This window comes from Amblyraja radiata, chromosome 1, assembly GCF_010909765.2.
Source record: "Amblyraja radiata isolate CabotCenter1 chromosome 1, sAmbRad1.1.pri, whole genome shotgun sequence".
NCBI lineage: Eukaryota > Metazoa > Chordata > Chondrichthyes > Rajiformes > Rajidae > Amblyraja > Amblyraja radiata.
This window is the reverse complement of record NC_045956.1, coordinates 154,451,657-154,523,745: the sequence shown is the minus strand read 5'-3', so window position 1 is coordinate 154,523,745 and position 72,089 is coordinate 154,451,657.

The following is a 72,089-nucleotide window of genomic DNA, read 5'->3' as shown; positions in this document are numbered from 1 at the left end:
GTCACGTTACAACCACAAACGTAAATGTATTTTATTGGGATTTTATGTGATAGACCAACACAAAGTGGCGCATAATTGTGAAGTGGAAGGAAAATGATACATGGTTTTCAAATTTTTTTACAAATAAAAAACTGAAAAGTGTGGCGTGCAAAAGTATTCAGCCCCCTTTACTCTGATCCCCCTAAATAAAATCCAGTGCAACCTTCAGAAGTCACCTAATTAGTAAATAGAGTCCACTTGTGTGTAATCTAATTTCAGTATAAATACAGCTGTTCTGTGAAGGCCTCAGACGTTTGTTAGAGAACATTAATGAACAAACAGCATCATGAAGCCCAAGGAACACAGCAGACAGGTCAGGGATAAAGTTGTGGAGAAGTTTAAAGCAGGGTTAGGTTATAAAAAAATATCCCAAGCTTTGAACATCTCACGGAGCACTGTTCAATCCATCATCCGAAAATGGAAAGAGTATGGCACAACTGCAAACCTACCAAGACATGGCCGTCCACCTAAACTGACAGGCCGGGCAAGGAGAGCATTGATCAGAGAAGCAACCAACATGGTAACTCTGGAGGAGCTGCAGAGATCCACAGCTCAGGTGGGAGAATCTGTCCACAGGACAACTATTAGTCGTGCACTCCATAAATCGGGCCTTTATGGAAGAGTGGGAAGAAGAAAGCCAATGTTGAAAAAAAGCCATAAGAAGTCCCATTTGCAGTTTGCCACAAGCCATGTGGGGGACACAGCAAACATGTGGAGGAAGGTGCTCTGGTCAGATGAGACCAAAATTGAAGTTTTTGGCCTAAATGCAAAACGCTATGTGTGGCGGAAAACTAACACTGCACATCACCCTGAACACACCATCCCCACTGTGAAACATGGTGGTGGCAGCATCATGCTGTGGGGATGCTTTTCTTCAGCAGGGACAGGGAAGCTGGTCAGAGTTGATGGGAAGATGGATGGAGCCAAATACAGGGCGATCTTGGAAGAAAACCTGTTAGGGTCTGCAAATGACTTGAGACTGGGGCGGAGGTTCACCTTCCAGCAGGACAACGACCCTAAACATACAGCCAGAGCTACAATGGAATGGTTTAGATCAAAGCATATTCATGTGTTAGAATGGCCCAGTCAAAGTCCAGACTTAAATCCAATTGAGAATCTCTGGCAAGACTTGAAAATTGCTGTTCACAGACGCTCTCCATCCAATCTGACTGAGCTTGAGCTATTTTGCAAAGAAGAATGGGCAAAAATTTCAGTCTCTAGATGTGCAAAGCTGGTAGAGACATACCCCAAAAGACCTGCAGCTGTAATTGCAGCGAAAGGTGGTTTTACAAAGTATTGACTCAGGGGGGCTGAATACTTTTGCACGCCACATTTTTTAGTTTTTTATTTGTAAAGAAATTTGAAAACCATGTATCATTTTCCTTCCACTTCACAATTATGCGCCACTTTGTGTTGGTCTATCACATAACATCCCAATAAAATACATTTACGTTTGTGGTTGTAACGTGACAAAATGTGGAAAAGTTCAAGGGGTATGAAAACTTTTACAAGCCACTGTATATTGCAAAGCAAATAACATCCTAAAATCAACTGCAATCTCCTAGCCCACAGCTAGCAATGGACCATTTCCTTGATCATCTTTACCCTTTTGCATATCTTTCATTCATTTGTTATATATCCCTCTATATCACCGTCTATATCTCTAATTTCCCTTTCCCCTGACTCTCAGTCTGAAGAAAGGTCTTGGCCTGTACATCACCCATTCCTTTTCTCCAGAGATGCTGCCTGACCTGCTTAGTTACTCCAGCTTTTTGTGTCTATCTTCGAGTGGATATGAAAATCAGATAAGATAGAACGAGTGTGAACGGGTGACCAACGGTCAGTGTGGGCCAAAGTGCCTGTTTCCATGCTGTATCTTTCAATCAATCATCGGACTCATTTAAGGTTGGGGAAATGTATTTCAAAGAAGAGAAAAATGAGTACATTACTCACCAAGCTAAGAAATCATGGGGGATTACAAGGAGGAGATAACAAAACCCTTGCAGAAGAAGAAAGCTCACGCTTCCACTTCTCCTAAGAGTCAACCACAAGGGAGAGTCTGAAAGAACCATCCATTTTCTTTTTAAGGAGTTAATCAATGTAACATTATAACTGCTTTCAATGCAAGTCTATTTCTTATATCCATAATTCCATTGGGGATGGAAATCTTTTGACACTGGTTGGTAAAAGATAAATGTGGCCATAAATAAGCACTTCGAATGCCTCAATATTCCCAACTGTGACACTTCCTGCATTCTTTCACATTAATAATCATGTATTACAGTTAACTTAGATTCTCAGAACATTTTGAATCATTTTTCATATTTCCCTCGCAATCCCTTGTGTTACATTTTTACAGCATAGGTACTTTTTCAGGTGTTTTGCCTTCTCAGCTCTCCTTTCCTCTCTAGAAATTGTAGTCCTTTGCTGGGAAGCGTGTGCATTGCTAATGTCCTCCTTGCAGAGATGCTAATGGATCCAGTCTTCAGCTCTTGGGCTAAATACAGAGCATTACCCAGATTTTTAATGTGACCACTACAGTTTCCAAATCAAACCTAATCACATCCTTAGTATACTTTCCATCAGGAATGCCTGCACAGATCAAAAAAGTGAGTTTCTATTCAATTATTCCCTTACCAAGTTATGGAAACTTGAAATCCATCCCCACTTTTGTTGTGCCTGAGGTCAACTATAAAGAAACTTGCACTTAGATAGCACCTTTAACATATTGAAACATGCCATGACATTTCACAAGATATTTCACCACACCAAGCCACTTAGCACAGGCACGAAAATCTTAGTCAAATAAGCAGCATTTTAAGAAGCATCTACAAGGAGAGTTGGAAAGACTTAATAATTTTCAGGCCTTACCACCTTGGCAGCTGAAGAGAAAACCATCGGTGGCAAACCATTTATATTAGGGATGATCAAGAACCCAGAACAGAAGCAGATATCATGGAGCTGTGGCTGAAAGAGATTACATAAATGGGGAAGGGAATGGCCAAGAAGGATTGGATGCCAGGACAAGAATCTGACCAGAAGCCACTGTGTAATGTCTTCTGTATGACCCTGTTGTAACTAGCACAATGAGTATAACATGTCCGACATCTACGACACCTTGTAAGAAGTGTTTATTTCCAAACCTATACAGAAGCTTCTAGAAGGTCACTTGACCTCAGTCACGATGCACAGGCACACTCGCAAACTTCTACTCCTGGCCTCAAGAGGGCGCTGGCATTTACACGTTGATGACGAGTACAAATGTTGCAAGATGGCACTAGCATTTAAATTACATCTCCCATTTCAACTTTGGGGTCACAAATTCATGTACAATGCAAACAATTTTCAATACTAATAAATTTAACCTTTAAACAATTTAATGTGGATAAAGCACCACAATTAACACAGTGCTCTTTAAACTTCAAACATTGTACTACAAAAATACAAAATCATTGCCTCTCGCTGCATCTGGGAGACTGGCTCCTGCCTCTCACTGCGTCTCGGCGCATCGTTGTGTCTGGGGGACTGGCCCCTTCTGGGAGACGATTTCTTGCTTCTGGGAAACGATTCCTTGCTCTTTGACTTAGACTGTGACCTGCTTTTTTTTCCTTCTCTTTTGACCAAGCATTGGGACTGGTTGACCGCCGTCGGCTCCGAGCTTTCTTCTTCTTTTTCTTCTTTTTCGGCCAACAGTCGCTCATTCTCATTCTTCTTCTTGCATGGAGAGGGGTCCCGGTGGCTTGAGTCCCTCCATCTTCACTTCTGACACCATGTAATATCTTCTGTATGACCCTGCTGTCACTAACACAATGAGTACACGTCCGACATCTATGACATCTTGCAAGAAGAGTTTATTTCCAACAGCTAACAGAAACTCCTAGAAGGTCACGACCTCAGTCACAAGGCACAGGCACACTCTCGAACTTCTACTCCTGGCCTCAAGAGGGCGCTGGCATTTACACGTTGATGACGAGTACAAATGTTGCAAGATGGCACTAGCATTTAAATTACACACTGTGCAGTAAGTGCAGGGAAGATGAATGATCAGAACTTAGTCACACCCTGTATAACCATATAACAATTACAGCACGGAAACAGGCCATCTCGGCCCTACCAGTCCGTGCCGTGCCGTGCCGTGCCGTCCGTGATCTAACCTCTTCACCTTTTTTTCACTCTACCAGACCAGATTTCTGGGATCTCTTCTTTGATTAGATAAATGTAGGATTAGTGTAAATTGGTGGTTGATGATCAACTTGGACTTGGGTAGGTCTGTTTCCATTTTCTATCTCTGTACAAGAAAATATCCTAGTTAAGTGTATCACTTAATGAGATTCTTAACATCACTGTTTGAACTAATATTATAAACGACTATAAGTGGGATATTCTCCTTGAATACCATTGTAGCACTGCCCAAATCTGTGTTAAAATGACTTTCATCATACATATTTCCTGATTACTGGCTAGCATCCTGGAACAGAAATTCTTATGAGTGTCATCAGTTCTAACAGAAGGGGATACCGAGACCAAATATTGCAATCCTTTCCTGCAGCCCCTTGATTAGATCAGATCAAATAGCACAAATCAGAGGTACAACTCATATATTTTCTTCACTGAGTGCCTCAGCTATTCATTAATTTACTGTACGATGATATAGAGGCCACAATAATTAGTTTTGTTTATTTATTATTGACACGTGTACTGAGGTCCAGTGAAAAGCTTTTTATTGCCTGCTGTCCAGATTATACACGATCACAATCAAGCTGTCCACAGTGTGCAGATACAGTGTAATGGCAATTTCTTAACTTTCCAATGTCCAACTTTTGTTTGTCATTACTACTCGGGGATGTGGTGGAGATAGAATATAGTTTACGCATTAACAGATAGCAAAAACAAATCTTCCAGTGGTTGTTTCTTGATTAATTAGTCTTTTATTAAAGTAGCACAAAACAAAGAAATGATTCATGTAACTTTTCATTCTTACTAACTGTTTCATACGTGTCGTGTCGTGTAAAGTACAAGTGAGTCTTCTGGTAGTGATCGTGTGTCTTGTAGTCATGTGGTAAAAAGCTGTTGTCTTCACCATCCCTTGAGGCTAAAACTAAACTCCCAATCTGTGTCTGCACTAGCCTCCTCAGATATAGACACGCCCTTGTATGTATCAAATCTCACCTACAAGCATACAAAAAAAATAAAACTAGAAATATCTAGACATGGCTATAATTTACTAACTGAAGCATAAATGGCTCCTATAACAGGATAAAGCGTATAAGAGTAGTGCAAGATAAAGATCAATAAAGTCCTATTAAAGATGCCAATTCCTGATTGAGCTAACTGTTCTCAAGCTGCCTTGAAATTTTCCTGTCAATACCCAAGCTGCCAATCGGGAAATATTAACAAGGAATCTTGCTTCTTGCAACCTCTAAGCAGTTGCAGAATGAAGACAGCACTTATGCTTGTGCAGGCTCAAAGACTGAGTTGTAAGACACAGTTGACAGCTCACTGAAGTTAGGTGGGAACAGGCCCTACACTCAGCAGAGTCTGGAGATCTTATTACTTCCTCAGCAAATATGAAACTCTCTTTGGTCATGGCACTATTTTCCAGCAGCTTTTTGCTTCAGTTTTTCTTATTCCTCGTGTGTTAATGATCGCAATAGGACAAGGCTTCAGGATAACTGGACAATTCCAGTTTCCTGATCCTTCAGAACATGTCAGGTGGACCAGGGACAGAAACACTAAGATTCATAACGTTTGATTAAATGTAGTACAAATGTCAGAAATAAAAAAATATTGCATTAAAAATCTTGAATCAGTATTGCATCAATATTGGTGACTTTGTGACATGACATGCCATTTTGGGGAGCAACTCTGTGCCAGATATCGAGGATTAATCCAGGAATCCCATCTGCTACTCTTTTGGAATGGGGGGGGGGAAACTATATAAATAAGAGATGTAGGGCCTCAGCAAACATGCCTGGGAGGTTGCACAATGATGTGGGAAATTTATGGGTGGCAAGTTCAATATACCTGTGAATTTCTGTGAAAAAATATTAGAACACAACTTCTGCTAAACCTGGACATAGGGTATGGTTATAGAATGTAACACATAAATCAACGCAGAAGAGCACAAGAACAGGCTCTTCAGCAGATGATGTTCATCCTGATTCCAAATTAAACTAATCTCTTCTGCCTGCAAATGCGATTGGTGGCTTTATAGCCAAGTTTGAAGATGATATGAAGGTAGGTGGAGGGACAGGTAGTGTTGAGGAAGCAGAAGGCCTACAGAAGGGCTTCGACAGGTTTGGAGTGTGGGCACAGTGAAGCAAAGTGTACAGTCGTGCACTTTGGTTGAAGAAATAAATGCGTAGACTATTTTCAAAATGGGGAGAGGATTCAGAAATTGGAGGTGCAAAGGGATGTGGGAGTGCTGGTGCGGGATTCCCAAAAGGTTAAAGGTGTCCCACTGCGGCAACCAAATTGGCGAGTTTAGAAGAGTTTAGGGGAGTTTGAAAAAGTGGCTTGTTGAAGACCTCCTTCAACTATGTTGAAGACCTCCTTCGACCTCCTTCGACTATGTTGAAGACTAGCTTCGACTAGCTTCGGGAAAATTGGACACCGAATAGTGGAGAGTGAAGATGACCTCCTTCGACCTCCCTTCGACCTCCCTTCGACTAAGTTGAAGACCATCTACAACTACCTTCGACTATCCTCGATAACCTTCGACTACCCTCGATTACCTACGAATAATGTACCGACCTATTACGACCTACTTCGACTAAACCTACGAGTTAAAAAAAATTGATTTTTTCCATGGCGACCATTTTTTACTCGCGAGCATTTTTCAGCATGTTGAAAAATACGCCGCGACCTAGCTGAAGCCTCGAGTACGCGGGGACTACTCTCGAGAATGAAGGAGAGTTACAAAGATCTCCTAGGACCTCGTGTCGACCATGCTGCGAGAATCAGTCGAGGGCAAACTCTTCTAAACTCGCCAATTAGGTCGCCGCAGTGGGACAGCCCCTTAACTTGCAGATTGTGTTGGTAGTAAGGAAGGCAAATATAATGTTAGCATTCATTTTGGGAGGACTAGTAAATAAAAAGCAAGGATGTAATGCTGAGGATTTCTAAGGCGCTGGTCAGACTGCATTTGGAATATTGTTGGCAGTTTTGCACCTCTATATCTGAGGAAGGATGTACAGGCTTTTAAGAAGGTCCAGAGGGAGATTATGAGAATGATCCTGGGGATGATTGCGTTGACGTATGAGGAGTGTTTGATGGCTCTGGCCCTGGCACTGTACTCATTGGAGTTTAGAAGGATGAGGGGGAAAACCTAATGTCCAGCATTGTATTGTTCTATGTTTATATTCTATGATCTACATCTTTTATCTTCCATGCCTTACTAAAATCCATGTAAGCAACATTAATTGCATTACCTTCATTGAACACCTTTGTTACCTCCTGAAAAGACGCAATTAAGACATGACCTGCCCTGCACAAAGCCATGTTGACCCTAATTAGCCATAGAGTGAGAGTCATATAGCATGGAAACAGCAAAACTTGCCCATGCCAAACAACATGCCTTATCTACACTAGTCCCACCTGCTCACGCTTGGCCAATAACCCTTTGAACCTATCCTATCCATGTACCTGTCCAAATGTCTCTTAAATGTCTTGATAGAACCTGCCTCAACTACGTCCTTCAGCTGGTCGTTCCACATATCCACCATGCTTTGTGCAAAAAAGTTACCCCTCAAATCCCCCCCCCCCCCCCCCCCCCCCCCCCCCCCCCCCTCACCTTAAACCCATTCCCTCTGGTTCCCAATTCCCCTGTGCTGGGTAAAAGACTCTGTGCATTTACCCATTCTATTCCTCTCATGATGTTGTAAGATATCCTCTCATCCTCCTGCACTCCAAGGTTCAAGGCCTGTTCAAACTTTCCCTTGAGCTCTGGACCTCGAGTCCTGGCAATATCCATGTAAATCTTCCCTGCACCTTTTCCTGCTTGACATTCTCTTCAAAATGCAACTAAATCATATATCTAAGCATCTCTAATAGCTTAGCTACAACTGACGTGAGTCTCATTGGCCAACGACATCCGGGATTAGAGGAAGATGACTGAACTTTATTGCCTTCCCTCACAGTGGGAAACGTTGATTCCGCCGTGTGGGGGTGTTCATGTTAAATTCTATCGTGTGTTGTCTTATTTTTATTTGTATGGCTGTATGGCAACCCAAATCTCGATGTACCAATTGGTGCAGTGACAATAAATGCAAACTTGAACTTGAACTTGAATATATTTGGCTGATTCTTCAGTAAGTGTCTACTTTGGTGTCCCGCTACTTTGATGCTGTATATAAGGAAAACCTGTAATTCGATCCCATTTCTTCTTTTTCTATATTGTTAATAAACATAATCCTCATCAATAAAGATTAAACCCAAAATGAATAAAGTGTTATTTTTTTTGTTTTTTCCCAATCTTCTATGCCCCCGAAAACCGCATGTCCCGATGGTAACTTGTGAAATTTCAAGTCGGCATATTTTTTTAATGGGGATCTATCTAGTTTGAAAATACTTTTTAACAGTAGGTATTAATAATTAAAATATTTATCGCCCTTAAAAATATTCCTGCATTCTTGATAAAATTTAAAATCTTACGGTTTTTTTCAAACATTCCTTGTCCAGACGATTGGAGGCATTTACCTTCACTCACCTGCGTTGAGCCGTCCCACATGGCTATAAACAGGTTAGACATGAACTTCCAACCTCAAAAGACCGCGGGATTCGAAAGTCACCTACCTTGTGAATTTCTCCTGAATGGATGAGAAGTGTGTGAAAACTCCGCTTTTTGCTGCATTTGGGTGAGTGCCTTTAACCAGCGCTATCTCCGAACGGTGTTGAAGTCTTAGAAAATAAAAAAAAATTGTTCTTTTTTGATTAGTACTGAAGATGTGTTTGTGCAATGTGTTATTCGGAAATGAAATGGCCAGGCATGGCCTTCCGGCGAGGCCATCAAATCAAATCAAATCAAATCAACCTTTATTGTCATCTTGCAAAGCAACAGTTGCACAGTGCAAAATGAGAAGACGTTTCCCAGGGAATTAAAGGGCTAAAGGCTTGTGCCACCCTAACCCTAACCCAAGCTTCCCAAGCCCTAGATCCCTAGCCCAAGATCTCGATCTCCTGGACCAGGGAGATCTTTGTTTAATAGCTCCATCTCCATCTCCATCAACTTATCTTTTTTTGTTTATTTTTTACAGCTTCAGCTCCATCCCCGGCTCCTCCAGCATAGAGTGAGTAGAGTAGGGTGCTGAGCACATAGTCTTGAGCTGCTCACTGTGATAATGGTTAGAGAAGGAAGTGATGGATCTTTTTTTTGTTTATTTGTTTTACAGTAATGTTTTAAAATTTGCCACAAAAAACATGAAAAATAAAATTTTATTCATTTTGGGTTTAATCTTTATTTATGAGGATTATGTTTATTACCAATATAGAAAAGAAGAAATGGGATAGAATTTAATGTTTTCCTTATATACAGCATCAAAATAGCGGGACACCAAAGTAGACACTTACTGAAGAATCACCCTCATACTAAGCTGTACACTGTTAAACTGTTAAAAACTGTTATTTAAGAATTGTTATGTATACACGTATTGTATTTACTTTGAGAACTGTTCTAAATTGTTATACAGTATATTGAAAATTCACCTGAGTAAACAAGGTTCTATCTACAGTAGCTGCCTTGTATTTTCACATGAAAAAAATGATAAAAATGAATGAAACACCAGTGTTAAGGAAACACTAATCCCTGTTCATTATGTTGCTTCCTGTTCTCAAACTTTAACAATTATTGGAGCCTTAAGATAGTTTTAGTCATCCCCGTCACGTTACTTCATACTCGTCACATGAGTATTTTATGCTCATAACGTGTAAAATAATACAACAATTACCATAATTATCAATTGTAATTGATAAATGAACAGTATGCTTCAGCCTATTCATCTGGTCAATATTGTTTTAGAGGAAGTTGGTGAAACGTTATGTGACGGTTACCATTCTTGCTGAAAATCACCACTTTTTTCAGCAGTAAACTGTTACGAAGGTTTAAAATCAATGCGCTAGATTTATTTTGGTTTTTTGGTGGTTTATTTGAGGAAGGTACTATAATTTGAAAGACTGCGACAGATATTTGATTTTATATTCTTAAATCAGTTATAATTTACAGTGTTGTTCATCATAAAAATGCGACGGAGATGACTGAATGCAATGGGCAACTGGGAAAAAGAAGAGGAAAAATAAATTAAATTCTCTAAAAGATTGCGCCAAACATATTTTTCCCATAGTAAAGATTTTCATCTATGTGAAACAACATTCAAAGTTGTAAAAATTTAAGATTTTTAATCGGGTTTCCAGAAACCTCTAAGTAGACACTTACTGAAGAATCACCCCTTTACTTCCTGCTTTGAATAAAATAATCTCATTTGCTACTCTCCAGTCCTCTGAGATATAAAGCGCTGGGGACTTATGCTCATATTTGTTCTTCAAGGGCCCCAATACCTTCTGAGGAATTCATTGCCAAAGAAGGCTGTGGAGGCCAAGTAAATGGATACTTTTAAGGTCGAGATTGATAGGCTCTTGATTAGTACGGGTGTCAGGGGTTATGGGGAGAAGGCAGGAGAATGGGGTTGAGAGGGAAAGATAGATCAGACATGAATGAATGGTGGTGTAGACTTGATGGATCAAAAGACCTAATTCTGCTCCTATGACATATGAACTTCTGAACTTCTGAATCACCTCCTTCTTGATCTCAAATGCCCTAGCATGTTAGTATATCCCACACTGATCACACTATCCTCCATGTCCTTCTCCTTGATGAATATTTGTAAAGTACTCGTTCAGTATCTCACCTACATCCTTTGACTGCAACCATTAATTCCTTCCTTTAACATTGCATGTTCCTATCCTCTCCCTAATGACTCTATTGTTTTTAATAAAAAGCCTTTGGATTCCCTTTAATTGAATTGAATTGAATACATTTTATTAGCCAAGTATGTATACATACAAGGAATTTGTGCTTTGCTCGCAAGTAACAACACGATCTACAGTAGACAACACGATATACAGTAGACAATTAAGAATAAAATGTTATAATTTAAAGATGTGAAGAATGAAATAAAATGCCAGCGCAAAAGGAGGCTACAGACTTTTGGCTGTTGAATAAAGCTACTGCTCATGGAAAAAAAGTGTTTTTATGTCTGGCTCTGGCGGCTTTGACAGTCCAAAGTAGCCTTGCAGAGGGAAATGCTTCAAAGAGTTTGTGGCCAGGGTGAGAGGGGTCAGAGGTGATCTTACCCGCTCGCTTCCTGGCCCTTTCAGTGTACATAGAAACATAGGAAATAGGTGCAGGAGTAGGCCATTCGGCCCTTCAAGCCATTCAATATGATCATGGCTGATCATCCAACTCAGTATCCTGTACCTGCCTTCTCTCCATACCCCCTGATCCCTTTAGCCACAAGGGCCACATCTAACTCCCTCTTAAATATAGCCAATGAACTGGCCTCAACTGGCCAGAAGCAGAGTAAAAGGACAGAGTACAGTTCATCGATGGGGAGAAGGTTGCAGCCAACATCCTTCTCGGCTGATCGAATGTCATGCTTGGTGGCTGAGCCAAACCAGACCATGATCCTACCTGCAAATAACATTTCATGAAGAAGGGTTTCGGCCCGAAACGTTGCCTATTTCCTTTGCTCCATTGATGCTGCCGCACCCGCTGAGTTTCTCCAGCATTTTTGTCTACTTTCATGGGTCCTTTTGGCTGGTTTGGATGGTGTAATAGGAGAGATATTATATTTTTCAGAATGAATTGCATTTCGTGTCATTGAGTCAAAGAGCATGAAAGTAGGCTCTTTGGTCCTTCGAGTCGGCCACACGATCAACCACCTATTTTACATCAATTCTACAATAATCCTATTATCTAATCTCCCTACATTCTGGTCAACTACGCTCGATTCAACTACTTACCGACACACATGAGCAGCAATTTAGTGGCCATTTAACCTACCACTGTGCAAATCTTTGAGAAGTGGGAGGATACCAGAGCGGTTACAGATTACACTCACAGTTACAAAGAAATGTGTAAATTCCACGCAGACAGCACTGAAGATCTGGGATTGAACCTGATGCTGTGAGGCAGGATGCTGCCAACAAGATCACAATAATATTCTTTCTCCTTCAGGAATATTTCCCTCTTGAGAATGAATATCGCAGACATAAAAAATTATCTCTTAGAATCCATAATCCCTCCAATGAGTAGATTGTTATGATCGTCAATTAGAATCATCCCTGTAGAGAGAGTTAGTGAATGATATGTTACTGCTCGGGGCATCAATTTTGTTACATTATAAATCATGTGAGATACATGGGCAATAGATCATATAAGAATGTATCTGTAAATATTAGATCTCCAATCATCGGAACCATCATCTCCAAGGACCTTAAGTGGGGGGCTACCATCAACTCCACAGTCAAAAAGGCGCAACAGAGGATGTACTTCCTGCGGCAGCTCAGGAAGCACAATCTGCCACAGGCAATAATAGTCCAATTCTATACGGCCATCGTAGAGTCTGTCCTCACGTTCTCCATCATGGTCTGGTTTGGCTCAGCCACCAACCACGACACCCAGAGGCTGCAGCGAATCGTCCGATCAGCTGAGAAGGCTATTGGCTGCAACCTTCCCTCCATTGACGAACTGTACACTGCAAGGGCCAGGAAGCGAGCGGGTAAGATCATCTCTGACACCTCTCACCCTGGCCTCTTTGAATCACTTCCCTCTGGAAGGCGACTCCGGACTGTCAAAGCTGCCACAGTCAGACATTAAAAACAGCTTTTTTCCACGAGAAGTAGCTCTACTCAATAACCAAAAATCTGTAGCCTCCTTTTGCTCTGGTATTTTATTTAATTCACATGTTTAATCAATAATGTTTTATTATTAATGTTTAATGTTTTATGTATCATTCTTAACTGTCACTGTATGTCACGTTGTCACTTGTGGGCGGAGCACCAAGGCAAATTCCTTGTATGTGAATACTGGGCCAATAAACTTATTCATAAACCTAAAACTCCATAAAATGCTACACATACTCAGCAGTGTTTGTTTTCATGGTTTGGTTTTGAAAGAGAACTCCTAAAAGAGAAAATGTTTATACAAGATTAAAAACAAATCCACTTAAAGAGTGACAAGAATTATTCATCGCACATTCCAAACATTAAGCAAACCTCATCTTCATCAAGACAAGGTCACCCCGTCTTCCCAGTTATGCTATGGTACTTCCATTGTCATATCCTTCAATATCAACATTCTGGGAGATTGTCTTTGAGCAACAGCTTATGCAGCCCAGATAGATATAAGCATAGTGGTTGGTGTTCTGTGGTAAATTATTCTCTTTCTGATTACCAAGGTCTTTTCACCATCTGGACCATCTTTGTAATAATGCTCACACTGCAAAGCAGACATGATCTGTTTTTTAAAAAACACACAAATTACTGGAATAACTAAATAGGTCAGGTATATGTGTGTGTAGATATAATATGTATTTTTTCCTAGTTTATTATATCATTTACCATGAATTATGTTTACATATCCTCTGCAAGCAAGAATTTCATTGTCCTATCTGGGACAAATGGCAATAAAACACTCTTGACTTGACTCTTGCAGGACATGGATAGACGACATTTCGGGTCAGGATTCATCTTCAGTCTGATTGTAGAAGGGAGGAGAAAGTTGAAAAAGAAGATATAGCCTGGCAAGTGATAGATGGGCATGGGTGAGAGGGGGATTTGGGCACGGTCAAAGAGCAAGAGAGCAGCAGAAATCACAGAAAGAGAGCAGCGAGAATGGGCCAAAATGAATTCCTGTCAGAGAGGAGGTGAATTTCTTCAAAGTTGGTTTACTTGAAGAAGTTTCCATGGGGATAAAATTAAAACCCAATCTCAACCCTACAAGACCATGGCCAAATTATACCAAAGGCTTATGTTTTTTTCAGATACATAACCTGACAACCTGACATCCATAGTCATCCGTTCATGTTCTAGGAGCAGAATTAGACCATTCAGCCCATCAAATCTACACTGCCAGTCAATCATGGCTGGTCTATTTTCCCCTCTCAAACCCATTCTCCTGCCTTTGCCCAGAACCCCTGATACTCTAGTCTCCCTAGTTTCAACCCCTAGTCCGGTCCTGCCAGACGTGGGTCAGGTAACTAGGCTCCAGATAGAGTGGCCACTACTGCGGCTTGCATTCCATCGGTTTACCAGCTCTCATAGGTTTCAATAAGGGCGTTGCTCCCTGACCCCCAGGCTATTCCCGTTACCTGCTCACCCAACTCAATTTTTTTCATAGCCGACCCTACACACATTTTGAAACTCCATCAGCATCTGGTCGATTAAGCAGACTCTATTCAGCTTCTATTAACATTCACCTTCTATATTTATCCTTTAGAGTTCTTCATAATTTTAGGAGTATCTACTAAGTATGGTCTAAACCTTCTTTGCTCCAAAGTCCATTGTTCTAGTAACTTTGCAATAATCTTTAATTTTTGTAAATTAGCAGAATTCATTACCTAAACCTGATACTTTTTTACTGTTGTTTCTAGCAGATCACAACTAAAGCTGCACCCAATATTCTAAGAAGTGATTTTTATAAAAATCATTACTGTATTCTCCTACAAACAAACCAAGATAACAAACTTTCAAAATCATGTGAAGTGAATTTTAGCTCCTGTCTTCAGTACAAGCTTCGGATCTAAACGTTATTCTATTATCGTGTATCTATGTACTGTAAATGGATCGATTATAATCATGTATTGTCTTTCTGCTGACTGGTTAGCGCGGAACAAAAAGCTTTGCTATATTTAAGAGGGAGTTAGATGTGGCCCTTGTGGCTAAAGGCATCAGGGGGTATGGGGAGAAGGCAGGTACAGGATACTGAGTTGGATGATCAGCCATGATCATATTGAATGGCGGTGCAGGCTCGAAGGGCCGAATGGCCTACTCCTGCACCTATTTTCTATGTTTCTATGTTTACACTGTACACGTGACAATAAACTAAACTGAACTGTCAAATGAGCCAGATTCAGAAAAATGTTTATCAAATGAGGTGGTGATTCAGCGTGCCCTCCATTAGAGGACCCGGCAGCATTAGAGGAGAGGACGATGATGGCGCAGACCTACGGACGAGGACGGGCCACGTGGAGTGAGAACGCCATTGCCGAGGGAAAGAACAGGTGGACCCGGCATGGGGGACCGCAGTGAGGGAGGAGGAAGAACAATGGACAAAGGAGAAGCTGGCGTGGGTGAGCCGTCGTGAAGGCGGGGTGGAAGGGGGAAAACAAAGGGGAACCTGGCACAGATACTGTGTATACTTTGTAACTCTGTCAGCACCCCTTATGTGGTGACTTTTGCATACTTTGGGAATGCAAGCAAAGAATTTCACCTTGACTTGTCACATGTGACAACAACGTGTTCATTCAAAATTTTAGTCTATCAAAGATTGTTCCTTTAATTTGTGGACTAAATATCGATTTCATTGTATTAGTCAATGGGTTGTAACTAGTAAGGCAGGATTTATGGTGGTTGTCATAGGTTTTACAGTGAAGATAGACAAAAAAAATGTGCAGGGGTAACTCAGTGAGTCAGGCAGCATCTCTATAGGTAAAGAACAGGGTCGGGTCAGGACTCTTCTTCAGACTGAAAGTAAGGGGTGGGGAGGGAGGGAGGGAGGTGGTGATGAAGAGCTGGAGGTGAGAAAAGATCAAGACCAATCAGGACCAGCAACAAATGACCTCTGTCAGGGAGGTGCCCCGTTGGACCATTGTTGGCTAGGGACAGTACAATCTCAAGGGGGATACTGTGGTGAGCCTTGGAACTGGTTAAACAACTAGGGTGGAAGAAGGGGGCAAGGGGGGAGGGGACGGGAGCGTAAGTAGAAGTTACTTAAAATTAGACAATGCAACATTCATACTGTTGGGTGGGTAGTTTAGAACCCAGTCATACTGTATGAACGTTAAATAAAAGCAAATTAATTTTTATGGCAAAATGCTGTGAATGGAGGGTAATCATATAAAAATGATGTGTGCAAAATCAATCCCATTCACTTACTTCAGTCATGAATGAGTCTTCAGGCATGAATGACAATATATTTATCCTGCCATCTCAATTAGAGTCATAGTCACTGCACAGAAACAGGCTCTTCAGGCCAATTCATGCGTGCTGACCAAGATACCCTTCTACACTAGTCCCATTTACTGCATTTGACCCATATCCCTCCAAACCATTCCTATCCATGCATAAAACAAATTTAAAAAAAATATCTTTTAAACGCTCTTATTGTACCTGCCTCAACCAGCTCCTCTGGAAGCTCGTAACATATACTCACCGCCCTTTGTGTGGAAAACCTTACCCCTCAGGTTCCTAGCTTTCTCCTCTCTTGTTAAACCTTTGCCCCCTTTTTCTTGATTCTGGGAAAAAGACTGTGTGTATTTATGCCCCTCGTGATTTTACACACTTTCATAAGATCACTTATCAGCTTAGATAACTCTGCCTAGGAATGGAGTTGTCTATATGCAGTTGTCCATTTACACCTCATGGAACCCCACCTAAAGATCCAGCACTGAGACAAGATCCCTGTGTAAGAGTAAAAGTGAAAGAATAGTGTTTTTCTACTGGTGTCCTGAAACAGGGTGAAGTTTGCCAGGAAATATCAAAGAACTTTCACCCTTTCCTCCCTCCTCCTGTCTGGCACCTCTGAGGAAATGTAATGTGGCATTTATGCTATTTGCAAGGAATTAATAGTGCCTGGAGGCCTGTGTAATTCAATTCTCTGTTAAGTGGCAATTTGCAGATCAGCAAAGTTTAGTGGCTTCTGCATACTAATTTATAGCTGAAGACCTTAAAATGTAAAATTGATGATTAGCAAAGGTTCCCCAGATGATTACCTCCACAGTGTCAATTTATCAGAAGGAGTTGTTGCCAAAAAAGTTACAAGTAGCATTGCAGAGAAACTGCAAAGATATTGACTTTTTCTGACCTGTGATTTTAGTTGTGTTTATCAGTCACATATACAGTATACTGACATGGCATATGTGTTATAATCATAATCATACTTTATCAGCCAAGTATGGTTTGCGACATACGAGGAATTTGATTTGCCATACAGTCATACCAATAAAAAGCAACAGAACACACAAAATACATTTTAACATGAACATCCACCACAGTGACTCCTCCGCGTTCCTCACTGTGATGGAAGGCGAGAAAAGATTCAATCTCTCCCTTCTTTGTTCTCCAGCGGTCGGGGGCCTCTAGCCTTCCGTTGACGGAATGATTTTACTCCCATAGCCGGCGGCTGGCCTCCTCGTCTGGACGATCAAGCTCCTGCATCGGGGACGAATCTCAGCTACCCCACGCCGGGCGACCTACCTCGGGTCGGGGCTAGTCGACCGTTGTGCGGCTTTTGGAGCCTCCCGACGTCGTTCTCAACCCGAGACTGCGAGCTCCTTGATGTTAAAGTTCGCAGGCCGCGGTTGGATCGTCGATCCCAGGCAAGGGATTGGCTCCGATGGTAAGTCCACGCCCCGCGATGGGGCTCAAAGTCAGTCCCAAGCAAGGCCTCCAGCTCCACAATGTTAGGCCGCAGAGCGACCGGAGATATGATCCGGAAAACAATCGCATCTCCGGCAAGGTTAGAGATTGAAAAAAAGTTTCCCCCGACCTCCCCCCACCCCGCCCACACCCCACATAAAACAAACCAAAGAACATTAACACATACTTTTTAAACACACTAAAAAGAACAAAAATAAGACAAAAATGACAGACAGACTGTAGGCGAGGCTGCCATCCAAGTGCCACCTGGTGGTTACAAAATGGACATAATTAAAGCACTAGGCTATAGGTTAAATTCTCAGACCAACCAAAATCTGCTTATTTCTTTTCATAGCAATGCAGAAAGAAACAGACTGGTTTAATTCTCTCATTATGGTGAGGGGAGGAGAAAAGGGACAGAAGATTGACATCCCATCCAAAATGAGGGTGAAGCCCAAGAGCTGCCACTCCTCCCGATTGAAGTCATCATCGGGAAGGCCGAGCCACTTTCAAACCATTCCTCCTATGCAACTCGCCAATTCAGGAAATTTGGATTGAACATAACTGGAGCTCAGTCCTGGTGTATATGAAGGATGTGGAAAGACCAAGCAGGAGGTCTTTAGGGGCGGCACAGTGGCACAACGGTAGAGTTGCTGCCTTACAGCGCAAGAGACCTGGGTTTGATCCTGACCACGGGTCCATATCCATATTTTCCAAGCTTTTTTATAATCACTTTTGATCAATGATTGGGGAAACTGCTCAGGGAAACAAATTTCCTGCATTTCAATGGTGCAATGAGATCTTGCCAATTTCTGTGTCTCGGCCACTTGCCAACTTCCTACTGGCCCATTTGCGCAATAAGTGGCAATAGCAGCAAATGGGGCACATTCCCACAAATGCCATAAAAGTGGGGGAAAGTACTTAAGTGCTTACATAGAAACATAGAAACATAGAAAGTAGGTGCGAGAGTAGACCACCAGGTCCGTCGAGCCCGCACCGCCATTCGCTCATGGCTGAACACTAAACAGACACACTTACCCACAAACAGTAGACACAAGACACAGAACACAAGACACTACCCTCCCCTTTATACCGCTATCACCCCTCTCCACCCCAAGAACCTCGTGATCTCCTGGGGGAGGCAGGAGGTACAACTGACTCCATTTCAGTGCCTGTTGTCCCTGATGAGGTTATGAAATATTCTTTCTATGTAATTTTCAATATATTCTATATAGAATTTATGAGAAGCATCAGAACATTTTTTCCACAGCTTTATGGTGAGAGGGGCAACATTTCAAGGAGATGTGTAGGGCAAGTTTTTTACACAGAAAGTGGTGAGCGCCTGGAACTCACTGCCATGGGTAGTGGAGGAAGCAGATACAATAGTGGCATCTAAGAGGCAGAGAAGTTTAGTTTAACTCATGATCATGTCTGACATTGTGGGCTTTAGGTCCTGATCCCGTGCTGTACTGTGTGCTCTGCTCTACTTTATGTCAAGCACTTTCATATCAGATCCTTTGGGTTAACCTGCTAAAGATCTCCTGAGTAAAAATTGGAATCAATTCCCAATTATGATCATGGAACCCATCAAGCATTTTTTTAAAAAACAGATTCCTTTGTTAGTTGCTACCGGCTCAGAAGAACAAATGAAGATTGAGCCGATCAAATCCAGGCAGCTTCAAAGAATGACAGAACTCTGAATTTTCAACAGGAAATCAAATTTACCATTTTAGACCTTCGGAGATTTCAATAAGATTTTGTGTGAGCAAATTTTTCATTCTTTTTTTGTTTTTACTTTACTTTTGCTCACTGTTTTGAATCATAGGAAACCTAATGAATTATTTCACAAATATTTCGCTGCATTTATCGAGCAGCACTGTTTATGTAATCCTCACTCGGGTATCGTTATGAAGAAAGACTTGCTTACTAATGTGTTCCACCAGTTTTACAAGCTTCCCCTAACTCGATAAAAATAAATGTAATTATTTTAAAGGGAACGGAATGCAGAAGAACAGGGGATTACTAACACTGTAAATCCTTTTCTAATACTTAACAGGAATAAAATCCAGCATAGTTAGCTCTGAGATGCCACATTTTTTATTTGCATAAACCAGTCAATTTAATTTAATAAAAGTGGGGTTTATTACATTCGTCAGTATTTGATACATTCTGGGGACATGATGAGACACCACATTCTCATGATTTGTATTTGCTTGTGCTGTGAAATAAAGTCAAAGTTCAGGCCAATGTTACTGCACAGTTTAAATTAATGATAATTACACAAATTGCAAACATGCAGTAGAATTTGTTCTTCCAAGTCATTTCCTGATGTTACTCTTTCCTCTCTGTAATCTCCTAAACTCTCACACACCCTCTGAAATATCTAGTTCATCTGAGCAACTCCAATTTTAATTGCTATGGCCCTGAAATTTCCTCCCTAAATCTCCATAAAATTTGGCTCTTTGACCAAGCTCTCGATTAACAGCTCATCGGTCATCCTCTTATGTGGCCGGCTGAATGGTTCTATGAAATAGGATTTGCAATATTTTATTTACTTTAGGTACTTGTTATTAAATGATCTTGTGTTTAAGTTGATAATGATTAGGAAAGTACAGCAATGATCTAAACTACAAAATAATTTTGTCTCATTTTATATGTTTAGAGGTACAGCATGAAAATCGGCCTCTCGTAACATAACAAAAATATGTTATCCCAATATCTCATCCACTCTCTACATACTAGGGGCAATTTACAGAGGCCAGTTAACCTAGAAACTCGCACGTTGGAAAGAGGGAGGCAACTGAAGCATCCAGAGGAAACCACGTGGTCACAGGGAGGATGTGCAAACTCTGTACAGATAACAACCAGAGTCAGGATTGAATTGGGTCTATGGTGAAGCAACAGCTCCACCAGCTGCAGAAGAGGACCTGATAATTTAAGTATCAAAGAAGCATAGAAACATAGAAAATAGGTGCAGGAGTAGGCCATTCGGCCCTTCGAGCCTGCTCCGCCATTCAATATGATCATGGCTGATCATCCAACTCAGTATCCTGTACCTGCCTTCTCTCCATTCCCCCTGATCCCATTAGCCACAAGGGCCACATCTACTCCCTCTTAAATATAGCCAATGAACTGGCCTCAACTACCTCTGTGGCAGAGAATTCCAGAGATTCACCACTCTCTGTGTGAAAAATGTTTTATTAATCTCGGTCATAAAAGATTTCCCCCTTATCCTTAAACTGTGACCCCTTGTTCTGGACTTCCCCAACATCGGGAACAATCTTCCTGCATCTAGCCTGTCCAACCCTTTAAGAATTTTGTAAGTTTCTATAAGATCCCCCTCAATCTTCTAAATTCTAGCGAGTACATGCTAAAGAGAAAGAATGGGCTAAGGTTTGTTAGCACAGAGTATTAATTACCCAGAAATAAATTCAGCTTATCAGCAGCTTTTTAATTGAGCCAGATCGCAACTTCTTCTCTAGCATCCCACGTCCAGAAGGTTAACATGCAGGGATCTGTTGACCAATTGGATCCAAAATTGGTTGGAAGATAGGTAATGATGGATCAGTATTTTTATGATTGCAAATCAATAGCAAGTTGTGCACTCCAGGGATTAGAACAGTGGACTGTACCACACAGGAACAGGCCCATCAGCCCATAATATCACTGTTGAACAAGATGCCAAGACCAACTCAAGATTATGGAATAAGGGAACTTAAGGTAAAGGAACCGCTAGGAGGTAGTGACCATAATATGATAAATTGTAATCTGCAATTTGAGAGGGAGATGGTTAAATCAGAAGTGCCAGTGTTGCAGTTGAACAAAGGGGACTATGAAGGCATGAGAGAGGAGCTGGCCAAGGTAGACTGGGAAAGGATCCAAGCAGGAATGATGGTAGAACACCAATGGCAGGAATTTCTGGGCATAATCCAGAAGATTATGCAGGATCATTTCATTCCAAAGAGGAAGAAAGATTCTAAGGGGAGTAAGAGATAACCGTGGCTGACAAAGGAAGTTAGGTACAGTATATAGGTATGTTGCAAAGCCTACCTGAAGCGTCTTTGAAAATCTGCCGCTGCGGGTGTGCGCGATTTTGGCGCCGTTTAGAGGGGGCGGGTTTAAAACGCGATTTTCTCTAGGCTGTTCAAAACGAAGATGTTCAGCCTAGTTAATTATTAACGAAAAATCGCTGGAAGACCCCGTCGCAAAAGCTATTATTAGTTTTAAAGGCCTCGTAAAATAGTTATAGTAGTTTAAAAATCAATCTCTAAACCCGCGACCGCCAGCAACCGCAGGGTCTCATAAAGCAAACCACAGAAGGTAAGTTGTATATTTTTACATTAAAAAGGGCTTCTAAAGATCCCTTTATACAAAGTTTAATATTGCGAGTAGCTCATTTTGGCCCCATTATATCCCGCAGTATTTTTCTCGGCATTTGGGGGCACAAATCTACCGCAATGTGAACGTTCTAAACCAGCGCGTTCACAGGATCCCACTAGAAAGCTGATTTAAATGGGCATTTATTTACAGCAATTAAACACTAAATTCCTTCCATTTGGTCTATAAATTAATGTAAATGAGATTTAAAAATCATGTTTTATTGTGAATTATTTGTGAATATTATTTGGACATTTAGGCTATTTAAAAATGTTAATCATTTATTAAGAAATGGATAGATGTTTAGATCTAGTAATTGAAGTCTGAAATTAGCTACAATTAGGTAACTAACTAATTATATGCTTTAATTTCAGGTCATCCAAGTAAGATTATTTTATATTTGTTTCAGAATGCTTCAATCTATGATAACTGAAAATTTCATTCAGTTCTCTTAATTTTTAAGAAAGTTATGGGCTTTTGACTGTTCACGATCACAGCTTTTTTGTTATGTCCATAGAAAATCAATAGGGAACAAGATGCTCATTTCCCAGTATGAAAATGGCCATAACTTTTTAAATACTTGAGATATGAAAGTGAATTAGGTGTCAAATTAAACTTATTTTTATGCTTTATCTGATGGGATAAATTGCAGACTTGATTTTTAAAATCTCAAAATTTTGTAACATTGCTACAGTATAAAACTAAAAGAAAAGGTGTATAACATAGCAAAGAGTAGCGGGTAGCCATAGGATTGGGAAACTTTCAAAGGACATCAGAAGGTAACAAAAAGGGCAATACGAAGTGAAAAGATGAAGTATGAAGGTAAGCTGGCCAAGAATATAAAGAAGGATAGCAAAAGCTTCTTTAGGTATGTTAAGAGAAAAAGATTAGTTAAGATAAATGTGAAGGCAGAAACAGGTGAGATTTTTATGTGGAACAAGGAAATGGCAGAAGAATTGAACAGGTAATTTGGCTCTGGCTTCACCTAAGAAGACACAATCTGCCAGATTTACTAGAGGACAGAGGATCTAGGGAGAGAGAGGAACTGAAAGAAATTTGCATGAGGCGAGAAAAAATATTGGGTAAACTGATGGGACTGAAGGCTGATAAATATCCAGGGCCTGATGGTCTGCATCCCAGGGTACTCAAGGAGGTGGCTGTAGAAATCGTGGACGCATTGGTGATCATTTTCCAATGTTCTATAGATTCAGGATCAGTTCCTCTGGGATGGAGGGTAGCTAATGTTATCCCACTTTTCAAGAAAGGAGCAAGAGAGAAAATGGGGAATTATAGACGTTAGCCTGACATTGGTGGTGGGAAAACTGCTTGAGTCAATTATTAAAGAAGTAATAACAGTGCATTTGATAGCAGTAAAGGGATTGGTCCAAGTCAGCATGCATTTATGAAGGGGAAATCCTCCTTGACTAATCTGGAATTTTTTGAGGATGTGACAAGTAAAATGGATGAAGGAGAGCCAGTGGATGTAATGTACCTGGACTGTCAGAAAGCCTTTGATAAGGTCCCACACAGGAGATTAGTTGGCAAAATTAGATCACATGGTTTTGGGGGTAGGGTATTGACATGGATAGAGAATTGGTTGGCAGACAGGAAACAAAGAGTGGGAATAAACGGGTCCCTGTCAGAATGGCAGGCAGTGGCGAGTGGTGCCGCAAGGCTCGGTGCTGGATCTGCAACTATTTACAATATATATTAATTATTTAGAAGATGGAATTAAAAATAACATTAGCAAATTTGCAGATGACACAAAGTTGGGTGGCAGTGTGAACTGCAAAGAGGATGCAAGCAGGTTGCAGAGTGACTTGGACAGGTTGGGTGAGTGGGCAGATGCATGGCAGGCAGTATAATGTGGATAAATGTGAGGCTATCCACTTTGGCGGCAAGAACAAGGAGGCAGATTATTATCTCAATGATGTCAGATTAGGAAAAAGGAAAGTGCAACGAGACCTGGGTGCCCTTGTACACCAGTCACTGAAAGTAAACATGCAGGTACAGCAGGCAGTGAAGAAAGCTAATTTGATAGCTATGAAGGCGTGTTGGCCTTCATAACGAGACAATTTGGGTATAGGAGTAAAGAGGTCCTTCTGCAGTTGTACAGGGCCCTGGTGAGACCACATCTGGAGTATTGTGTGCAGTTTTGGTCTCCTAATTTGATGAAGGACATCCTTGCTATTGAGGCAGTGCTGCGGAGGTTCATGAGGTTAATCCCCGGAATGGTGGGACTGTCATATGAGAAATGATTGGAAAGATTTTGCTTGTATTCACTGCAATTTAGAAGGATGAAGGGTAAATCTTATTGAAACATATAAAATTATAAAAGGACTGGACCAGCTAGATGCAGGGAAATGTTTCTAACGTTGGGGGAGTCCAGAACCAGGGGCCACAGTCTAAGAACAAAAGGGAGGCCATATAAAACTGAGATGAGAAAAAACTTCTTCACCCAGAGAGTTGTGAATTTGTGGAATTCTCTGCCATGGAAAGCGAGGGACGCCAATTCATTGGATTAATTTAAAAGAGAGTTAGATAGAACTTTGGGGCAAGCCAAATCAAGGAGTATGGGGAGAAGGCAGGCACGGGTTACTGATGGTAGATGATCAGCCATGATCACAATGTATGGCGGTGCTGGCTCGAAGCGCCGAATGACCTCCTCCTGCACCTATTTTCTATGTTTCTATGTTAACTCTTATCTGCCTGCACATAATCAATCTTCCTCCATTCCCTGCATATCCATTGGCCTATCCAAAAGTCTCTTAAATGTCACAATTGCAGCCGCCTCCACCACCACCCCATGCAGCTCATTCCAGGCACTCACCACCCTTTGTGTAAAACAACTCTCCCCTCACATTTGCCCTTCTCACATTAAAGTGTTGCCCTGTTGTATTTGAAATTTCCATCCTGGGAAAAGGATTTTGAGTGTCCACCCTATCTATGCCTCTCATGATTTTGTACACTTCTATCATGTCTACCCTCAATCTCCAGCATTCCAAAGAAAAACATTTAAGTCAGTTCAACCTCTCCTTGTATCTAATACCCCCAAATCCAGGATCATTCTATTACACGTTCTTTGCACCCTTTCCAAAGCCCCTACATCCTTCCTGTAATGGGGCAATCGGAACTGTAAGCAATGAACCAAAATGTGGCCTCACCAAGGTCCTATAAAATGTGTAGGTAGCAACTGCAGAAGCTGGTTTAAACTGAAGATAGACACAAAAAGCTGGAGGAACTCAGCGGGTCAGGCAGCATCTCTGGAGAAAAGGGAAAGGTGATGTTTCAGGTTGAGGGAGTTAGATGTGGCCCTTGTGGCTAAAGGGATCAGGGGGTATGGAGAGAAGGTAGGGATGGGATACAGAGTTGGATGATCAGCCATGATCATATCGAGTGGCGGTGCAGGCTCGAAGGGCCGAATGGTCTACTCCTGCACCTATTTTCTATGTTTCTATGAGACCTTTCTTCAGACTGAGAGTCAGGGGAATGAGTGATATAGATGGTAAATAGGACAAATGAATGAACGATATGCAAAAAGCAAAGATGATCTAGGACAATGGCCATTGTTGTCTGTGGGGTAGGTGAACTCTATAAATATGTCTTGGAAATGGGAGAGTAAAGACTTGCAGCGCAAGTGCAGCTGCATGTCCATTATTTAAGCTAAGCACATTAAATAATATATTTTATACCCCTTTCTCATCTTGACTAGTTTTGGTTAGGAACATGCAGTTCTGGAATCTGTAGAGGCACAGGACCTTCGTCTCAATCTTGCCAAAATTGAATTCTTTTGAAACTGTGAAAAGGTCATGTCATAAGTGAAATGAGCAGAATTAAGCCGTTCGGCCCATCAAGTCTACTCCGCCATTCAATCATGGCTGATCTATCTCTCCCTCCTAACCCAATTCCCCTGCCTTCCCCCAATTACTCCCGACATCTGTACTAATCAAGAAGCTATCTATCTCTGCCTTAAAGGTAATGACTAGTAGAAACAAGAAACTGCAGTTGCTGGGTTTACATTATTAAATCTGTTCATGGAGTCTGCTGTATATTCCCCACTCAAGCAGCCAATTTATGGGTATTATCATCTTCTTCATAACAAGTCCATCAAAGCAGGTACTATCACAATGTTTAAGAAATATTTAGGCAGGTACATGGATAGGGCAAGTTTAGAGGGATATGGGCCTAATGCAGGCAAGTGGGACTAGTGTGGAGGGGACATGTTGGACATGTGGGCAAGTTGGGTCGAAGTTTCCATGCTCCATTCTATGACTTCTATGAGATTGTGAGAACCTTGCTCTAATTGTTTAGATAGGCAGTCATTAAACAAGGGAGTAGAGAATGTATTCTGGCATGCCGGCCGCTGAAGGGTGAAGGTGCCATGTTAATCACATATTGACAGTCGACTTGTGAGGATCCTTTGACTTCCTTCACAATCTAAAGTTTTCAAAGATTTCAAAGGTATTTTATTATCACATGCACCAATTAAGATACAGTGATATGCGAATTACCATACAACCTTACCAAAAAAAAGCAACAAAGGCACACAACTACATAAAAGTTAACATAAACATCCACCACAGAGGGCTCCCCCCATTCCTCACTGTGATGGAAGGCAATAAAGGCCAAATTTCTTCCCTCATTCTTCTCCCACGGTCGGGGCAGTTGAGCCATCCGTTGGGGCGATCGAAGCACCCGCAGCCGGCGATCGAAGTTCTACGTCAGGGGGATCGAAGCTCCCGAAGCACCCGCGTTGGGGCAATCGAAGCTCCCGCGTTGGGACAGTCGAAGCTCCTGTGGTTTGGAGTTCCCAAAGTCAATCTCTGACCAGAGACAGCGGGCTCCACTATGTTAAAGTCTGCAGGCATCCAGGGTGGAGCTCAGAGGTCGATCCCTGGCAAAGGGATTGCCGGCTCACAATGTTAAAGTACCGCAGGCATCTGCGACGGAGCTCCCGAAATCGTTCAAAGGCCGCCAACTCCTCGATGTTAGGCCACAGTGCGGATGGAGATACGATATGGAAAACAATCGCATCTCCGTCGAGGTAAGGGATCAGAAAAAGTTTCCCCCAACCCCCTCCCCCACCTCCCAAATAAAACAAGCTAAAGAACACTAAAAACATACATTTAACACATACTAAAAAAAATAACAAAGGGACAGACAGACTGTTGGCGAGGCAGCCATTGCTGGCACCACCCAGTGGTCTTTAGACCCAAAGGGATGAGAATATCTTCAGTGTCAATGTCCCATGGGTGGTGTTCTAGGAATGTAATGAAACATTGGTGCCATTGAACACATTCAGGCATCGCAAGGGCAGAAATTGCTCAAAATGATAAGATCCTGATTCTGGTATATTAACTTTGTAAAATGTTGTTAAGAACCAAACTTTTCACACTCGGCAGTGTTTTCAGGCTGACAATTTCCTCATTTGTGTCACGGGTGGTGATCCTTGACAGCTGCTGTGCTTTACAGATCTCAGTTTAACTTAGACAGAGCGTATCATTGTCAGTGCAAAGCTCGGAAAGTTGCAATTGCTCTGATACTATCAGCACTCAAATATGTGTGAACCATGGCAATAAGGACTCAGTAGGTTGCTGTTGGGAAGACACTGAAAGTGCAAGTTAACTTTGGAAAGCATTTATAACACCAAAGAGGCAACTTCCACCTAATTTTCCTTGCAGAAAAAAATATCCTGCACTGTTATGCACACTCACAACAATCTTTTGTTAATAGTCTGTTTGATTGTTACTTTATAACTTTAAAAGATAATTACAATTTGAATTGCAGCAGTGAGGTGCCTGGATGGTGAGAGGTTGTGACAATTATTTCAGCTAATCAAAACTGTTTATTATTTATAAATGATGGTGCAAGTCAACTACTATGAGTTAATAAAGCATGTTAAATTTAATCACATGTACACTTATTTTGATGGTCGGCCATGTGAAGCATCACTAATTTCCAAATACCTGCAGGGTCCACGATGAGGACCATCTGCTTTGGATAACAGTAAATGAACTATATTCACTCATTCTGAAATAGACACTTAATTAACTGGCAGAGATTTAAAAAGTGTGCAAATGTAATGGCTGAGGGTTGGACATTAGAATTTGCAAGCCAAATAAGTTCAGAGCTAAGTAATGTATCTGATATTCAAAATAATGAGCCTGGACTTCTACTGCAATCGACCGCTTTTAAAAAATTGAAAACATTTGAGAGATATAAAAGTAAAAGCTTTATGTGTCGTATATTTAATTAATCCCCCATTTTTATGTCTCATTATCTGAAGGTATTCTTGCTGGAGTGTTCAAAGGCATGCGGGAGCTTTCCTGGAACAGACAGCCAAGACAAAGGGTATATCTGCTACATCCGTACACAACATATTTTAAACCATTGCATGAATACCACGTGCAATTCTGATCACCTCATTATGAGAAAGATGTGTTTGTACTGAAGAGGGTACAGAATACATTTACAAGAATGTGTCAGGAGTGGAAGGAGTAAATATTATAGTCAAGAATGTTTAATTGTCATATGTACAGACAATGCAACAATGACATTTTAAATTGCAGCAGCATATAAAATTATCATGGGATTGGACACGCTAGATGCAGGAAACATGTCCGAATGTTGGGGGAGTCCAGAACCAGGGGCCACAGTTTAAGAATAAGGAGTAGGCCATTTAGAACTGAGATGAGGAAAAACTTTAATAGTGGGGTACCGCAAGGCTCGGTGCTGGGACCCCAGCTATTTACAATATATATTAATGATTTGGACGAGGGAATTGAATGCAACATCTCCAAGTTTGCGGATGCCACGAAGCTGGGGGGCAGTGTTAGCTGTGAGGAGGATGCTAGGAGACTGCAAGGTGACTTGGATAGGTTAGGTGAGTGGGAAAATGCATGGCAGATGCAGTATAATGTGGATAAATGTGAGGTGGCAAAAACAGGAAAGTAGACTATTATCTGAATGGTGGCCGATTAGGAAAAGGGGAGATGCAACGAGACCTGGGTGTCATGAGACCTGGGTGTCATGGTACACCAGTTATTGAAAGTAGGCAGCAGGCAGTGAGGAAAGCGAATTGTATGTTAGCATGCATAGCAAAAGGATTTGTGTATAGGAGCAGGGAGGTTCTACTGCAGTTGTACAGGGTCTTGGTGAGACCACACCTGGAGTATTGCGTACAGTTTTGGTCTCCTAATCTGAGGAAAGACATTCTTGCCATTGAGGGAGTACAGAGAAGATTCACCAGACTGATTCCTGGGATGTCAGGACTTTCATATGAAGAAAGACTGGATAGACTCGGCTTGTACTCGCTAGAATTTGGAAGATTGAGGGGGATCTTATAGAAACTTACAAAATTCTTAAGGGGTTGGACAGGCTAGATGCAGGAAGATTGTTCCCGATGTTTGGGAAGTCCAGAACAAGGGGTCACAGTTTAAGGATCAGGGGGAAGTCTTTTAGGACCGAGATGAGAAAAACATTTTTCACACAGAGAGTGGTGAATCTGTGGAATTCTCTGCCACAGAAGGTAGTTGAGGCCAGTTCATTGGCTATATTTAAGAGGGAGTTAGATGTGGCCCTTGTGGCTAAAGGGATCAGGGGGTATGGAGAGAAGGCAGGTACAGGATACTGAGTTGGATGATCAGCCATGATCATATTGAATGGCGGTGCAGGCACGAAGGGCCGAATGGCCTACTCCTGCACCTATTTTCTATGTCTCTATGTTCTCTCCAACAAATTTCGGGTCAATATTTATTCTATATACCTTCTTTCAAAAACTAAGTTTGGACTGTGAATGGAACTAATGATTACTTCCAATTAGAATTTCACAGTACATAATGTTTCTAATTTTAATAAGCTCCTTAGCTAATCTTGCTTTTAGTTTTATGTTATGATTCTCTAACTGATTCATAAAAGTAATCCTCAATACTAAATAATGAATGAAAATTTTGGGGTCATACAATAGATCTGGTAAATATAACAATTAGTAATGAATAACGTAAACATTAAGACTATTTAATGTTTTATTTCCTGGGTTTAAAGTTAATCAGTCAGGATTCCAGCGCAACTTTCAACTAACATCTCTTTCCTTTGGCCTTGATTGAGTATCCTAACCATGATTGCCTTCATCACCATTCAAATGGCATTGAGCTGTGAAACGGCATCACACATTTGATTGATTTTGAAAATTTTCTCCATAACTTTATTCATTTCGTCCCATTCATCTTCATACAGATTTTTTCCCCCTGTTTTAAAGCCGATTGGCTCATTTTTGCAGGGCTAGTGATACGTCTAACATCTAAACCCTAAGAGCCCTTATTTTGTGTCAAGGGTTATGGGGAGCAGGCAGGAGAATAGGGTTGAGATGGAAAGATAGTTCGGCCATGATTGGATGACGGAGTAGACTTGATGGGCTAATTCTGTTCCCACAAATTATGAACATAAACTTATTTGAATTAGCAATGAGAAATTCAAATATTAGCAATGTCACAAGCAAGCCAAACTTTATTTAATCAAAAATCAAAACATTGCGCTTTCAGCAAGGGCTTCTGGATAATGGATCATGGACTACCATTATTTTTGTTATTTTTTGATCATTAATGTCTTTCTTTTAACTCATCCATGCCCACCCTAATCTACTTTTAAGTAATGGCTTCAAAAGAAGAATTGTTAATATTCAGCTAAATGATTAATCTTTATAAAAAAAAGACATTATCAGGTCTGAAGACGGGTCTCGACCCGAAACATCACCTATTCCTTTTCTCCAGAGATACTGTCTGACCCGTTGACTTACTCCAGCTTTTTGTGTCTATCTTCAATTTAAACCAGCATCTGCCGTTCCTTCCTTCCTGCACATTATCTACTATTTGGCAAGTGCAAAACAGAATGAGGAATGGATGTTAAGTTCACAGATCCTGTCCAAAATCAGTGAAGTTCATGAACTTTGTGCCTGCAGAAATGCAAACTCCATTTTGTTTCCCCAAAATCATTTGCATATTTGCTGCAACACCCTTAAGGATTTAAAATGAGAAATGTCTTAATAATTATATTTTATAAGTACTGGTAAGAACTGATAGTTCCATTCTAATCGTTATAATCCATGCCAGCATAAAAAAGACTAATTATTACACTGAGTTACAATATAAAGCTAAGGAATTGGCCATTTTGGACTGAGATGAGGAAAAACGTTTTCATCCAGAGAGTTGTGAATCTATAGAATTCTCTGCCACACAAGGCAGTAAATGCCAATTCATTGGATGTTTTCAAGAGAGAGTTAGATTTAGCTCTTAGGGCTAAAGGAAACAAGGGATATCGGTAGGGGGCGCTGCGCTGCACTGGCAGCGCCTGTCGGCAGCGTGTCCGTCTTTTTCAACTTTTTTTTCTTTTTTTAGTATGTTTAAAAGTTAGTTTTGAATGTTTCTTTGTGAGTTATGTGTGGGGGGTGGTGAGGGGGGGTAAGGGGGAAACCGTTTTGGCCGCCTCTTCCATGGAGAGGCGACTTTTTCAGGTCGCCTCCCCCGTGGCCTAACAGCATGGATCGGCGCCGACTTTCCCGGAGACGCGCCCGGAGCTTCAGCGGCGGGCACAGCGTGGACTCTCGGCGAGGAGCAGGTGAGACCTCGCTGGAGGGGAGCGCTCCGTTACGCTGGCCCGCGGCAGCCAGCAGCCGGCAGCCTGAAGCAGCGGTCTGCAGAACTCCAGCTGGTGCGGCGTCTACAGCCCGGGATCTCACGTTGGGGACCCGGGGGAAGAAGCTTCCACCGCCGGCCCGCGGCCATCTTCTACCGCGGGCGCGGTATGGACTTAACATCACCCCAGGAGGGGAGCTTCGACCGCCGGCCCTGCAGACTGTGGTGCTTCCGGCTGCGGCACGGCAGGTACTTTAAAACTTTGACCGCCGGCCTGCGGCCTACACCAGCCTGAAGCCGCGGTCTCTGGTTGGGAAGAGCCGATCCTGGACTCACCTGGACTTTGACTTTGTCCCTTACCATCTGGACGCCCGCAGCAACGGCTGTGGAGGGTGGTGGTCCCGACCACGGGGGAAAATGGAGGAGGACTGGCCAAGCTCTGTGCCTTCCACCACAGTGATGAATGCTGTGGTGGATGTTTGTGTAAAATTTTAATGTGGTTGTGTTCTTTATTATTGTACCGCTGCTGGCAACCCAAATACCACCGACCTTGGTTGTGTGGCAATAAAATTATTTCTATTTCTATTCTTCTTCATATGGGGGAAAAGCAAGAACAGGGTATTGATTTTAGATGATCAGCCATGATCATATTGAACGGAGGTGCTGGGTCGAAGAGCAGAATGGCCTCCTCCTGCATTTATGTTTCTATGTGGTTCTATGTGTATCCATGATATGCCATCCAAAATAAAATCCTCACTGATTGTTATTCCGTGTGGGTGGTACTAAAAAATCCATCAAAACAACAGAAGTGAATATTTTGTAATCCTATAAATTACATTAAGAAAAGACATTAATGTCTCATAACATAATTTGAATGGCTTTTGATATGCATTTGAACTTGGATCCAACTAATGGCCCTAGGTTTGCAGCTGCAATGATAACTCCTCCATGGGATGAAATGCTTAAAGGGGCTGTCCCACTTGGGCGAACTAATTGGCGAGTTTAGAAGAGTTTGAAAAAATGTAGAAGCTCCTTCGATCTCCTTCGACTATGTAGAAGACTAGCCTCGACTAGCTATGACTAACTTCGGAAAAATGGACACCGAATAGTAGAGAGTGAAGACGACCTTCTTCGAACTCCTTCGACCTCCCTTCGGCCTCCCTTCCACTATGATGAAGACTATCTACAACTACTTTCGACTACACTCGATTACCTACAACCAACATGCTGACCTACTACCACTAAACCTACGAGTAAAAAAAGCATCGATTTTTCCCATGGCGACCTTTTTTTACTCGCGGGCAATTTTTAACATATTGAAAAAAACGCCGCGACCTAGCTGAGGCCTCGAGCACACAGGGGCCACTCTCGAGCATGAAGGAGAGTTACGAAGACCTCCTACGACCTCGTGTCGACCATGCTGCAAGTATGAGTCGAGGGCAAACCCGCCAGAACTCGCGGATTAGGTCGCCCAAGTGGAACAGGCCCTTTAATCTTCCAAATCATTAAATTAGCAAAAACTTCGGCTTAAGCAAGATGTGAAATTCTTGATGTGAAAATGTTCCCCCTCCTTAGGCTTGCTGTTCATTTTGGTAAAATATAACGCGTTTCTTATGATCTATTGCCATGTTTAGATTCTCTTGTTAACATTAAATTAACAATTTTTCCCTTGGGCCCTTGTGCATTAAAGGAACATAAATCTGTTATAAAGTGTGTATTGATTCTGTAAATGTTAACCGGTACTTGTTTACTGTCACACCCTTTAATGCAGTTTCCCAATCTACCAGAGCTAACTCACATCTTACAGGCCCGTACGAAGCTTTTCAAAAAGGGGGGTGGCATGACAGGATTTGCAGAACCAGAGTTGGTTTACAGGGCAAGGCCAATGAATGCCCTTGCATTAGAAGAAGTAGTGGTAAATGGCAATATACATTCAGGAGCACCTGTTCCGTTGTTTTACACAATCCGCAGGCATTGCCACTTTCATTTTGCTGCACATCTTGTAAATGTATGTGACAAATAGACTTGACTTACCTTGACTTGACGACAAGTGATTTCCTGTTGTTGGGGGGCAGTGTTAGCTGTGAGGAGGATGCTAGGAGGCTACAAGGTGACTTGGATAGGCTGGGTGCAGGGCCGGTGCTAGGAATTGCGGGGCCCAATTAGAAAATTGATGGCGGGGCCCCTACTCTAGAAAAGTAAAAATTTATGTATGTTTATATTTCGTGTAGTATGCTCGTCTTTAACCAAAAAAAAACATTAAATGCTTGATATACTAAAATTTTGAAAAACTATATGAAAGTGTCACACATCTAATAAAATGAGCGGCACTTTGAAAGATTGAATGAGTGTGTGTGTGTGTGTATGTGTGTGTGTGTGTGTGTGTGTGTGTGTTTATGAGTGTATGCGATTGTGTCTCTGTGTCTGTGTGACTGAGTGTGTGTGTTTGTGTGTATGCGTCTGTGTGTGTGCGTGCATGGCCGGCCTTAGGGGGTTTAAACGGTTTAGAAATGTTTAGAGGGCTTCAGATGGGTTCAGGTGTGTTTACAATTGTTTAGAGGGGAATAGAGGGAAATAGGGGGGCTAGAGGGGGTTTAGAGGTGTTCAGAGGGTCCCAGAGGGGTTTAGAGACGTTATAAGCCCCCCGTGAGAAATTGTATTTCTCTGAAATTGAAGATAGACATAAAGCTGGAGTAACTCAGCAGACAGGCAGCGCAGCGACTCTGGAGAGAAGACCCTTCTTCAGACCGAACTGAACTCGCGTCGGTGAGAGTACTTGTGATTGTCTGAAGAAGGGTCTCGACCAGAAACACAACCCTCTCCCCAGAGCCGCTGCCCGTCCCGCTGAGCCACCTTCAACTTCAGAGCCAAACAAAAAACACAGAGTGCTGGAGGAACTCAGCGGGCCAGGCGAATGCCTCACCAGCTGAGTTTCTCCAGCATTTTTGTCTACCGCTAAACATCAATGATTCCGGGAATGCTGAGGGGACAGGGTGATAGAGCGGTCCGGGGCCCTCACTCATGATGGTGAGTTAAATGAAATTCTCAACGTGTCATCGATCTACATTCCTCAGTAATGTAATTGTGTTTTAAACAAGTATTAATGACGCCGCGTGAATTTTATTCAAAGGAACACGGCGTCATTAAATGAGTCTGAAGAAGGGTTTCGGCCCGAAACGTCGCCTATTTCCTTCGCTCCATAGATGCTGCTGCACCCGCTGAGTTTCCCCAGCAATTGTGTGTACCATGACATTGCATAACAAGGTGTTAACTACTTACCGTTAAGAAGTGCTAACAGCACTAGTTAACAAATCGTTTGTGTATGATGGCCGTGCAGCGGTTGTTATGCATGTTCGTTTAAAAAAAATCCGGATGGCGAATTTAAAAAAATCTTTATTTAACAAAGAGAATTCGTATTTCCGTACGAAATACTGAACATTAGTGCGGGGCCCCCATTAGGCGCGTGGCCCAATTGGGAGCAATCGGTCAAATCGGCTTAACGCCGGCCCTGGCTGGGTGAGTGCGCAAATGCATGGCAGATGCAGTATAATGTGGATAAATGTGAGGTTATCCACTTTGGTGGCAAAAACAGGAAAGCAGACTATTATCTGAATGGTGGCCGATTAGGAAAAGGGGAGATGCAACAAGACCTGGGTGTCATGGTACACCAGTCATTGAAAGTAGGCATGCAGGTGCAGCAGGCAGTGAAGTAAGCGAATGGTATGTTAGCATTCATAGCAAAAGGGTTTGAGTATAGGAGCAGGGAGGTTCTACTGCAGTTCTACAGGGTGTTGGTGATACGACACCTCGAGTATTGCGTACAGTTTTGGTCTCCAAATCTGAGGAAGGACATTATTGCCATAGAGGGAGTACAGAGAAGGTTCACCAGACTGATTCCTGGGATGTTAGGATTTTCATATGAAAAAAGACTGGATAGACTCGGCTTGTACACGCTAGAATTTAGGAGATTATAGAAACGTACAAAATTCTTAAGGGGTTGGACAGGCTAGATGCAGGAAGATTGTTCCCGATGTTGGGGAAGTCCAGGACAAAGGGGTCACAGCTTAAGGATAGAGGGGAAATCCTTTAGGACCGAGATGAGAAAAACATTTTTCACACAGAGAGTGGTGAATCTCTGGAACTCTCTGCCACAGAGGGTAGTTGAGGCCAGTTCATTGGCTATATTTAAGAGGGAGTTAGATGTGGCCCTTGTGGCTAAATGGATCAGGGGGTATGGAGAGAAGGCAGGTACGATATACTGAGTTGGATGATCAGCCATGATCATATTGAATGGCGGTGCAGGCTCGAAGGGCCGAATGGCCTACTCCTGCACCAATTTTCCATGTTTCTATGTAGGCAAAAGACGCCATCCATATGATCGCTATATACAAGCCAGGGGTATGCTCGTAACCAGTCAGGGTTAAATCTTCGCCAGCACTCATTCTTATAGAAGGCACAATATTTGTATGTTGGACCCAGTTTAATGTGATTCTGTATGAGGTACAACTTCTGAGCATCCGAGAGGTTGGCAATAGCTTTAGCAGCTTCTTCTTTGGTTGTGGTAGAATTAAGGAGAACTAGACCAAGTGCAGACCCGTTGGGTCTGTTCCCCCAATTTGCGGTTGCGGAGGGGGGCGTCATACACATTAACCACTCCCATACACTAACTACCACCGCACACGCGCTAACTACCCCCCTTGTCAATATATTAATGTTATTAATTTGCACCTATTACCCCATAACCGCCCCATCTACTGACGCATAGCCCCCAACTCGCAGGTGCGTCTAGAGAGGGAGGGGGTAGATAGTGAAGGCAGAGAGCGAAGGGGGGAGAGGGAGGGAGGGAGGAAGGGGGAGGAACAGGGAGGGGAGAAACATGGGGTGGGGGTGACAGGGAGGGGGGGCGACAGGGAGGGGGGAGGGGGATAGAGAGAGAGGTGGGGGGGGGGGGGGGGAGAAGAGAGAGAGGGCAGAGGGTGGGGGGGGAGGGGGAGAGAGAGAGAGAGAGGAGAAGAGGGGGGGGAGAGAGAGAGAGAGAGAGGGAGAGAGGTGCGGGGGAGGGAGAGAGGAGGAGGAGGATGAGAGGAGGAGAGGGGGGGGGGAGAGAGAGAGAGGAGAGAGAGAGGTGGGGGGGAGGAGAGAGAGAGAGGAGGGAGAGAGGAGGGGGGGGGAGAGCGAAGAGAGAGAGGAGAGAGAGAGGGGAGAGAGGAGGGTGGGGAGAGAGAGGAAGAGAGAGAGCGGGGGGGAGAGGAGAGAGACGAGAGGGGGGGGGGGGGAGAGAGAGAGGGAGAGAGGGCGGGGGAGGTGGAGAGAGAGGAGAGAGACGAGAGAGGGGGGGCAAGAGGGGGGAGAGAGGGGGAGAGGGAGAGAGGGAGAGAGGGAGAGAGGGAGAGAGGGAGAAGAGGGGAGAGAGCCGAGGGGGAGAGAGGGATGAGGTAGAGAGAGGGACTGGATGAGTGAGAGAGGGGAGAGGGAGGAGGGGAGAGGGGGGAGAGAGGGGGAGGAGAGAGAGGGGGAGAGAGGTGGGGGAGAGAGAGGAGGGAGTGAAGGAGAGGAGAGAGGTGGGGGGGAGAGGAGGGAGGAGAGGGAGAGAGAGAAGAGAGAGAGAGGGAGAGAGGGGGAGAGATAGGGAGAGAGATAGGGAGAGGAGAGAGGGAGAGAGGGAGAGGAGAGAGGGAGAGGGAGAGGGAGAGGGAGAGGGAGAGGGAGAGGGAGAGGAGAGGGAGAGGGAGAGGGAGAGGAGAGGGAGAGGGAGAGGGAGAGGGAGAGGGAGGGAGATGGAGAGGGAGAGGGAGAGGGAGAGGAGGGATGAGGGAGAGGGAGAGGGAGAGGGAGAGGGAGAGGGAGAGGGAGAGGGAGAGGGAGAGGGGGAGAGAGGGGAGGAGGGAGGGGGGGAGGGAGGGGGAGAGAGAGAGAGAGGGGGGGAGAGGGGGAGAGAGAGAGAGAGAGAGAGGGAGGGGGAGGGGGAGAGGGGGAGGGAGAGAGAGGGAAAGGAGAGAGAGAGAGAGGGAGAGAGGGGGGTGGGGGGGAGAGGGAGAGGGAGAGGGAGAGGGAGAGGGAGAGGGAGAGGGAGAGGGAGAGAGGAGAGGGAGAGGGAGAGGGAGAGGGAGAGGGAGAGGGAGAGGGAGAGGGAGAGGGAGAGGGGAGAGGGAGAGGGGAGGGAGAGGGAGAGGAGAGGAGAGGAGAGGGGGGGAGAGGGGAGGGAGAGGGAGAGGGAGAGGGAGAGGGAGAGGAGAGAGAGGGGAGGATCGCAAGGTTTTTATCAAGGGACTTGCGAGCGGCACGACTGGCAGCGCGTTGGGTTTGCAGCGGGAGGGTGGGAGGGGCAGCCATGTTCTACCATCGGGCGGGGGATACGGAAAGGATTCAGAAGCCGGTGACCTCTGGTGTCCAGCTGTAACCTGCTGTGACCTCCTGAACTGCAGAACACTCATTCTTTCTGCGCATTTGTACGGGGGGGGGGGGGGGGGGGGGAGTGCGCGGGCATGGGAATCCAGCTGCGGGAGGTGTGCGGGCGGCGTACTTGAGCGGGTGGCAGGCCTCGATTGGTGGTCAGTAAAACACCGAGTCCAGCACTGGATCAACTAAAGGGCCTGTCCCACAGCGGGGACCTAATTTGCGAGTTTAGAAGAGTTTGCACTCGACTCAAACGCAGCATGGTCGACACATGGTCCTAGCAGGTCTATGTAACTCTCCTTCATGCTCGAGAGATGTTCGAGCAAGAATTTCATTGTCCTATCTGGGACACATGACAATAAACTCTCTTGAATCTTGATTAGATTATAGCTATTGACAGTTCCCGAACCCAATCACAAAATTCACCATTACATAGTTTCGACAGAAAGTTCTAGCAGGAAGAGTTTACAAAAAAATAGAAACATTTCTCCAGGTACTATAAACAATTTGAACAAGGCTTCACTTCACAAGATAACAGCACAAACACTCTGTAACATAATTAACAGTATTTTACAACCCCCCACCCCCATCTAATCATGCATATGCAACACCTCTTAGCTCTTCTACAAAACCCTCATACATATAAATAAAGGAATTATCCTCAACTTCCATCAAGGATCCAGACTCCTTGCAACCTTTCACAGAAAGTGGACAAACAGGCTTCTCCATTTTGTGACATATTTTATTTGGCCAATATTATCATTAACAGGACTTATGACATCAGATGTATTCAAAATATATTTTACTGATGGGCTGCAAATATGTGAAGTTTTCACAATTCTTGTAAGAACTCATGATATAGAATCATAAAACGTTTGTTTTTTACTGCACCAAGGAGATCTTCCAACTCCATCTTCTGCCTAGCTTCCACAAAAAATAATAGCTCCAAAACCTACCTCAATTTTACAATCTCATTAAAGATATTCCCCCTTTCCCTCTCCCCTCTTCCTATATCAAATGGAAGTCTGATCCAGCCCCGGGCCCACTGCACACGCGCGGATAGACGGCGCCATTTTGTGTCGCTTCCCCAACTGCGCAGGCGCGGATGGGCGCATTTGTTTCTCTCCCAGCAGCCGGAGCCAGGATTGCGGGCGATTTCCAACAGTGGAAACGCTGATTGGGCTCCGATTTTAAAAAAAATTCTGGGGATTTTTTTCTTACTCTGGGGGGGGGAAAAGGGGGGTGCGGTCGCACCCAGCGCACCCCCCCCCCTTCGGACGGCCATGTCTTACTATGTTTAGATTAAGATCCTGATTACAGATTGAACTAAATGACTTGATATAACATTGTGTCAAGTAATGATCATTTATCAACAAGGATCCTTTAACTACAAGTTTAATAGTGAAGGCAAAAGGGACTGCAGATGCTAGAATCTTGAATAGAAAGCAAAGTGCTGGAGAAACTCAACAGGTCAGGCAGCATCCGTGGGGCAGGAATGGACAGACCACATTTTGGGTTGCAATCTTTCTTCAAAGATGCTGCCTGATGTGCTGAGAAACTCCAGCAGTTTAGATTATTAATGAATCCTTGCTTATCGATAGATCTATAATAGTCTGCTCACTCGATGGTTTCTCAACATGCTTATCTAGAATGGAGAAACAAGGAACTGGAGATGCTGGTTTAGAAAATAAGACGCAAAGTACTCGAGAACTCAGTGGGGTCAGGCAGCAACTGTGGAGAACATGGATAGATGACGTTTCAGGACAAATCACCATTAACGTCCACTCCATTAATTCACCTTGCCAATTTGATATTGCCCAGCCTGTGGAAACTAAAGCCTCCCATAATACGATTGTACAGCTTGTTTTAAAGCCTCTAAGGAGTCTATGCTGTCTTCCCAAAGGAATTTGATGGTAATGAACAGATCTGGTTGTAAGCAATCCTGGCAGCTCCCACATCAGCACTTAATTGTAGATAATAGCAGCAGTACATTTGTTACTTTCAGATATGGGCATGATTCATCATGTCGTGCTTGGCACAGCATGAAACAGGCATCGCTGTCATTTAACATAAGAAATAAAGACAGGAGTAGTCCAATCGACCTCTCAAGCCCACTCCGCCATTCAATAAGATCATGACTAATGCAATCTTTGGCCTCAACTGAATCCTCCAGCTCATTCCCCAAACCTCTTCATTTCCTTATACAGGAATTAATTGATTTGCAAATGTTTGATGTACCATTATTTATTGTAACGCCTTTGATTCTTTCAGGTATATATCTTCAATTTACGAAGCTTTATTTCACTACAACAAATAGTGTAGCATTCTACTTTCAGGAATACATTGCGTCAAACTAACTCGTAATACATTGGCACAATGGGCTAAGTGTTCGGCTGGCAACCGGAAGGTAGCTGGTTCGAATCCCGCTTGGAGTGCATACTGTCGTTGTGTCCTTGGGCAAGACACTTCACCCATCTTTGCCTGTGTGTGTGAATGTAATTATGTGAAGCACTTTGGGGTCAATGCAAGTTGACTAAAAATGTGCTATATAAATAAAGAAATTTAATTTAATTTAATTTAAGGAGCAACTGCAGATGCTGGTTTAAACCGAAGATAGACACAAAAAGCTGGAGTAACTCAACGGGACAGGCAGCATATCTGCAGAGAAGGAATGGGTGACGTTTTGGGTCGAGACCCTTCTCCAGACATTTCACCAGCCTAGTCAATTTACCAGAATTCACCTTAACGAAACATTTTCCTGCAGCATTTCTCTTTTGCAAACGGAGGAACTACAGTAGTCTAATTTCCTATATCAGCCTTGTATATGTCCAATACACCTGCAGCATGATCGGCATGGCAGTCTGTTCTAGGTTTTGTACTGTTGGTGAAGCGGAAAAGGAGGATTTGAAATTGTATTCACCATTACACCTGAAGTCTTTCCAGAGAAGGAGACAACCAGAAAGAAACAGTTGACTTTCTAATTAGTCAACTATCACTCTTTTTTTAAAATTTATTTATTTTTTAATTAGAAGTAAGTACAATAATATGGTACCATAGATACCGAGTATATATTGCCATGTTACAGTTCATGTACAGCTTCTTTTTTTAATTTTTTTATTTTAACAATAAAAAGGAGGCAGAAAGAGAATAGAAAAGAAATAGGGAAGTGTGTGATATCAGAAAGTGAGAAAAGGAAAATGGGAAAAGAAAGAAAATGAAGAGAAAAAAAGAAGAGGTAGAAAGCAGAAGGATAAACAATCACTCTTACCAAGCAGTTCCTCCACAATTATTCCCTGTTTCAATTCTTTGGCCATTTGTTTGCTATAGTAGTAGTACTAGTGGTAGTAGTATTTGTTTCTTCAAGGCAAGGAAGGAAGAAGCTGGAAGTAATGAAACATGATAGATTACACTCACTTATTTAGAACTTTAGGCATTAAGACACACTAGAACTGTCCTCACCTCTTGCAATATTTCATGGCTTTAATCAACATGTATAATATTGAATATCTTATTTTATTTTAAGTAAAGTATTTAGTAATACTGTGGAACAAAAGTCGGAGTATTTGATGGTGGTCTGAATTTGCCATGGTAGACGCACAAAGCAAATTCAAAACATGGCAAGAACATGTATGTAATGTTAATAAGTTAGAGTTGAGATTTAAAGTTTACTTTCCAATATATAATCAAACTGGCACAAACAAAGAACCACAGATGCAGGTTTGAAATTTGAAGAAGGGTCCCATCCCGAAATTTCACCTATCCATGTTCTCTAGAGATGCTGCCTGGCCGACTGAATTGCTCCAGCACTCTGTGTCCTAAAATCAAGCTGGTATTTTGTTTATTCAGCTCATCTGGTATTATTCATGATGGTATTATTATTCTATATACAATTCCCAGACATCCCAAGTTTCACAATGTAGGGAAATAGTGATCAGGGGATGGAGGGATGCAGGAAAGAATTAAAATGAATGCTTGTTTTAATATGGACGTCAGAAGAGAATAAATGATAAAAAGGATGATAGTGAAAAATTTGTAGCAATGGGACATGAAACAAAATGGGTCCAGAGGTGGTGTAAATACAAATAGCAAAAACTTTATCTGAAAATAATGAATTCAACATCTGTTTGTAAATCTGAATGATTTTGTGTTAAACCACTCCTTTGTGTTAAGGAAGCTGGCCAGAGCTAAGATGAAGTCAGGAGCGGGATGTAAGAGCTGAAATTCCTGTCATGAATCAGAGAATAGCCCATGAGAAGGACAGCATCAGGCTTAGCTATGATGGGGCTCACAAGAAAATAACCTGACAATACTTGCTATTTAACTTCACTCTCAAATAATGTGATCACTGTGAACTGAGAAGATGTCGAGCACTTGGATTATTGACAGCAGTGAATCTCGAGTGTAGAAGACGTCCTTCTTGGTTATGATAAAACTCTTTTCCTATAATAGCAGAAGCAAAACACTGGGATGCCTGTCTCATGCTGTGCCAAACACGGCATGATGAATCATGCCCTTATCTGAAAGTTACAATTGTGCCATTGCTATTATCCACAATTAAGTGGGGATGTGGGAATTGCCAGGACTGCTCACAGCCAGATTTGTTTATTGTCATCAGATCCCTTCGGGAAGGCAGTCAAGCTTCCCTACAGGGCTTGTAAACAATAGCACTCAGATTATGTTATACTGTTTCAGTTTAAAAACTTACAAAGGCACTGTTGACTTGGGCAATAGTATATTAAATTATATCTTGAATAGGTTAGCTTATACACAGTTTTTTTTTCTCTCTCGAAAGCTCAGTTCAGCAATAGGCAATACGACTAAGCATGATTCTGACAAGGGTTTCTGATCTGAAATACTAACTCTTTCTAGAGGCACTACTTAATCAACTGCGTTTTTTCAAAATTGTTACCACAATTTTAGTAAAGAATTGAGCAGATTTTTGAAATCAAATCCAGAGAGTTTTTAGGAAAGGAGCAATAGGTATCTCCTTTCATATGTACCACCAATAATCCGACAAACTTTAATTATTTTTTTTCATGATTTTACACAATAAATTGTCCCGTGAACAATGTAGGCTGAAAGGGAGCACAGGATCTAGGGCCTGGTGAGTTGAAAGAGAGTGTGGGATCTTGGGCCTAAAGAGTTGAAAGGGAGAGTGGGCCCCTGGGCCCTAGTGAGTGGAATGCGAGGGAGCATGGAAACCAGGGCCTGAGTCACAGGAAAGGGGCATGGAAACTTGTGAGTGAACATGACCTGGTGAGCTAGATGCTAAACCATCAAGATTTCCGGATTATCAGATATCAACTTGTGGAAGATTTACTCTACTAGTTGACCATCAGTACCCAAGTTGAGAAGACATTATCCCCAACAACTGTGCAAACAAGCTATAATGCAATAAACAGCATCAGTAATAAACCCAGCCAAAGAGCCATAATTATGTCCTTGTGAAGCTATCACCTTAGTTTCAAACAATTAAAACGTTGAACAATTAAGGTGATAAAAATTGTACAGAGAAATACAATACTTTTTATTATATAGGCCATGGAACATAGAATAATACAAAAGATAGACACAAAAAGCTGGAGTAACTCAGCGGAACAGGCAGCATCCCTAGACAGAGGGAATAGGTGATGTTTCGAGTCGAGACCCTTCTTCAGACTCGACCCGAAATGTCACCTATTCCTTCTCTCCAGAGATGCTGCCTGTCCCGCTGAGTTATTCCAGCTTTTTGTGTCTATCTTCGGTTTAAACCAACATATGCAGTTCCTTCTTACACATAGAATAATACAGCACAGGATCAGGCCCTTCAGCGCACAATAACTGTACTGCACATGATGCAAACACCCACTGCTACCTGCCTTCATATAATCCATATTCCTCCATTTCCTGCATATCCATGTGCCTATCTAAAAGTCTCTTAAATGCCACTATCGTATCATCCTTCACCACCACACTTGTCAACGCATTCCAGTCACTCACCCTCTGTGTGAAAATACTTGGTCTGATCATCTCTTTTAAACTTTGCCCCATCCACCTAAAAGCTATGCCCTCTCATATTTGATATTTCCATCCTGGGGAAAATGTTCTGATCGTCTGCCATATGTGTGCCTCACATAATTTTATATAGTTCAATCCGGTCTCCCTGCAATCTCTGGTGTTCCAAGTCTGTCTAACCTCTCCCTGTAGCTAATACCTCCTAATCATTTTAGAAAACCTCCTCTGCACCCACTTCCCCCCACATCTCCTTTAAACTGCAGGCAGATAAGACAATCTCTGTGCTTTCATTAAAAGAAAATCAGCAAATTTGCTGGAAGCCTGAATGAAAAAGTATATTAAGGACGGAGGTATCCTACCTTTGGAACTGGGAAGACCTGATCTAAATGCCACTTGTAATGAAGAATTAAATTGCCAAATGGTTGGACAGAATCATTACTTGGCATCATTGTTTGTATAATCGCAGGTTTAGGACTGCTCAAGGTTGCGCTCCAAAGCCATTTGAAGTCTCAGCTGTTAAGATCCAGCAGTTTTCTACCAACTGTAGTGAAGCCACTGATTAGAGCCGCATAGAATGACTGAGATAGACAACTGTATATGGAAGTTAGACATGAATGGAATTCATCATGCTGAATTGTTGCTGTTGTAATACAAATGCATGCATTCATTTATTAATGTGAAATGTTTATTCTGAATTGACATTTATAATTCCCTTGTGGCCAAGGAGAGTCAAGAACAGAAGTGTGGAAAGTCTGATAAATCCAGAATCGTTGCATCCCAGCTTGCCTTGGGAACAGCTCTGCCCAAGAGCACAAGAGATTGCAGAGTTCTAGATGTAGCCCAGTCCATCACACAGACCAGATGCCCTAACATTGACTCCACGTGTACTTCACGCTGCAGCAGAAAAACAACCAACATAATCAAAGACTTGTCCTACTCCAATCATTCTTTCTTCTCCTTCTTCCTCTATGGGCGGCACGGTGGCGCAGCAGTAGAGTTGCCACCTTACAGCGAATGCAGCACCGGAGACCTGGGTTCGATCCCGACTACAGGTGCTGTCTGTACGGAGTTTGTATGGTCTCGCCTTGGCCTGCGTGGGTTTTCTCCAAGATCGTCCGTTTCCTCCCACACTCCAGACATACAGGTACTGTATGTAGGTTAATTAGATTGGTAAATGTAAAAAATGTCCCTAGTGTGTGTACGATAGTGTTAATATGCGGCGATCGCTGGTTGGCGCCGACCCGGTGGGACAAAGGGCCTGTTTCGTGCTGTATCTCTAAACTAAACTAAACTCCCTTCTCCTCTCTGGCAGAAGGTATTGAAAGCATGCACCACCAGACTCAGGAAGATTTGCTTTGCCTCCATTATCAGGCTTTTAACGGTCCTACCATAAGCTAAGGTACTGTCTGATTCAACTCTACCCCACTGAAGACATTGGGCTTTGGCTATGGAACTGATGCCTACAATGCGTTACAATGCTGAGAAATATAATCTGCTCTCTGTATCTTCCACTATGTTATGTCTATTTTACTTGATTTTGACCTGATTGTATTTATGTAAGGTATGCGTGATCTGTTTGGATAGCATGCAAAACAAAGCTTATACTGAACCTCGGCACACACAACAATAATAAACATAAATTTAAGATTGAAATCTTACTGGTACCGCAGTTGGGCACGTCGCTCATAGACAACCTGGTTGGATAGGGGTGCTTAGGTTGCCTCTTTGCTTCCTGCTGAGTCTCTTCTTTCTCATCCTATAGACTGTAGCTGCAAATGAAAGATGAGCAAAGTCACAGTGAAGTTATGCTGTAACAGGGAGTCACCCTGCATCAGATGATATCCACTCTACCGTGTACTGTATGCCCCCTTCAGAATGGTGCAGGTGTCTGAATTGTTGCATCAACTGACCATTTGTCTCCTCCATCATCTTGCATGTGACAACACTGAGGAGTGTGTGTTCATGGGCTGTGCACCTAGATCCTGAGCGTGTCTTCAGAATACGATGACCCTTCTAAGCCCCTACCCCTGTTTCTGTTTACGATGAAGTGTCAAATGTAGATGCCACAGCAAACTGCCACAAATGAAGACGTCATGACTGCTGCCAATATATTAGGTACACATTATGCTGCCTTAAGATCACATACCAGCTGGGGACTTGGATTAGATTCATATTTGATTGTAATACATCTCAAAGTTGATGTGTGATGCCCACATAACAATGAACATGCAGTCAATGGCACCTTGAATCATGAAAAAGCCAACAATACTCACAAAACTGTACACTCATTCCATCTGTTATTCTCTGGCAAGAGAGAATGAAATCTAGGAAGATCTCTTTGAAACAGAGGGTGTCATCCTCTTCCCTTATGCAACAGTGGCTGGCAAAGAGTGAGATATTGCAAATACCTCTAGCTCCAGGCTAGAAGGTGAATACATGTTGAGTAACATGTAGCACTCATTCTGCTCTGAGGATGGAATTGGCTGAAACAGATGAAAGATTACATCCTCGCTAAAGTTCAGATATGCCTCATCTTGAGTTAAACACAAAGTGCTGTGGTAGCTCAGTGGGTCAGGCATCATCGGTGGAAGGAAGGACCCTTCTTGACTGAAAACATGGCCAGAAAAACATGTGTGACAGCGTTTGTGAAATTAGGATAGATTAAGCAGACAATCGCTAAAGTCTTGCGTGTTTAGAAAAGTGAGAGGTGAACTCACTGAAATGTACAAAGCCATTGCTTGACAGGGTAAACGTTGGAAAAAATGTTGTTTCCCCTGGCTGTGTCTGGAAACATAATCAGAATAAGTGGTTGGCCATTCAGACATACCTGAGAAAAATGTTTCTCCACCCTCTGGCTGTTGAACCTTTGGAACTCCCCACTCAAGAAGAGTGTTGATTCTCAGTTGTTCAGTATATTCATTACAGAAATAAATATTACTAGGTCTAAATCCTGAAACACCATGCCCAACAACACTGCACGGTGGCACAATGGTAGAATTGCTGCCATACAATGCCAGAGACTTGGGTTCAATCCAGAATATGGGTCCTTGGTTGTACGGAGTTTGTACTTTATCCCCGTGACCTGCATGGGTTTTCTCCGGGATCTCTGGTTTCCTCCCACACTCCAAAGACGTACAAGTTTGCAGGTTAATTGGCTTGGAATAAATGTAATTGTCCTTAATGTGTGTAAGATAGTGTTAGTGTACGGGGATCGCTGGTCAGCGCGGACTCAGCTGGCCAAAAGGCCTGTTTCTGCGCTCTATCTCTAACCTAACAAACCTAACCTAACACCGTCAATAACCATGAAAAAATACTGTTTCTCAAGAGCAATTAGGAATGGACAATATATGGGTATTGCACACCTGCCAACATTTGAAAATGAAATATCTTATTCTGAGTGCGCGGGTTGATGCGAGCTTAGAATTTTTCTTACACACAACCAGCAAAATAACCCCCCAAAGATAGATATTTCATGAAATAAATGACTTCATACAGCTAAAAAAATCTTTACAAAGAATGTTAACTGAAATGTCTCTTTGCCTAGCACTGTGTGCAAACAACAGAGAAAAAGTGTTGGGGGTAGCCATCTTCTGCTTCAGTAAGGGAAGCTGGTTGATGATTGGCAGCAAAGCCCCTCAGAAACAGCGTCTGATTTGCCGCCGAGTGACCAGCGCATTATGTGATTGGACACAATACTCTTGGATGCAGCAGCTGATTGGACGGGAATTTCAAGGGAAGCTGGTTGGTGATTGGACACAACCCCCTTAGAGACAGCGGTTGATTGGCCATTTTTTCCCTCATTTCAAAATCGTACTGTTCCGATTTTTCACACTTTTTAAACTTAAAAATGGGAACGAATACGATAAAATCGGACTAGTTGGCTGGTATGGTATAGGGAGGTTTCACGGCAGTCGGGTCACGACCTATGACCCGTACTGGAGTACACGCGATGAACTGCAGGTAAGCACTTACCATTGTTTCCAGCGTAGCGGGCCCGTTAAAACCCGCCAAAATTGTCAATTTTTGCGCTGTAAATAATTATGGAAATCGGGATAAGCGGGATAAGCATTTAGCCTACTTCAGAATTCCAAAAGTGAGGAGAAATGACGGTAGATAGAAGCGAGAGCTGAAGGGACAACAATAGCCAGAGTGCTTGGCGAACATTGGCCGTTGGTGAACATTGGCCGTTTGCTCACTGCATTTCATCAAATAAGTCATTATTTGTGTTTTTTCTTGATTCCTTTGGTATCTAAAAAGTTTCAGAAGTGATAAATCTGGCTGTAAAATTTTTAAATCGCCCATGGTTCTCAAGTGGGTTTTTACATACAAAATGAAAACGCATCTGAAGAAAAAGTGTTAGTGTACGGGGATCGCTGGTCAAGAAAAGGAATCAAGAAAAAACAAATAATTACTTATTTTGATTAAATCCAGAGCAAACGCGATAATACCCAATATTTTCAATTCCGATATCTGCACGGCCAATGTTTGCCAAGCACTTTAACTGTTGTTGTCCCTTCAGCTCTCGTTTCTCTTTATCTTCATTTCGCTTCACTTTTGGAATCTTGAAGTTAGGTACATGTCTCTCACGCTTACCCCGACTTCCACAATTTTTTACAGCGCATAAATTCAACATTTTGGCGGATTTTAACAGATAGGAAAGTACGCGTTTCTTGCATTAATAACATATAGTTACGGATGCCCTCCAGATGGATTGAGCGGCTCCGTGCGTCAAGTCCTATGACCCAGTGACCTTACGTGCATACCCCCCATTGGGCAGTATGGTGCAAATTGGCGGCAAAGATGAAGAAAACATTGAAATACACAAAAAGCTGGAGTAACAGCATCTTTGGAGAGAAGGAATGGGTGACGTTTCACGTTGAGTCCCTTCTTCAGACTTTTGAAAACATTGAGTTTTATATGAGAGTAGGATGTGGCCTGAATAAAGTCATCACCTTTGTTCATTGTCAGAAAACATTATTGTTTTCTACATTCCCTTTTTATCTATCTAATCAGAGCACCCAAAGGACAAGAATGTTTATTTTTACAAAAAAATATTAGCCTGACATTTAAAAGACACAAACACTGAGCATAAACAGAGAAGCTGATAATACAAAAGTTATGTTGTTTAACCCAAAGACAACGGGTGTTAAAGGTTATGGGGAAAAAGCAGAAAAATGGTGTTGAGAGAGAAAACTAGATCAGCCATGATAGAATGGCAGAGGAGACTTAATGGGCCAAATGGCCTAATTCTGCTCATATGTTTATGTGCTTATAAAGGGTGAGAAATAAACAGAAAATACTATTGCTTCAGGGCTTGAGGGCCTAAGCTATAGGGAGGTTGGGCAACTGAGGACTTGAGGGGTGATTTACAGAGGTATTTAAGATCACGAGGGGTATAGATAGGGCGAATGCAGTCTTTCAATACATGGCACCGATGTTCTCACTATCATTTCAAATGTTCGTCCTCCACTTTGAGTGGTCATGAGCCAGAGATTGCAAGTGGTAGGTGGAAATGTAACATTTTTCAAAGAGACTTTGAGAAAATCCTTGAATATTTTCTTCTATCCATCTGGTAATATTTACATATGTAGTTAATTCCTGGCTGAGGAGCAAAGCATCTAGCCATTGCTAGCCATAAATTGTAAAAAATACACATTCTGATCTATTTAAAGTGAATGTTTGAAAATAAGTGGAATTTTCCTCAAAATGATTCTTCAATTTCAATGTTTCTGCCACATTATCAGCCCACCTACAATTCAAACCCACGGCAGATATTTCCAAAGATTTCTTGAATTTCTTTGCAATAAACAGATAGTGGAGAGTTGTCGCTTAAATGATAATCAAAATTCTTGATTAGTATAGGTATCAGAGGTTATAGGGAGAAGGCAGGAGAATGGGGTTAGGAGGGACCAGGGACAACTTTTATTTTACACTTATATCAAACCAATTAACCTACAAACCTGTACGTCTTTGGGGTGTGAGAGGAAACCGAAGATCTCGAAGAAAACCCACGCATGTCACGGGGAGAACATACAAACTCCGTACAGAGAGCACCCGTGGTCAGGATCGAACCCAGGTCACGGCGCTGCAAGCACTGTAAGGCAACAACTCTACCGCTGTGCCACCGTGGCCGAATGGCCTAATTTACTCCTGTTCCTTATGGCCTTATGACCTTATCTGAAATAATACATCATATTAAAGGTAGCTTAAGGGACATCCAAGATTTTACGCACTGGAATATGGGAAGTCGCCAGAGGCGTGGACTTCCTATTGCAGTATCTCTAGGTTTGACAACGTTATATTTCTAGTTGTCAGAAGGTTTGTTTTCAAATTGTCCATTGATTTGGAAGACATAGTTGGCAATTTTAAGCAGGTGCATCTCTCCATACTAATGAGAATATTGTGAGTTAGCAATGATCACTGAAAATTCCAGATCAATAAGTTTATGTTACATTGTACATCTATATAGCTTCCTACTCCTCTTGAGTTTCTTGTACGGGGAGCAATGTTTGAGTGGCACAATGTTTTAAAATTAAGTTCACCTAAAAGTTTTCTGTCGTATTTTGATTTATCCCATATCTCCTATCCTGGAGGATGAACTGTTTAAATGGAAACATAGAAACTTAGAAAATATGTGCAGGAGGAGGCCATTCGGCCCTTCGAGCCAGCAACGCCATTCATTGTGATCATGGCTGATCGTCCCCTATCAATAACCCGTGCCTGCCTTCTCCCCATATCCCTTGACTCCACTAGCCCCTAGAGCTCTATCTAACTCTCTTAAATCCATCCTGTGACTTGGCCTCCACTGCCCTCTGTTGCAGGGAATTCCATAAATTCACAACTCTCTGGGTGAAAATGTTTTTTCTCACCTCAGTCTTAAATGACCTCCCCTTTATTCTAAGACAGTGGCCCCTGGTTCTGGACTCGCCCAACATCGGGAACATTTTTCCTGCATCTAGCTTGGCCAGTCCTTTTATAATTTTATATGTTTCTAGAAGAACCCCCTCATCCTTCTAAACTCCAGTGAATACAAGCCTAGTCTTTTCAATCTTTCCTCATATGACAGTCCCGCCATCCCAGGGATCAATCTCGTGAACCTACACTGCACTGCCTCAATCACAAGGATGTCCTTCCTCAAATTAGGAGACCAAAACTGTACACAATACTCCAGATGTGGTCTCACCTGAGCCCTATACAACGGCAGAAGAACCTCTTTACTCCTATACTGAAATCCTCTTGTTATGAAGGCCAACATTCCATTAGCTTTCTTCACTGCCTGCTATACCTGTAAGCCAACTTTCAGTGACTGGTGTACAAGGACACCCAGGTCTCACTGCACCTCCCCCTTACATAACCCCATTGAGATAATAATCTGCCCCTCATTTGTTTTTGCCACCAAAGTGGATAACCTCACATTTATCTATATTATACTGCATCTGCCACGCCTCTGCCCACTCACTCAACCTGTCCAGGTCACCCTGCAACCTCCTAACATCCTCTTCACAGTTCACACTGCCACCCAGCTTTGTGTCATCTGCAAACTTGCTAGTGTTGCTCCTAATTCCTTCTTCCAAATCATTAATTTATATGGTAAAAAGTTGCGGCCCCAACACCGAGCCTTGCGGCACTCCACTCGCCACTGCCTGCCATTCTGAAAAGGACCTGTTCACTCCTACTCTTTGCTTCAGGTCTGCCAACCAATTTTCTATCCATAGTCACCAGTCTCCCATGCAGGACCTTATCAAAGGCTTTCTGAAAGTCTAGATACACTACATCCACTGGCACCCCTTCATCTATTTTACTTGTCACATCCTCAAAAAATTCCAGAAAATTAGTCAAGCATGATTTTCCTTTCATAAATCCATGTTGACTTGGACGAATCCTTTTACTGCTATCCAAATGCCCCATTATTACCACTTTAATAATTGACTCCAGCATCTTTCCCACCGAAGTCAGGCTAACTGGTTTGTATTTCTCCGTTTTCTCTCTCGCTCCTTTCTTGAAAAGTGGGATAACAAATTAGCTATCCTCCAATCCACAGGAACTGATCCTGAATCTATTGAACATTGGAAAATGATCATCAATGCGTCCACTATTTGTAGAGCCACCTCCCTGAGGACCCTGGGATGCAGACCATCAGGCCCAGGGGATTTATCATCCTTCAGTCCCATTAGCCTACCCAATACTATTTCTTGCCTAATGAAAATGTCTTTCAGTTCCTCGACCCCCTTAGATCCTCTGTCCTCCAGTACATCTGGAAGATTGTTTGTGTCTTCCTTAGTGAAGACAGATCCAAAGTACCTATTCAACTCTTCTGCCATTTCCTTGTTGCCCATAATAATTTCACCCGTGTCTGCCTTCAAGGGGCCCACATTTGACTTTGCTACTCTTTTTCCCATAACGTATCTAAATAAGCTTTTACTGTCCTTCTTTATATTCCTGGCCAGCTTCCCTTCGTACTTCATCTTTTTAGCCCGTATTGCCCATTTTGTTTCCTTCTGTTGACCTATGAAAGTTTCCCAATCCTCTGGCTTCCGGCTACTCTTTGCTGTGTTATACATCTTTTCTTTTAGTTTTATTCTACCCCTAACTTCTCTTGTCAGCCACGGTTGCCTCCTACTCCCCTTAGAATCTTACTTCCTTTTTGGAATGATATGATCCTGCGTTTTCCGGATTATGCCCAGAAATTCCTGCCATTGCTGTTCCACCGTCATTCCTGCTAGGATCCCTTTCTAGTCTACCTTGGCCAGCTCCCCTCTCATGCCTTCATAGTCCCCTTTGATCAACTGCATCACTGACACTTCCGATTTAACCTTCACCTTCTCAAATTGCAGATTAAAACTAATCATATTATGATCACTACCTCCAAGCGGTTCCTTTACCTCGAGTTCTCTTATCATATGTGGTTCATTGGCCAACACTAAATCCAGAATTGCCTTTTCTCAGGTCGGCTCCATTACAAAGCTGCTCTAAGAATCCATCTCGGAGGCATTCTACAAACTCTCTTTCTTGGGGTCCTGAACCAACCTGATTTTCCCAGTCTACCTGCATATTGAAATCCCCCATCACCACAGTGGCATTACCTTAGTTACTTGCCAGTTTTAACTCCTGCTGCAACTTACAGCCTACATCCGGGCTACTATTTGGGGGTCTGTAGATAACACCAATTAGTGTATTCTTGCCTTTCCAATTCCTCAACTCAATCCACAGTGACTCTACCTCGTCTGTCCCTATGTCTTCCCTCGCAAGGGACTGAATTCCATCCCTCACCAGCAGAGCTACCCCCCCCCCCCCCCCTTCCTCTGCCCACCTGCCTGTCCTTTCTATAGGATGTATAACCCTGAATATTAAGTTCCCAGGCCCGATCCTCCTGTAGCCACATCTCAGTAATCCCCACAATGTCATATCTACCAACCTCTAACTGAGCCTCAAGCTCATCTACTTTACTTCTTATACTTCGCGCATTCATATACAATACTTTTAATTCCTTACACATCTCACCTTTCACATCGATCCCTATTACACTTGGCCATACTCTCCTATCCCTTTGTGAGTTTCCTTCCCTGTTAATTCTGGGGTCATTAACTATCCATTTACTCTCTTTCCCTTTAACTCCGTCCTCGACTATCCCTTTTGACACCCCACCCCCCTTATTCAGTTTAAAACCACCCGTGTAGAAAAAGGTAGAAAAAGAGAAGAGGTCCTGAAAGGAGAATTTAGGGAGTTAGGAGGGGAGTTAAAGAGAAGGACTGCAAAGGTAACAATTTTGGGATTACTGCCTGTGCCACGCGACAGTGAGAGTAGGAATGGAGTGAGGTGGAGGATAAATGCGTGGCTGAAGGACTGGTGCAGAGGGCAGGGATTCAAATTTCTGGATCATTGGGACCCCTTTTGTGGAAGGTGCGACCTGTACAAAAAGGATGGATTGCACTTGAACCCGAGGGGGACCAATATCCTGGCGGGGAGATTTGCAAAGGCTACTGGGGAGACTTTAAACTAGAACGGTTGGAGGGAGGGACTCAAATAGAGAAAGCTAGTAGACAGTGTGTGAGGCAGGAGGCAGAGAAGGAAAGCACTCAGACCCAACATGTAGGGGGGGGAAGAAGAAAACAATAATAAACAGAGAATAAGAGGTGGTGGGGTTCTTAAATGGGTGAGCAGAGAGACAGAGGGGTGTAAAATGGGGGTGGAAGCAATAGGTAGCAAGGTGAAAAGTAAAAGTGGCAGGCAGACAAATCCAGGGCAAAAATCAAAAAGGGCCACATTTCAACATAATTGTAAAAGGGGTAAGAGCATTGTAAAAACAAGCCTGAAGGCTTTGTGTCTCAATGCAAGGAGCATTCGTAATAAGGTGGATGAGCTGAACGTGCAGATAGCTATTAATGATTATGATATAGTTGGGATCACGGAGACATGGCTCTAGGGTGACCAAGGCTGGGAGCTGAACATCCAGGGATATTCAATATTCAGGAGGGATAGACAGAAAGGAAAAGGAGATGGGGTAGCGTTGCTGGTTAGAGAGGAGATTAACGCAATGGAAAGAAAGGACATTAGCTTGGAGGATGTGGAATCGGTATGGATAGAGCTGCGAAACACTAAGGGGCAGAAAACGCTAGTGGGTGTTGTGTATAGGCCACCGAACAGTAGTAGTGAAGTTGGGGATGGCATCAAACAGGAAATTAGAAATGCGTGCAACAAAGGTAAAACAGTTATAATGGGTGACTTCAATCTACATATAGATTGGGTGAATCAAATTGGCAGGGGTGCTGAGGAAGAGGATTTCTTGGAATATATACGGGATAGTTTTCTAAACCAACACGTAGAGGAACCAACGAGAGAGCAGGCTATTCTAGACTGGGTATTGAGTAATGAGGAAGGGTTAGTTAGCAGTCTTGTTGTGTGTGCCCCCTTGGGCAAGAGTGACCATAATATGGTTGAGTTCTTCATTAGGATGGAGAGTGACATTTTTAATTCAGAAACAATGGTTCTGAACTTAAAGAAAGGTAACTTTGAGGGTATGAGACGTGAATTGGCCAAGATTGACTGGCAATTAATTCTAAAAGGGTTGACAGTGGATATGCAATGGAAGGCATTTAAAGACTGCATGGATGAACTACAAAAATTGTTCATCCCAGTTTGGCAAAAGAATAAATCAGGGAAGGTAGTGCATCCGTGGATAACAAGGGAAATCAGGGATAGTATCAAAGCAAAAGATGAAGCGTACAAATTAGCCAGAAAAAGCAACATACCAGAGGACTGGGAGAAATTCAGAGACCAGCAGAGGAGGACAAAGGGCTTAATTAGGAAAGGGAAAATAGATTATGAAAGAAAACTGTCAGGGAACATAAAAACTGACTGCAAAAGTTTTTATAGATATGTGAAGAGAAAGAGATAAGTTAAAACAAATGTAGGTCCTTTGCAGTCAGAAACAGGTGAATTGATCATGGAGTACAAGGATATGGCGGACCAATTGAATAACTACTTTGGTTCCGTCTTCACTAAGGAAGACATAAAAAATCTGCCGGAAATAGCAGGGGACCGCAGGTCAAAGGAGATGGAGGAACTGAGTGAAATCCATGTTAGTCGGGAAGTGGTGTTGGGTAAATTGAATGGATTAAAGGCCGATAAATCCCCAGGGCCAAATAGGCTGCATTCCAGAGTACTTAAGGAAGTAGCTCCAGAAATAGTGGATGCATTAGTGATAATTTTTCAGAACTCTTTAGATTCTGGAGTAGTTCCTGAGCATTGGAGGGTAGCTAACGTAACCCCACTTTTTAAAGAAGGGAGGGAGAGAGAAAACGGGGAATTACAGACCAGTTAGTCTAACATCGGTAGTGGGGAAACTGCTAGAGTCAGTTATTAAAGATGGGATAGCAGCACATTTGGAAAGTGGTGAAATCATTGGACAAAGTCAGCATGGATTTACGAAAGGTAAATCATGTCTGACGAATCTTATAGAATTTTTCGAGGATGTAACTAGTAGAGTGGATAGGGGAGAACCAGTGGATGTGTTGTATCGGGACTTTCAGAAGGCTTTCGACAAGGTCCCACATAAGAGATTAGTATACAAACTTAAAGCACACGGTATTGGGGGTTCAGTATTGATGTGGATAGAGAACTGGGTGGCAAACAGGAAGCAAAGAGTAGGAGTAAACGGGTCCTTTTCACAATGGCAGGCAGTGACTAGTGGGGTACCGCAAGGCTCAGTGCTGGGACCCCAGCTATTTCCAATATATATTAATGATCTGGATGAGGGTATTGAAGGCAACATCTCCAAGTTTGCGGATGACACTAAGCTGGGGGGCAGTGTTATAACCATATAACCATATAACAATTACAGCACGGAAACAGGCCATCTCGGCCCTACAAGTCCGTGCCGAACAACTTTTTTCCCTTACTCCCACCTGCCTGCACTCATACCATAACCCTCCATTCCCTTCTCATCCATATGCCTATCCAATTTATTTTTAAATGATACCAACGAACCTGCCGCAACCACTTCCACTGGAAGCTCATTCCACACCGCTACCACTCTCTGAGTAAAGAAGTTCCCCCTCATGTTACCCCTAAACTTCTGTCCCTTAATTCTGAAGTCATGTCCTCTTGTTTGAATCTTCCCTATTCTCAAAGGGAAAAGCTTGTCCACATCAACTCTGTCTATCCCTCTCATCATTTTAAAGACCTCTATCAAGTCCCCCCTTAACCTTCTGCGCACCAGAGAATAAAGACCTAACTTATTCAACCTATCTCTGTAACTTAGTTGTTGAAACCCAGGCAACATTCTAGTAAATCTCCTCTGTACTCTCTCTATTTTGTTGACATCCTTCCTATAATTGGGCGACCAAAATTGTACACCATACTCCAGATTTGGTTTCACCAATGCCTTGTACAATTTTAACATTACATCCCAGCTTCTATACTCTAAAGTTAGCTGTGAGGAGGATGCTAGGAGACTGCAAGGTGACTTGGATAGGCTGGGTGAGTGGGCAAATGATTGGCAGATGCAGTATAATGTGGATAAATGTGAGGTTATCCACTTTGGTGGCAAAAACAGGAAAGCAGACTTTTAACCAGATGGTGGCCGATTAAGAAAAGGGGAGATGCAACAAGACCTGGGTGTCATGGTACACCAGTCATTGAAAATAGGCATGCAGGTGCAGCAGGCAGTGAAGAAAGCGAACGGTATGTTAGCTTTCATAGCAAAAGGATTTGAGTATAGGAGCAGGGAGGTGCTACTGCAGTTGTACAGGGTGTTGGTGAGACCACACCTGGAGTATTGCGTACAGTTTTGGTCTCCAAATCTGAGGAAGGACATTATTGCCATAGAGGGAGTGCAGAGAAGGTTCACCAGACTGATTCCTGGGATGTCAGGACTTTCACATGAAGAAAGACTGGATAGACTCGGCTTATACTCGCTAGAATTTAGGAGATTGAGGGGAGATCTTATAGAAACTTACAAAATTCTTAAGGGGTTGGACAGGCTAGATGCAGGAAGATTGTTCCCGATGTTGGGGAAGTCCAGGACAAGGGGTCACAGCTTAAGGATAAGGGGGAAATCCTTTAAGACCGAGATGAGAAAAACATTTTTCACACAGAGAGTGGTGAATCTCTGGAACTCTCTGCCACAGAGGGTAGTTGAGGCCAGTTCATTGGCTATATTTAAGAGGGAGTTAGATGTGGCCCTTGTGGCTAAAGGGATCAGGGGGTATGGAGAGAAGGCAGGTACGGGATACTGAGTTGGATGATCAGCCATGATCATATTGAATGGCGGTGCAGTCTCGAAGGGCCGAATGGCCTACTCCTGCACCTATTTTCTATGTATCTATGTGTAGCAGTGGCAAACCTGCCTGCCAGAATGCTGGTCCCCCACCTGTTAAGATGCAATCCGTCCCTTTTGTACAGTTCCCCCTTACTCCAAAACAGATCCCAGTGGTCTTAGAATGTAAATCCCTGCCCCCTGCACCAGTTCCTCAGCCACACACTTAGGTCCCGTATCTCCCTGTTCCTGCTCTCGCCAGCACGAGGTACTGGAAGTAAACCGGAGATAACAACCCTGGAGGTCCTGCTTTTCAGCATTTTTCCGAGCTCTCTAAAGTCACGCTGTAGAATATTCATCCCCTTCTTTCCGACATTGTTTGTGCCGACATGCACTACTACTTCCGACTGTTCACCTTCGCCCTTGAGGATTTTCTACAATCTGACCGTGACATCCTGGATCCTGGCACCAGCACACCATCGTCGAATCCCGTCTGTTCCTGCAGAAACCCCTGTCCGTACCTCTCACAATGGAGTCTCCGACTACAATGGTGTTGCCTGATGTTGACCTCTTTGGTTTTGGCTCAACAGCCCTTTTAGCTTCGCAAGCCAGTCTGCCACTCAGTGTGATAACGTCTTCTGTCCCGACAGCTTCTAAGTGGGTGAACCTGTTCACAAGAGGTACAACACCCGGGGACGTTTGCATTCCATGTTTCCCTCCCTTTCTCGGACGAACCTGAGGTCATCCACTTGCTTCTACAGTTCCCCAACACGGTCCTTCAGGAGCTGTACCTGGATGCACTTCTCACATTTGTAGCAGCCAGAGGCACCTTGACCTTGACCTCCCACATACTGCAAGCATCACACTGAATCAGCTTGCTTGACATCTCCTTCTTTCGTCTCTCTCTCTCCAGCGTTTTGCGTAGCCTCCTCTCCTCAGCCTCCTCTCCTCAGACTCTCGAGCCAAAGACTCGCACTTTTCTCACAGGGCCCTTCCCTCACAAGGCCGCTCCCTAAGAGCCGTCCTGCTTATATTGACTGATAAATTGCCTAATTTACCAATTTACAAACCAAATTCCTCAGTTTTAAACTGTTAACCGCCTCTGACTCACTTCTAACTCTCCTCCCACTCGGGCTAGAGCCAATCAGTGCTTTCTCCTGCTTCTCTTTGTTGCTGTTGCTTCAAAATCCACGGGAGTTCTGAGTTAGGTTTGCCTGTGCTTTGCCTCTCCTTTTCAACTGTTTTCCTCCTCTGACTTACTTCTATCTCTCCTCCCACTCGGGCTAGAGCCAATCAGTGCTTTCTCATGCTTCTCTTTGTTGCTGTTGCTTCAAAATCCACGGGAGCTCTGAAATCCAAGATGATCAAACTAGATTCAAATCCATGCAGTCGTATAATATAGAGATACAGGCCCTTCAGCCCACGATGTCCACGCTACCCATTTCCCCGCAGTAGATCTGTAGCTTCCTATGCTTTGACAATTCAATATTTGTCCAGATGCTTCTTAAAGTCTTAGGTCATAAGGTCATGTGATATGAGTAGAATTAGACCATTCGGCCATCAAGTCTATCATGGCTGATCTATCTCTCCCTCCTAACCACATTCTCCTGCCTTCTCCCCATAACCTCTGACACGTGTACTAATCAAAAATCTATCTCTCTCTGCCTTAAATATATCCACTGACTTGGCCACAGATTCACCACCTTCTGACTAGAAAAATTTCTCCTCATCTCCTTCCTAAAAGAACGTCCTTTAATTCTGAGGCTATAACCACTAGTCTTAGACTCTCCCACTAGTGGAAAAATCCTCTCCACATCCAAGCTATCCAAGCCTGAAAGAGCCTTGGGAGTACCTGCCTCCACCATCTCTTCAGGCAGCATCTTGCAGATTCCAACCACCCTCTGAGTGAAAACAAAATCCCTTAAATTTCCCTCTACACATATTTCTCAACTTATACCTATGTCTTAGACACCTAGAAAGAAGATTCATACTATCTGTCCTATTCACCCCCTTGATAATTTGATACCACTCTGTCAGGTCATCCCTTAGCTTCCTCTGCTCCATGGAAAACAAACCCAGACTTCATCTCTCATCGTTACTGAAATGCTCCAACCCAGTACAAACGCTTTTCACTGTACCTCGGTTTCCATGACAATAATAAACTAAACTAAACTAAACTAAATTAAACTAAACTAAACTAAACTAACATCTCGGTGACTCTTCAGCAGGACCTATTGGGGGGAAAAGTTTCCTTTCTTTTTCTTTTTGAAGCAGGTAAGCAAAAAAATGTTGTATATGTTTTGTATTGTAGTTCAAAATCATTCTTTGCTTGTTGCTCTTAGTAAAGTCTAGCAACAAGGCTATTCTGGAGCTTGTAGATTACCTGTCTAAGAAAGTCAGAAATATGATCAGAATTAAAAAGGAAGTTACATGTTTGTTGTAACCTGTAAGTGTCTAATACTGTCTGATGCTGAAAGTTATGCAGAATTAGAGCTAGTGAGTATGCGGACACCTTCGAATTCTAGGTGTTGTTGACCTTATTTGGTAAGGTGATAGGCTTCACCAGATCACACTGCCTGAAAACAATCTATGACACAAATGATGCTCCAGGATCTAAAGTGTCTCAGGGTTTTTCATGAATTTGAAATCGCTTGTGGAAGTATAATGTATCTTTGTAATTCTCTACCTCATCGCAGTGTGGATACTGAGCTGCTTCATATATTCATGACTGAGAGAGAACTAGATTCCAGGAGGGGCCAAGGGAACGAGGTGGAATAATGGTGCTGAGGGCAGGATTAGCTAAAATGTGATTTTATTGAATGGTGGAGCAGAATCAAGGGGCTAAACTGCTTACTCATGCTCCTATTTCTTAAGTCATAGTATCCTTACATTGCACACTGCTGCCAATGATCAGTTTCACCACCCCAATGCCCACATTTTAATGTTGGAAATAAAGCAGTAGAACATGGTGCCCCTTGCATGCTGGATCACTAGACTATTTCTGGACACTTTGCTGATCAGGGATGTGCTTGGGTTTGGCAATACTATACTGGACTGTTTTTGTAAGAAAATAATTTCACTGTGCGTTTGACAATAAAAGCACCATTGTAACATGTTATTTTGTTATGGTGTGAATATCTGCAACAACATGGTGATAGGAATTAATAGGGTCTCATTTCAAAATACTCACTTCTTAAAGGAGTTAATGAAAGAGTCATCACCGAGTCCAGCATGAGAAATGTTGTTTGTTTCTTATCCAGAAGATGAATCTGCTCAGCAGGTAGCCCATCTCATTTATTATACAACTACACAATGACAGAAAGTAACAAATCACAGAGAGACTAATTACAAGTGGAAAAGGTACCAAACAACCTATTTCCCTTAATGTGACTGACAGCTATGTGACCTGCCGTTCAGTTATTTTGGGGGATATTCTTCAATGAAGTCATTGCATAATGCATTCCTATGAATACAGAATGTGACTGCGTTCTGAAGGATTTTTATAGCCACTAGTTTAGTTTAGTTTAGTTTAGTTTAGAGATACAGTGCGGAAACAGGCCCTTCGGCCCACCGAGTCTGCACCGACCAGCGATCCCCGCACATTAATGGCCCTGTTCCACGGTACGAGTTCATTCCAATAGCTCTCCCGAGTTAAAAAAAAATCAAATTCATGGTAAGCACGGAGAATGAACGTAGAGGGGACGTCTCTTAGTAGCTCGTAACGCTAACGGCAGATACTCAGGAAGACTCACTAATGGCAGGTAAGTTCGGGAAGACTCGTGAAGATTTTTCAACATGTTGAAAAATGTCCACGAGAGCCCCGAGTACCCACGAGCGGCCAATATCGTAAATCTCCGAGTTCGAATCAGGGCAAACTCGGGAGAGCTCTTGGAATGAACTCGTACCGTGGGACAGAGCTTCAACCCTACCCCACACACAAGGAACAATTTTACATTTTATGCCAAGCCAATAAACCTACAAACCTGTGCGTCTTTGGACTGTGGAAGGAATCCGGAGCACCCGGGGAAAACCCACGCAGGTCACGGAGGAAACGTACAAGCTCCATACAGACAAGTACCCATAATTAGGAACTAACCCGGATGCCTGGTGCTGTAAGGCAGTGGCTCTACCACTACCCCACCATGCAACCCCACGCAAAATATGCCAAGGTCTTAGTTCAGCAGCGATATAATTATTTGAGAAGAGTCTTTGGCAATAGTTTCATAAATAAATTGTCAGTAAGGGCCCTAAGCCTCCTCCTCTGCCTCACAACCACCCCCTCAAAAACCACGGTATCTTTGCAAATTCACTTTATTTTTAAAGCTAGTGATAAACTCATAAAACTAAGAAACAGATTCCAGATAGATTTTTATTCTGGCATCAAATCATAAAATCCAGATCAATGGTAAAATCAGACTCTATTGATCTGCATTTCAGGCTAGTCATGAGATCATAAGATCATATGCGATAGGAGTAGAATTAGGCCATTCAATCATGGCTGATCTATCTCTCCCTCTTAACCCCATTCTCCTGCCTTTTCCCCATAACCTCTGACACCCTTACTAATCAAGAAGGTGAGGATATGATCATCTTAATGCAAATACAGTTAAGAATTTTTTGAACAGTGATAAATCATGGCAGCAGAGAATTGAATCATAGGAAGAATTTGAAGGTTAGAACATTAAGTGGGGAAAATTCCAAGTGTTCTAACTCCATCCACACGTTTGCAGATGACACCACTGAGATGGGCCGAATCACGAATAATGATGAGATTTGTTCAGGACAACAACTTCACTCTCAATGTTAACAAGATGAAGAAGCTAGTTATCAAGTTTAGGAACCCTGGTGAAATACATGCCTCAATCAGCATCAATGGTGGGGAAGTGGAAATAGTTGAGAGCTTCATGTTCTTGGCATTAATATTACCAATGATACGTTGACCACAGCACTGGTCAAGATGACACAACAGTGGTGGGTCTCATCAGTGACAATGATGAGTCGGCGTACAGGATGGAGGTGGAGCTGCTCACAGGATGGTGCAAATCCCACAACCTCATTCTCAACGTGGGAAAAACTAAGGAGATGGTGGTTGACTTCAGGAGGGCGGGAAAACAACACCATACACCTCTGCACATCGATGGAGCTGATGTGGAAAGGGTCAGCAGCGTGAAGTTCCTAGGACTCCACCTGTCAGATGACCTGACGTCCACGACCAACACCACAGCACTGGTCAAGAGAGCCCAGCAGCGACTACACCCTCTCCGAAGACTACGGAAAGCAGGTCTCCCCACTACACACCTACAAACTTTTTATAGGGGGACAATCGAGAGCATATTAACCAACGGCATCACTTCCTGGTTCGGGAGCTGCAAGGCGTACGAACGGCACCAACTAGACAGGATTGTGAAGACCGCCAGCAGGATTATTGGTGCTCCACTCCCTTTCCTGCTGGACATATACAGGAATAGATGTATCAGCAGAGCCATCTCCATCATCAAAGACCCCTACCACCCATCGCATCACATATTCTCCATCCTGCTATCTGGGAAGAGGTACAGGAGCATTAGCTGCAAAACCAGCAGGATGCTCCTCAGCTTCTTCCCGCAGGCTATAAGACTGATAAACGGACTTTGCCCCCTGCCAAAGTATCGCGCACCAACCACCAACCTGGACACACTGCAGCAGAGCCACTGTCGTGCCGCTGCCGATCGGAACGCCTGTTGATGTTTAGTAGAGAGTAGAGTGTTTAATTTGTTCATGATGATATATGTATTTTTATTTCTATTTATTTTTTACTGCACACTGAATGGACACTGGTTGAGCAACGTTTTTTTGTTTTCTCTGGGTATGTGAGTACTCAGGAAAATGACAATAAAGATATACTTGATACTTGACTTGATACAATGATGCAACAGCTAAGAAGGCTCACCAATGCCTCAAATTCCTCAGAAGACTGAGAAAATTTGGATAGTCTCCAATGACCCTTACAAACATCTATAGAAGCATCTTACAAAGCACAGTATCAGGTTGGCATCACAGCACAGTTAGGGAACACAGTTAAGCCATTTAGAACGGAGACTAGGAAACACTTTTTCTCACAGAGAGTGGTGAATCTGTGGAATTCTCTGCCTCAGAGGGAGGTGGAGGCAGGTTCTCTGGCTGCTTTCAAGGGAGAGTTAGATCGGGCTCTTAAAAATAGCGGAATCAGGGGATATGGGGAGAAGGCAGGAACGGGGTACTGATTGGGGATGATCAGCGATGATCACATTGAATGGCGGTGCTGGCTCGAAGGGCCGAATGGCCTACTCCTGCACCTATTGTCTATTGTCTATTTTCTATTGTCTATCTCTGCCCAAGACCGCAAGAAATTGCAGAGATTTATAGATGTAGCCCAGTTCATCACACGGTTCAGACTTCCCACCATTAACTCTATCTACACTTCATGCATTCTTGGAAAAGCAGTCAACATAATCAAAGACTTGTCCCACCCCAGTCTTTTCTTCTTCTCCCTACTCCCGTCGGGCAAAGGCACAGAAGCTTAAAAGCCCACATCACCAGTTTGCTTTTACTTTCCAAATTGCTTTCTATACATGCACACTAACTTTTACCTGGATCCCTTTACAATTCAGAACTATGCAACCCTTCGCCATTTTGACAATGTTCTTTTTTCTAATTTTTCCTGCCAAAATGGATAATTTCACATTTTCTCACATTACACTCAACATGCCAGCTCTTTGCCAATTGACTTAACCAATCTGTTTCCCTTCAAAATCTTCTTATGTCCTCTTCACACCTCATTTGCCTGCCTACCTTTGAGCCACCAGCAAATTTAGCAACCATATCTGCAATGCCTTTATCCAAATCATTTATATAAGCTGTAAAACATTAAGGTCCCAGCACCAATCCCCATGGCATAGCACTTGTAATAACTAGCTAACAAGGAAACTATCAATTTAAGCATATGCTTTGTTTCTGGTTAACTGGTTAATCTATCCACACATAAACGTTAGGTCCTACATTATGAGTTTGTATTTTCCGCAATCATCCTTGATACGACACATCATCAATTCCAAACTATCACAATACCACACAAATATCTTTACCCTTTATTAGACACTTAAAGGCCTGTCCCATGGTACAAGTTCATTCCAAGAGCTCTCCCGAGTTTGCCCCGATAGGAACTCGGAGATTTACGGTAATGGCTACTCGTCGGTACTCGGGGCTCTCGAGGACATTTTTCAACGTTGAAAAATCTTCACGAGTCTTCCCGCGCTTACCTGCCATTAGCGAGTCTTCCCGAGTCCCTGCCGTTAGTGGTACGAGCCGCTAAGAGACGTCCCCGAGCTCCGACCTACCCGCTACGTTCATTCTCCATGCTTACCACGAGTTTGATTTTTTTTAAACCCGGGAGAGCTCTTGGAATGAACTCGTACCGTGGGACAGGACTATTAAGAATTTTTTCAAAACACACCCTTCACCAAACCCATGCAGGTTTGCTTGGTTTCCCTGAAATTTTCTAAATGCCTTGCTAGAGTAATAATAGCTTGAAACATTTTCGCTGTGATAGATGTTAAGGCAAGTGTCCTCATCTTGTTGTTTTCTCCCTCTGTTCCTTTTCAATAAAGGAGTTATGTTTGTTATGTTTCCAACTTACTGGAACTATACCAATTCTGGGAAATTAAGGAATACTCTTTCACCACGTTTATGTTTATCTCAGACTCTGACTTCTTTAATACTTTGGGATCATTTCCATCATGACCTGGAGACTTGTCAGCCAACAGGTCAAACAAATGGCTTTATGCATGTAATCATCTTGAATTCCTCGAGCCCACCTATTTCCAGATTTACAACATTTTTTTGGATTTTACTTGTTTCCTCGATTATGAAGGCTGATGTAAAATGCTTGTTTAATCATCTGCCATCTTATTTTTTCCATTTTTATTTATATGACTAATTCTCTCTTTTGAATAGCTAGAGCAATTCTTACAATCATTTTAAATGTATCTGGCTTGTTTCATCTGATATTATAATTTCTCCTCCAATTCTATAGTCATTCTTTGCTTTTTATATATTTTGCCTAATCTTCAAATCTGCCACTTGTCTTTGCACATTTTACAATACAATACAATACAATACAATACAATACAATTCAATTTATTGTCATTTGGACCCCTTGAGGTCCAAACGAAATGCCGTTTCTGCAGCCATACATTACAAACAAATAGACCCAAGACACAACATAATTTACATAAACATCCATCACATTGCTGTGATGGAAGGCCAAAACAACTTATCTCTCCACTGCACTCTCCCCCCCGATGTCAGAGTCAAAGTCAAAGCCCCCGGCGGGCAATGGCGAATTGTCCCGCGGCCATTAAAGCCACGCCGGGTGATGCAAGGTCGCGCACCGGGTTCTTGATGTTAGAGCCCCCGGCGCGCGCTCGCAGTCACGCAGCCATTCCAAGCCGCGCGGGGCGGTGCTGTAAGGCCCCGCTCCAGGAGCTCTTCAACCCCGCAACTCGGGCGGGAGAAGTCGCCGCTGCGGAAGCCCTGAAAAGCGGTCCCCCAGCAGGGTCCCGCGGGCTCCCGGTGCCGCCCGCCAAACCCGCAGTTGCAGCCACCGAATCTCTGGAGGTCGGGCCGCAGCAGCGTCCACCACAGCTCCACCCGCTCTGGACTCGGCCAGCTCCGCGACGGTGAGGTGAGTAGTCGGCACCACAGCCCCCGGTCTTCCTGTTGGAGGCCGCTCCTCGTTGCAGCCCCAACGACAACGGAGACCCGACAAAGAAAAGGTCAGGTCTCCCGTGCAGGGAGAGATTTAAAAGTTACCCCCTCCCCCCCACACCCCCCCCACACCACCCCCACCCCCCCACACACATACCCCAACAAAAAATAACAAAAACTACATCAAAACATAGACATAAAATAATAAAAACGCAGACGGACTGCAGAGGCCGCTGCTGACGAGAGTCGCGCCGCCCACCGAAAGCTCCTCCAATTCTATAGTCATTCTTTGCTTTTTATATATTTTTAATGCTTATTCTCATAAATGCTCCTTCATCTTTTCCTAGTTTTCTGTCCTACACGTGCCCTTCAATATTCAGATCCTTTTCTTATATCATTTTGCAAAACCTTTCAAAACAAAAACCTTTCCCACCCCAGTCATTCCCTCTTCTCCCCACTCCGTTCGGGCAGAATGTACAGGGGCTTGAAAATGCACACCACCAGACTCAGGAACAGCTTTTTCCCTTCTGTTATCAGGCTTCTGAATGGTCCTTCCATAAGCTAGGGTGCAGTCTGAATCTCCTCTACCCCATTGTGGACATTGGACTTTGTCTTTGGAACTGTTGCGCTACAATGCTGAGGCAGATATTCTGTACTCTGTGTCTTTTCCTTTGCTCTACCTATTGTACTTGAGTTTGGTTTGATTGCATGGGTGTTTAGTATTATATGACTTGATTGAATAGCATGCAAAACAAAATTCTTTGCTGTATCTTGGTATACGTGACAACAATTAATCAAAACCTAAACCAAAACAAATAGGTTTTGTTGGAATTAACTGTTATTACCAGATAATAATAGTATTAGCTGCTAATGGTAATAGTTTCCTTCTATTTTCCATATCTAAACTAGGCATGATCTTAACATAATAATTTGATGTTTAGTTATCATAAATCTACAGAAAACAGAAAACCTCTGGAAATATACAGGGCATCATGGTGGTGCAACGGTAGAGTTGGTGCCTTACAGCGCCAGAGACCTGGGTTCGATCCTGACTATGGGTGCTGTCTGTACGGAGTTCTCCCCATGATCTGCGTGGGTTTTCTCCGGGATCTCTGGTTTCCTCCCACACTCCAAAGACATACAGGTTGATAGATTAATTGGCTTGGTAAAATTGTGAATTGTCCCTGGTGCGTGTAGGATAGTGTTGATGTGCTGGGATCGCTCGTCGGCACGGACTCGATGGGCTGAAGGCCCTGCTTCTGTGCTGTGTCTCTAAACTAAACTAGACTGAACAGTCCGTTAGCATCTTACAGATGTCCGTTAAAATCTTACAGCTTTTGCTGAGACAATTTGTCAAAAGAACCTCAAATGTTGTTACTGTTTCAAGGTAAAAGATGAAAGGCATCCCGTCAAATATCCATCAAAACAAGTGACCTCCGTTCCTAGATCTGGGGAGAGAGGCAATTAATCATTGCTTTCATAAACAATCACCACCCAGTGGCACATGCTGCAAAATTGCTTGTGTATTTCAGACGATAACCTAATTCAGCTCAACTATGGGCATGTTTGCACCTGAAAAGACTGCCAAAGCCACAGTATAGACTTTCTCTATATATTATCCACATTCTCTACATATTATCCAGTTGAGCAAGGTCTGAAGGACATTTATTGTTCATATAACTGTACTGCAGCTTGAAGCAACACTCTTGGGAAAGGAAGAAAAAATTAAAGAGAGAAAAGTGCTGATGCTTGGTACAAAGCCAGAATTTTTGTGAGGTTCGAGAAAAAAAAACTAGTTTTAATTTATAATACTGATGAGCCAACATCCTGGTTTTGTCACCTTTCTCAGATTTGTGAAATATTTTTCTGACATTCGCTGGCACAGCACTGACAAGGTTGTAGTTGCATATCTGCAATATCTGTAACAATTTGTCATGGAATTGTCATGTTTGGTATGAATCAGCCGATTCTCCACGCTGTTAAATAGGTCACGAACTGGCTTTATCAACGGGCATCTGCTTTTCAGTCTCCTTTTTTTCTATTAAATAGGAAAACTTGAAATTGTTGCTTTTGCCAATTGCCCTTACTTTTTCACCTTCACACCTTTTGAATGAGTTAATTAATCAAGTGTAAGAGATCCTGCAACCTGCTAAGTGTTTTTGATTTGCATTCTTAACAACATTATTGTATATTTTGTAACTACTGTGCCAGAGCTCATAACTCGGACAACTGGAGCTTCCAATTTACAATTCTGACCTGCATTCAGAAATTAAATGCAAAGTTGTCAACTTCTCCGTTTAATCTCAAAAAAGGAAGGCCAGTGACAATGGAAGATGCTGCTTTGAATTTGCAAAATGTGTTGAATATGATATTCTGTGCGTAGAGTTAAAGCAAATTAAAAATATTTTGAAAAATATTAAAATCCTGTGCGAAAAAACTATGCACCGATGAGAGGGGAAAGATTTAATTGGAATCTAAGTGGCAATTTTTTCACGCAGAGGTTCGTGGGTATATAAAAACTGCCAGTGCTAAGTTTAGGGTACACAAAATGCTGGAGAAACTCAGCGGGTGCAGCAGCATCTATGGAGCAACGGAAATAGTCAACTTTTTGGGGCCGAAACCCTTCTTCAGACTTCAGAAGTTTAGTGCTGGGGTCGGCAACTTTGTTCTGCATAGGGGCCAGGACGCATGTCTGTGAGCGGATGGCGGGCTGGAGAAACTCAGCGGGTGAGGTAGCCTCATCCAACCCTTGCATGTCTCACCCGGTGAGTTTCTCCAGCATTTTTGTCTACCTTCGATTTTTCCAGCATCTGCAGTTCTTTCTTAAATGTGCTCACAGAAGGTGCGCAGCCGTGCCGGCAGCTTTGCGCAGGATGCGGTGCAGCCAGAGCTCGGCCGCGCTCAGCGCCCAGCCGGGTGATTAAAAATCTGCCTGCGGACCGGATGATTTCAGGTTATGGGCCGCATTTGGCCCGGGGGCCGTAGGTTGCCGACCCCAGGATTAGTGCTTAGTTTTGTTTATTATCGTCACGTGTACAGTGAAAACCTTTTTTGCTGCGTGCTATCCAGTCACCGAAAATACTACATGATTACAATCAGGCCGTCTACAGTGTACAGATACAGAATAAAGGGAATAACATTTAGTCCAGTAAAGTCTGATTATAGATAGTCCAAAAGTCTCCACTGAGGTAGATGGGAGGTCAGGAATAAACGATACAAATATTCAAAGAAATGAACACAGTGCTGAACTGGCATTCTATGGATGGCGTTCCTGTAGACTTCCCAGGTAAATAAGATTGTTTGGTGATGATGAAACTTGTGAAATTAAAGGCAAGTCTTGACCCAGTTGGCAAATTAACTGTGTAAGAAAGAACTGCAGATGCTGGTTTAAACCGAAGGTCGACACAAAATGCTGGAGTAACTCAGCGGGACAGGCAGCATCTCTGGAAAGGAGGAATGGGTGACATTTCGGGTCGAGTCTGAAGAAGGGTCTCGACCCAAAACATCACCCATCCCTTATTTCCAGAGATGCTGCCTGTCCCGCAGAGTTACTCCAGCATTTTGTGTCTACCTGGCAAATTAACTGAATGGCAGGTAGCAGAGAATAACGATGATCAGATTACACTGATAAGACAAGGATCTCAAGTCAATTCAAGTACAATACGTGGAGCAAAGGGAAAGATACAGAGTGCAGAATACAGTTTCACCATTGCCGTGCATCAGTTCCATAGACAAAGACCAATGTCCACAATAGGGTAGAGGTGAGTGACAATACCCGATTAAGGACAGCACAGAGCTGCTGCTGGTAGAGCTGCTGCCTCACAGTGCCAGGCACCCAGGTTCAATCCCAACCTCGGGTGCTGTCTGAGTAGAATTGGCACGTTCTCCCTGTGGCTCCGTGGGTGTTCTGCGGGTGCTCCAGTTACCTCCCACATCCCTAAGGCATGCGTGAACATTTGATTAACTTGGGTTAATTATTGTAGTTAGTTGTCTGCTGTCAATTAGTAGCAGTGTAGGTGGGTGGGTGGTAGTAGAAGCTTGTGAGAAAGAATAGATCACAGGGAAATAAGTGAGGGAATGAAATTAACGGCATTCTTCTGAGAGCTGGCATAGTCAATGGGCTGAATGGCCTATTTTGAAGTCGTTGATGGAAATTGAACTCCAGATCAGCCCCTACTGCACCAATGTGACTTTTTCCATATCCACATTAGCCAACTCTACAAGAAATAAACAGTTACTTTCTACCTTTGTGTTATGTGCTCACATATCTGTGAGAAGTTGTCCAAGCTTACACCTTTTCATATTTCAAGATAACCTTTCCACCTTCCAACACAGGCACCAGAGTTGAACGAAACATGGGAGATGAATATCCAGCTACTTGGAAATTATAAAATAGAGTTATAGTGTCATAGAGGCCTAGAGTTATTCAACAGGCCTTCAACTTACTTTATCCACGCTGACCAAGTTGGCATTCTGGGCTGGTCCCATTTGCCTGCTATTAGCCCATGTCCTTCTAATCCCTTCCGATCCATATATCTGTACAAATGTTCTTCAAAAGTTGTAATTCTGTCCATGGTTAGCTTCTTCTGGCAGTTCATTTCAGATATGGACTAACCTCTGAGTGAAAAGGTTTCCCCTTTAAACCCCCCCCCCCCCTAAATCTTTCACCTCTCACCTTAACCCTATGCTCTCGTGTTTTAAAATCTTCTACCTGCGAAAAACCTGTGAGTGTTCACTGCCTCCATGCTCCTCATGATCTTGTGCATCTCAGCCAAAGAAAAATCTTGTGCATCTCAGCCAAAGAAAAATAAATCCCAGCCTACATAGCATGTGCTGATAACTCAAGCCCGCAAGTCCAGAGTACAACTTGTTGAATCTCTTTGGCGCCCTTTCCAACTTAATTACAACGTTCCTATTGCTGTGCAACCAGAACTTCTCACAGTACTCATAGAATCATGGAGGAATACACCACAGAAACATGCCCTTCAGCCCAACTCATCCATGCCATCCAAGATGACCTCTATGACACATCTTGGATCCTGCCACCAATAATGCAAAACACTATACTGGGGCCTCATGTGCTGCCACAGAATCTTTTGTCTGTTTCCCTAACTAATGAGTTTAGTTTACTTAAATTGTGTTAAGTTTAGTTTAGTATAGAGATACAGCGTGGAAACAGGCCCTTCGGCTCACCGAGTCTGCACTGACTAGCTAGCGATCCCCACACATTAACACTATCCTACACGCACTAGGGACAATTTACATTTATACCAAGTCAATTAACTTACAAACCTGCACTTCTTTGGAGTTTGGGAGGAAACTGGAGAAAACCCACGCGGTCACAGGGAGAACATACAAGCTCCTTACAGGCAGCACCCGTAGTCAGGATCGATCCAGGGTCTCTGGCACTGTCAGCAATGTAAAGGAGCAACTCTACCGCTGCACCACCGAGTTAATTAATCATTATGGCCCTGTCTGACTTCACCCTACCCAGATGTGTCTCAAAGCCAGAGCACGTATTACAGACCAGACTGTTGCTGCTG